The sequence below is a fragment of the Tachypleus tridentatus genome, chromosome 13, assembly GCF_004210375.1.
Source record: "Tachypleus tridentatus isolate NWPU-2018 chromosome 13, ASM421037v1, whole genome shotgun sequence".
Taxonomy (NCBI): Eukaryota; Metazoa; Arthropoda; class Merostomata; order Xiphosura; family Limulidae; genus Tachypleus; species Tachypleus tridentatus.
Window position 1 is genome coordinate 41212322 of NC_134837.1, and position 72089 is coordinate 41284410.

At 33.5% G+C, this 72089-nt stretch overlaps 1 protein-coding gene across 2 annotated transcripts; it reads right to left on the bottom strand.

Moving 5' to 3' along the window:
* Nucleotides 1-2327: 2327 nt before the first annotated feature.
* On the bottom strand, nucleotides 2328-54611 carry LOC143238843 (protein amalgam-like). Of its 2 annotated transcripts, none has more exons than XM_076479418.1 (9): nucleotides 54429-54611; nucleotides 33538-33656; nucleotides 28964-29171; nucleotides 22975-23145; nucleotides 17756-17884; nucleotides 11488-11775; nucleotides 11012-11080; nucleotides 9436-9554; nucleotides 2328-4854 (listed from the first exon to the last, which is right to left on the bottom strand). In XM_076479418.1, exons 1-8 carry the CDS (start codon nucleotides 54526-54528, stop codon nucleotides 9481-9483), a joined length of 1158 nt encoding a protein of 385 aa, XP_076335533.1. In that variant the 5' UTR covers nucleotides 54529-54611; the 3' UTR covers nucleotides 2328-4854; nucleotides 9436-9480. The 2 variants fall into 2 exon arrangements, with proteins under 2 accessions (XP_076335533.1, XP_076335532.1); XM_076479417.1 differs by having other exon boundaries at nucleotides 9436-9534; nucleotides 54429-54610.
* Nucleotides 54612-72089: the final 17478 nt, after the last annotated feature.

A 72089-nucleotide genomic window follows, 5' to 3' on the forward strand; every position in this document is an offset into this window, starting at 1 on the left:
TCTCTTTTTATTATCATTAGGCAATATAAAGTTTAGTTTTAACTTAACGAAAGCCCAGATTGCTATCTGAAACCAATTTCAAAAAGATACAAGAAGCTGACTATTGTCTAATAAGATAACTAGAGTCCCCAAGTTGGGTTTCCCAGTATAACAATGGTTAACTTACAGCACTGGACTCTATGGTTCAAATTTCTTCAGTGAATAAAGTCCAAACAGCGAATTGTGTAAGTTTACGCTGATAGAACAACCTGTTAACAATATAACATGTTTTGTTTGTTAATAACTATAAAGCTACACAACAGGATGTCTGTTAACAATATAACATGTTTTGTTTGTAAACCTACACAACAGGACGACAACTACAGGGATGGACTCTGAAGTTTAGCTTTATAATAAAAATTAAAAAAAATATTATTTTAAACTGTTTTATGGTATTATAAACCAATTCTTAACGAAAAGTTGCATGTTCAATAGCATTCTAAAGAAAGCTATTTATACTTTTAACTTGGCATTTTATCGTAACAAAATAGTTTTCAAATGTTCTGAAATTATTATACAATTTACGATGATTTATTTGACTATCATTTAATAAGTAGTCTCTCCAATACTCTGGGTCCCCCGGTGGGAGAGTGGTACGTTTACGGACTTACAGCACTAGGATATGTTTGTTTGTTTGTGAATTTCACGCAAAGCTACACGAGGGCTATCTGCGCTAGCCGTCCCTAATTTAGCAGTGTAAGATAAAATGAAGGTAGCTAGTCATCATCACCCGCCGCCAAACTCTTGGGATATTCTTTTATCAACGAATAGTGGGATTGACCGTCACTTTATAACGCCTTCACGGTTAAAAGAGCGAGCATGTTTGTCCCACTAGAATCTGGGTTTTGATTTTTTCACGATGGACGCAGATGATAGCTGAGATTAGGTTTGCTCTAAAACAAAAAATCTTGATACTTACAAAAATTCAAACTACAGTTGTTGCTGTATTTTGCTGTATTTTATTGGAGATATTTTGTTGAACATACATTTATCAACATTTAACGTTTTCTTTTTGAATGACATTGTATTTCTAATTTCAATGCTGTTTTCTATAGGAACATTACAGAAATATTGAGAAACCAACTCGAATGTTAACGTTTACAGTATTGTGTCTAATATTTTAAACAAAAGTGACCAAGTGAGTTGATCTGGTTGAATTGGTCTTGTAATGTTAATACTAGCTAATAAGAGAAGGACGTATTCCTGATTGACGTCAAATACAGTAAGAAACACCACAGAAGACTGATTAAAAACAGAATCGTTGAAATAAAACGTTGAAAAATTATAAGTAAATAAATACAATGTTGAGTCATTGACTCTGTTTCGAGTTTTAACAGACTATGAGTATTTGCTGCAAGTGTTGTTTAATGTTTATGGAACAAGTTATTTAGTTTGTTTGTTTTTGAATTTCGCACAAAGCTACTCGAGGGCTATCTTGCTAGCCATCCCTATTTTAGCAGTGTAAGACTAGAGAGAAGGCAGCTAATCATCACCACCCACCGCCAACTCTTGGGCTACTCTTTTACCAACGAATAGTGGGATTGACCGTCACATTATAACGTCCCCACGACTGAAAGGGCGAGCATGTTTGGTGACCGGGATTCGAACCCGCGATCCTCAGATACGCGTCGAACACCTTAACCCACCTGGCCATGCCGGGCCTAGGAACAAGTTAGAGAGGATTAGAGAGTCAGATATTAGATATAAGGTTCAATATAATAGTCATTCTCAATTCACGCAGTGATTTAAGCTTTGAAAAGAAATCAGTTATTTTTCACAAAAAATACTCTTTTAATGATTCATAAAAGCAGATTTGTTTATTATGTACAAATAATATAATTCGAAATATATTCTAGTGCTCTGACGAGCATTTTTACTCTCTGTAAATATTTTTGTTATTCGATTGTTCAGCTGATATAGTATTAGTTAAAATGTTCGAAAAATGACTAATACGAGTTAAACTATATATATATATATACACTGAAACGCAATCATTCGCGAAGTATTTATATTTACAATAATTTATTTCGATTTATGTCTTAGCTGTTACGCAAAGTTTTAACGTTTACTTACGTTTAGACACGATAAAAATATATATTTCTTTGCCATATTTTAAATTGAGTGGAATATATTTGTGTTATGTGTTGTTATTGTTACCTAACAAAACGGAAACTATTAATCTAGAAAGTGTTCGTATAAAAATAAAATGAATTATTTTAAACTGTCGCGAGTTTCTCCTTACCAAGACTGTAAATAAGTACATAATATAGTTTCAGTACACCAAATCACAGAAAGTTATATTTTATTATTTTCTTAAGGTGACAGATATATACATATATATTTATATCTAAAACAGTACACGTAAACGAATATAAGATCTGAGTGATCACTTAGAAACAAGAAATAAATAACGTTTATAAAAAAATCACTGTTATGTAAACCGTCACTTTAACATCATTATGTTTATTGGTTGTCCACTGTATTTAGGACCTACATAAGGTTTGATACTCTGAAACCTGACGTGAGCCACAGATACAAATTATATTGGTTACTTGTTGTGTCTGCTCACACTTGCGATACTATAAATGACCGTCATTTGCAACCAATATAACAGATAATGGCAAATGAAAATATACTACACCTTTTAAAAGAATAATGTTAGGTGGTTTACATCTAGGAAGTAATACAGTATTTAAAAGGCTTTTGTTGGTAGAGTGCTCCAAGAAATTGGCCATTCGAGTTGATCAGTAATTACACAGAGTGAATAAAATAGACAGTTGCGAAGGGAACTGTGACGACAAACATGCAGTGAGAGAAAGAAGAGAAAATATGTTAGACAGAATAGTGAAGAGCTTTTACCATAAAACAACAGACCAATCCACAGAAATATTCAAGTCGGGATAATACACACCCGTCTCTAATCGCACCTTGAGTAGAATGTTACAAGGAATGGATTGTGGCAATAGATGACCCTTGTTCAAACCAACAAGGAGCACAGATTACAGAGTAATGAAGTCTGGATAAATGTAATGTGATGTTTATAGAGTAATGAAGTCTGGATAAATGTAATGTGATGTGACATTAATGCCACAGCTTATTTTGGCATCATTTCTGATAATGTTCATCCAGTGATGCTTCAAGTGTATCTCCTTTTGTTACCATGATTCTTGGTCATTAATCAAATTGTTCATAAAATGGACTTAAGAAAAATTCGCCGTCACACCCCGCTACAATATTGAATTGGCTCATAACACCTTCCAGCATCTTAGGATTCAATGGCACGTAATATCATATGGCTGTTATTCTCACAAAAGTGACCCAACCCATTATTAGATGTAAATCCTTATAAAGTGGCCAGATCCTGTATACTCTCCTTCTTTCTGTCTTTTATTATACCAGAGACAAAAAAAGTAAACCGACAGGGTAGTTTCAGATAGAAAAAGTAAAAAAAATTATCTTCAACGTATTAAGAATTGCAGAGCACGATAAGGAAGTTCAGTTTCTTTGACCATCATCTAGTAATAGAAGAATTAGAAATGTCATATTTAACCAAATCAGTACCTAGAGAGTAACATTAACTGAATATCATGTTGTGTATAAAAATTATATTTATTGAGTAGATAGGTTTTACATGAAACAAGATAAACATTAAATGACACAGCTTAAAGACCTGGTGCTACAGGTACTTACAATGAATATGGTTGAAGGATTTGGTTGTTAGTAAGTACAAAGCTATACAGTGGACTATCGGTGTTCTCCCACCATGAATACCGAAACCCAACTTTAAGCGTCATAAGTCGACAGACTTACCGTTAAGCCATAGGAGAGGCAGGCTGGAGGCAGGTTGTAAGGTGCTATCATAGGAGAAGCAGGTTGTAAGGTGCTACCATAGGGGAAGGAGGTTGTAAGGTGCTACTATAGGAGAGGTAGGTTGTAAGGTGCTATAACGTTTTGTTTGCATAGCAGAATTAATATTAATAATTTGTTTGCAATTGTTTATTAGTATATTAAATATTAGTTTTGATATAGAAGGCGTTGTATGTCTCTTGTTTCGAAGGTATGGTAGATGACGTCTCAAAAAATGTTTTCTTGTATTACCCAAAGGCAGACAGACAATCGACATATAGAAAAACTGAACGTAATATTGTGACATCTGCTTTCTTTTTTAGAAATAGTATATTATCACAAAATTTACTCAACTTTTTATTAAGAGTAGAAACACTTCTAAATATTAATAATTGAGTTACACTAGATTAACGATCAACAACCATTATGATCGTAATTTACGGTAAGTTTTTTAATGTTCATTCCTTGATAACCATGTAATAAGAAAAACCTCCTCCATCTGGTCTTGAGTTAAAAAATACTAACATTAGTTATGTTATTGACACATCTGTATCTGAAGTAATACAATGAGGTAAAAGTGTGAATTAAAGTTTTTTTTTACGTTTTCTGGAACGTACAAGGCAGAGGCTTCAATAAAATATATTATTCAACATTCGTTTTTCAAACAAAGGTCAGAGCTAATCCTTTTAAAATAAAGTTTAAAATTTCTAACATTCTGTTATATATCTATACGTAAGAATGAATAGTGAAACAAGCATAACCAATTTCTTAACACCGATAAACATGTTGACATATTTATTCGCGTGCATCCAACATTCTTTTACTGAATATAGACTTGTGTACGATTCACATTTGCACGTGACTAAAAGTGTCGACTGAATTTTCCTGTGAAACTAACGTAGTAGAGGAAACATACAAACGAGAATGTGACTGACTTCGTGGAAGAACCGGAGTTAATGGCGTTTCTCTCTGGAAAAATTACATTCAGCATCAATAAAATTACGGTTGAAGTCAAGAACTGATGTCGCTTAAGCGAAACAACAGCACAAATAACTTAACTACTGATCATTTATGGTTTTACTTTAAATTATTATCGCCAGTTTGAAAAAATAAGTAACGTCAGAGAAGAGGATTACAAAACAAAAATTAAAAACAACACATCATATAGAACGTCAGTAGCCGTTTCGTTTCTCACAACACTCATACTGCTACTAAGAAATTAAACAATTTAATATGTGTATATCTATAACACATATTACAAATAAAATAGCTACATACGGAGAAGAAATAAACTTGACACTGGTGAACTACAATGTAGAATCGGAACAACACAAGTGGGAAACAAACTAATACATGTAAACTCAGAAGAGCTACACTTGAAACCAGTGAACTACGATAAAGAAGGAGATCAACACAAGTGGGAAACAAACTAATACATATAAACTCAGAAGAGCTACACTTGAAACCAGTGAACTACGATAAAGAAGGGGATCAACACAAGTGGGAAACAAACTGATACATATAAACTCAGAAGAGCTACACTTGAAACCAGTGAACTACGATAAAGAAGGAGATCAACACAAGTGGGAAACAAACTAATACATGTAAACTCAGAAGAGCTACACTTGAAACCAGTGAACTACGATAAAGAAGGAGATCAACACAAGTGGGAAACAAACTAATACATATAAACTCAGAAGAGCTACACTTGAAACCAGTGAACTAAGATAAAGAAGGAGATCAACACAAGTGGGAAACAAACTGATACATATAAACTCAGAAGAGCTACACTTGAAACCAGTGAACTACGATAAAGAAGGAGATCAACACAAGTGGGAAACAAACTAATACATGTAAACTCAGAAGAGCTACATTCGAAACCAGTGAACTAAGATAAAGAAGGAGATCAACACAAGTGGGAAACAAACTAATACATGTAAACTCAGAAGAGCTACACTTGAAACCAGTGAACTACGATAAAGAAGGAGATCAACACAAGTGGGAAACAAACTAATACATGTAAACTCAGAAGAGCTACATTTGAAACCAGTGAACTACGATAAAGAAGGAGATCAACACAAGTGGGAAACAAACTAATACATGCAAACTCAGAAGAGCTACACTTGAAACCAGTGAACTACAACGTGGAATTGGATCAACACAACTAGACAACATCGTAGTTTATCGTAGTTCACTGGTTTCAAGTGTAGCTCTTCTGAGTTTGCATGTATTAGTTTGTTTCCCACTTGTGTTGATCTCCTTCTTTATCGTAGTTCACTGGTTTCAAGTGTAGCTGTTCTGAGTTTATATGTATCTAACGGTGTTAGATGTTTGAATATATAATATATATATATATATTATATAAAATTAAATACACAACATGGATCACAAATTACCCATAATTGGCTTAAAGCTGATTATGACATTTATTTGGTTGAGCCATACTTTTCAAATTCCCCAACTGAAACTTTTCATTGAATTTAACACAGTTAACTAACCAGATCACAAAAATTTGAACACTATAAAGAGGATTTGAACAAAAAGCAAAAGAAAAATACTGGGTACAATTTGTATTGATGAATGTTAAAAATAATTACTGTAAATATATGAATTTATCGTGGATGATTTACAAAGATGTAGAATACATAAATAGCATCAACAGTTTGTTTGTTTTGAATCTTCCGTGAAGCTACTTGAGGGCTACCTGCACTATCTGTCTCTAATTTAGCAGTGTTAGACTAAAGAGAAGGCAGCTAGTCATCACCATATAAAATATAAAATTATATATTCAAACATCTAACACCGCCCTCTATATTCCGACACTCAGTTATACAATCCCTTTCAAACATGTGGTCAGCTTCTGGTCAGTTACTTCTTTCTTTCTTTGTGAAACTGACGATAACCGAAGAAGGTCGAAATGTTGTTCGCTCCTCTACGTAAAATATTTTCTCAACCCAAACGAGCCGTTTTTACGTATATATTTCTCTACAAGTGGGTTTTCTCAACATCACTGATAATTATCACAAATGTTATATACTTGAAACCGGACAGTTTTAATTTGAAATAAATAAAATATATAATGAAAAAAAAAACTGTAAATATAATAACCAGTATAACTACAACTGGAGATTAAAGCAAATACATTTGGGATTTGGAAAAAAGCTACATCTAAGAATTTAAACATTAGTAACTAAAGAATGAAACGATTAGAATTAGAAATAAAACAACTTCACCGGAGAATCAGAAAACCAGTTATAGGTCTGAACAACGATATTTCAGGATGAAACTAGCACATTTAGAACATTCAATCAAACACACTTATAGGTAGGAATGGCAATACATTGGAATTAGAACAACTACAATAGGAGATAAAAAATAATATAAGCTAGGATCAAAAGGCGTACAACTGGGTTCAACAAGAACAGATAGAGTCAGAAGTCACTTGGAAAAACAACAGGAACCGGGGACAAACAGTCCAAAGTGACAAAACTGAAGTCATTCATGACAAGTAATAATGATGGTAATTACTACACAATTTTATCACCAGTTTGAGCAAAATAGGTAACACAATACTGAGTCTTGCCAAAGTAGAAAGTTAAGAAAAAACGAAAAAATCTGAAAACACTTAGGAGCTCAGGTTATGCCAGCTTATTTATTTGTATTAACATACAGCTGGGAATTAATTTGTTATCAAATTCTTATTAGATCTCCACTTAATGTCAAGCCTACTAAGTATAACTACATTTTATACTTTTACTGTAAATGATACACCCTTGTGCAAATTAATTGAAACAAACGGAAAATTACGATTTTTTTCATTTTTTTGCGTTTTATTTCTGAGAATCCAAAAATTACTCACAAAGTAATACATGACATGACTGCATTTATTTTTCAGAAGATCATTAATCCGCTTTGGTCGAGTCCATGAGTTGACTGCAATCTTTACTAATTTTTGGATCAAGGTACCACACCTCAATTATGGCCTCAATTAGCTTATCTTTCGTAGTACAGTCTTTTCCCCGAAGTTTTTCTTTACAAATCGCCCAAAGATTTTCAATAGGATTTAAGTCCGTAGAGTTTCCAGGCCAGTCCAGCACCTTTATTTGCGTTGTAGTCATAAAATTCTTCACAAGTTTCGATGTGTGGCACGGAGCCATATCTTGCTGAAAAATGCCAGACCCACCTAGAAATCTCTTTTTCAAAACTGGAACGACTCTTCTCTGCAAAACTTCGATGTACTGTGGTCCTGGCATCATACCTTCTACGATATGTAAGCCTCCGACACCATAGTAGCTGAAAAATCCCCAAAACATCTTCTTCAAGGGATGTTTAACGAACTGATTGATGTGAGATTCTCGAAGTTTCTCACCTAGAGATCTGCGAACATGCAGATTTCTTTGACCCTGTACAAAGAAATGAGTCTCGTCACTGAATAACACCTTCCTCCATTGTTTTTGCGTCCAGTTCTTGTATTTCAGACCCCATTGATACCGTTTTTTCTTAATTGAGTTGGTAAGAAGTTGTTTTTTGACTGGTTTCCTTGCCCTTCTAACACAATTTCGAATGACGTAATATTCCTCAAATTTCGTTATATATCCCAAAAATAGATCAACCGTGCTGCAAAGCACAGCTAATGACTCTGTCTGTGTGAAAAAATGACCATTAAAGAAAATCAGCGGGTCCAGCTAGCCTATACCAGCCGCCATGCTGAAAATATTGTAAAATGACCATTTGTTTCAATTAATTTGCACAAGGATGTAGGTAACCTGGTTTACTTTAATAACAATGTCAGTTCGTCTTCTATATTTGCTCGTGCTTGTTACTAGATTTTGTTTTCCAGTGACATACTTATTAGATTATGTTTTCCAGTGGTATACCCTTGAATAGGGTTTATAAACAATCATTTCGTAACGATGTTTCTTTACATAAGGTATAGAACCCAGACAAATAGAAAAAGATATCTACTCTAGACACACAGTTAGATACGTATTTATAGATAACTACGACTCAATTTATCAGTTTTGTTACATCATAATAGGAAATAGTCCTAGCTTACTTACCCTAAAGTAATAAAAGTTAGCCTTAATTAGTTTACAGTAAAATAAAAGGCAACTTTAATTACCCTACAATATAATACTTAACAGTGTAACAAAAGATGACCCCAGCTATTGTATATTATAATAACACGCGACACTAGTTAATATACAGTATAATAGAACGTGATCCAAGTTAATATACAGTATAACAAAACATGATCCCAGTTAATCTGCAGTATAATAAAGGTGACACTAATTAATATACGGTGTAATAAAAGGTGACACTAGTTAATATGCAGTGTAATAAAAATGATATATGTTTTTCATTTTCTGGTTAAAACTTTAATTGAATTAAGTTCATGTGAAAAATTGCATTAGACAAAGAAAAACGACCAAGTAAATCAATCAAATAAATAATTATTACAGTTAAAGTAAAGTATCTAGCTTTTGTAGGCTTACTTAAAACATGGAATAACCCGAAACCCACGACGTGAAAATTATCTCAACCACCTACTTGTTTGCTCTGAATGTCCCAAACTTCTTTGGTCTTTGACAGCTGCTAAAGTTGCAGTCGAAGAAAGTTGTACTGGAGTTGAAGGGGGAGTGTTTGGCTCTGACAATAGATGGATAAAACTATAACGAACAATAAAACTCCAAGGAATCTGTCTTCAAAAATCTAGTTATACATACAAACACAAAGTGTTTAACAAAAAACATGTTTGTTTTGAATTTTTTTCCAACAATAACAATAAAAAATATTAATCAAAAGTTAATTTTACTTATATTAATCAAAATGAAAATATTATGACTGCAAACTTTTAACAACTTGTTACACATTCTGGTTTTATTTTTTTATATGTTTGTGAAACGTTTTACAAGATTGGTTTTATAGGCACACAAGTAGGACAAATTCTTTATGACTGTCTGTAAGCCATTGAGTTTAAGTATCCCCCAGAGATCAGCAAGGCATTGGAATTAAGTATTCTCTAGACCGTCAACAGGTGTTTAAGTTTAAGCATTCTCCAGACTGTTACTAAATGAGTAAGTTTATTTATCCTCCAGACCGTCATTAAATCATTTGGCTTAAGCATTCTACAGACCATCAATAAGAAATTGAGTTTAAGCATTCTCCAGATCGTCAATAGGAGAATGAGTTTAAATATCTTCCAGACTAACAACAAGTGATTGAGCTTAAGTAACCTCCAGACTGTCAGTAAGTGATTGAGTTTAAGTATCCTCCAGACTATCAGTAAGTGATTGAGTTTAAGTAACCTCCAGATTGCCAGTAAGTGATTGAGTTTAAGTATCCTCCAGACTATCAGTAAGTGATTGAGTTTAAGTATCCTCTAGATTATCAGTAAGTGATTGAGTTTAAGTATCTTTCAAACTGTCAGTAAGTGATTGAGTTTAAATGTCCTCCAGATTATCAGTAAGTGATTGAGTTTAAGTATCCTCTAGATTATCAGTAAGTGATTGAGTTTAAGTAACCTTCAGATTGTCAGTAAGTGATTGAGTTCATGTATCTTCCAGACTACCAATAACTGATTGAGGTTAAGTAACCTCCAGACTGTCATTAAGTGATCGAGTTTAAGCATCCTCCAGACTACCAATAAGTGACTGAGTTTAAGCATGTCACAACAGTTCAAAGGTTAAAAAATAAAAAAGGCGTACCCTGTGCATTATTCGCATAACATATCATTAGGTACTTTAAAGATCATAGGTAAAATTAAAATCAATGTGCCATCTAAACAAGTGGCTCAATATCTGATATATCTTCCCTTCTAACTTAACTACGAACATTTTTGTGGGTAAACAGAACCGTCACTTCATACATGCTATCTAACTGGATAATTGAATATAATTTTGAACCATGAATAATCACTTGTAATTAGTATTATTTACACAACTGAGAGCTGAAACCTCGCAACACAAAAAAGAATACGACAGCTAATTTGTAAACAAAATTATATAAGTATTTTAATAAGTTTAAAGTATATCATCTGTTGCTCCTTCGTGATTATAATAACACGTCTATGATTGCATAATAAAATCAAAAATTTATGAAAGTTAAAATACGGAACATTACTAACCGTAATAAACTTGTCTCTGATTTTCCATTAATAGAGGTTCCGCCGTCGTAGTAGGTGCTCGAGGGCGTTCTTAATGTTTTAATAAGTGTTAAAAAATTAATGATAATAGCTAATTTTATGAAGACCATTTTCTAGAAACTTTATTAACTATCAAACAAAATGCACCTTTTACAACTAATAACAGAAAAAAACTAATAAAACTCGCATACATTTATTACTAATAAGTATATTGACATTTTAAAAACAAATCTGAATTAAAAACTACAAATTATTATTATCAGTCTTGAAAATGTTATTTTTTGTATTTTAAAGACAGCAAAATATATTTTGTAAAGGTAAACTACATTCAGATTTCCTGATAAAAAGCAATGAAATGTCAAATCATGGTAAAGTAATAAAGTTTTGAAACAAAAAACTAAAATCTACGTTAGTTACTAACACCTTATAGTAAATTTGTAACGATGAAAAAATCTTACCATATAATGTTATGTTTCCTCTAGCCCACCCTAGCGTGTTTCTCGCACTGCATTCGTAAGTACCGAAAGAATCCTCGTCTATAGAAGAAATATGTAAAACAAAAAGTTGCTTGTACGATCCCCGATCCACTTCGCTGGACAGGATCAAAACTGAATCGTTGATAGGTGTTGCATCTTTCTTCCAATGACCCCAGGCTTTTGGGTAAGACTCAACGTAACACCTAAGAAGTACTCGTTCTCCCAGATAAGCTCTAACTATTTGATTCGGTACCCACAATACCGGTGGGACTGCAAATAAATAGAGAATGACTGCGATTATCAAGTGATTGTAAAAAACAAAACGTACGAAGTATTTGCATAGGGCCTTATCTTTTATAGGGTGTACAATGATGTGTGTGTGCTTTAGATATCATAATTCAAATAAAGGTGATTAAAACAGTATAAATTCCAATGGTAGATCACAAAGTAACATCACTCAGATTAATTTATGATTAACACGATTAAGAATTACCTGATTTCATACGGTGTTTCTGTGTAATAAAAAGGCGTTAACGGTATTAACAGTGTATTATGGAAGTTTGTAGAAGGATATTTAACGTTTTCGACGTGAATTTATCTAATATCAGACTATTTATATTTTATCCTGTGCTTTCGTGATAAATCGAATTTTAACTTGCTGACTTAATACAGTGCCATCTAATTCTTCATAAATGAAGAAGTAACTCTAGTTTTTACTGAGCACAAATCTGAAACGTAATCGTTAAACATGATAAAGAAACCTGAAACACAGTAATAAGAAGTTGAAATAATGGTATATATATGCCAGTATTCATGGTGTTAAAGTGTTAGCTTTAAATTTTCGTTTGTAATTTTTGATCATAATGATACGATTCTTAGAAACTACGTTTCAAATACAAATACCAGTCCATGATTCAGTCTTTCCAGCGAAATAAATTCTGTTTCCATCACAATCACGTCTTTTGATGGATATAATAAACAAGAACATTTCGTATAATTGATATCAACACAGTCCTTTGATACAGCTTATAATCATTTATGTTTCTAAAACAAAAGTAAAAGCGTCTGTTCGTGTATATATTTAGAGATTCAGAGAAGGGTTGTCTAGACTTCCCAACGTTTCTCATGCACGTAAACGACATCCAAATACAATTAGGCAATTAGGTTTCGTTACTTTCAATGTACAGAAATCGTCTAAGTTAGTGAACTGACAATTTTGACTAGTATTTTGAAAATACAGTCACATAAAATCAGTACATTCGCTGCCACCACAATTAGATAAGAACAGGTAGTACGGTTTCCATTTTGATCTTAGATTACTTACATTTACTATTAACTTCAACCTACACCGAATTAACTAAAGTTGATTTTAAGCATTTGGACTATCTAGAAGAAAATTACTTTTTTGCGAGAAGTAAAAGAATAAAGAAAGCGAAGATAAGATACAATAAAAGCACTGTAGCGATAATGAACAGGTTGGAGGCGTACAATAACCCTTATACATATATATATATATATAACACAGTTAGCTTTAATACAAAGAACGTAGAATGGAGTTCTCCTGTAAACGTGTGTGTGTTCTCATTTAGTTTCGAGAATGAAAGAGGAATAAGAAAATAAGCTATTTTAGTTTTAAGAACCTTTTTTTTTAAATATAATTTTAATGTGTACGCAATTCATTACTCCCAGAATGGGTGTTTAAAAAAACAAAGAATGTTACTACACTGGCGTTACGAACCCTTTCTTATGCTTGTTTTTGTTTGCAAATTTTTATTCCAGTCTATTGCATCACAAGCAGATAGTTGTAGAGATCTTGAACAAACCATCTTCATGCAAATGAAATGAAACTTTTCTCTGGACTGGACTTTTTAATTGAAGTTTCTGGAAACAAGCGACAGCCTAGCATCTTCTTGAAAATTATAAATGAAACACTGTAAAGTTTTCTTTCCATTGATGTATGTTTTTTGTGCTTTAAATTATTTCGTTAGATATAAAATAGATCAACCACCGGAAGCATTCGAGCTTTTGTTTAAAAGTTTTTGCTATATCATTTTAATTATTTATTTATTTGCCCTGGTCTTTACGTTTTACGCCTATTTTTTGCTAGTTTCATTGGGTTATATAAGTTAACGCAGATTCTAGCATTAAGCTGCTATACAAGAATCAGTTCATCGTACTAAAAATATCTGAAATATGCACGTCCCGTAAGACACACGGTAGATATAAAACAGCGATAGAAAAGAATGTACTAGAAAAATTCATTTTGATTTTTTTTTGTTTCTTAGAGTTATGCCTCCTAAAATTGATCGTTTTGAGGGGAGAGTATGTAACAACTATTTTTCGAAACTAAATATTCGTGCACTCGTATCAACAAAGGATGTTTTCAGATCGGATATTTTAAATAAAAGTTAAAGCCGAGAATATCCTTTGTAATTAATGACATTGGAATTAAAAGACATTTGGATCAACAAAGACACCAGGACAATTCGGAAAGAGACGTTTAAAAAGTCGGTACCCCAGGTGTGGTAATTAATCTGGGAATTCTTTTAACAATTGAAAACGCTCGAACACAGAAGTTAGTGACCAAACCCTCTCACGTCGTTCAGACAACAGTATTAGTTAAGATCAGTCTTCTCAAAAAAAAGTGACACGTGTCACTTCCATGAAATAGGATTGGTTTGTTTTGAATTTCGCGCAAAGCAACACGAAGACTATATGCGCTATCCGTCCATAATTTTGTAGTGTAAGGCAGAGGGAAGGCAGCTAGTCATCACCACACACTGCCCACTCTTGAACTACTCTGTTACTAACGAACAGTGGGATTGACCGTCACATTGTAATGTTCGCACGGCTGAAAGAGCAAGCATGTTTGGCGTGGTGTGAAAGGGATTCGAACCCACGACCCTCAGATTACGAGTCGAATGCCTTAAGCACCTGTCCATGCCAGGCCTGCGAAATAGATATTCACGCTATTCGATACCAGTGACGTTTTTTGCGACAACACTATTTAAATGGGAACTGGGAAGTCGTCATCCTCGTACACTAAATGTATAATGGAAAGCAATCAGTTAAGAGATGTGTACTTTGAATATGAACCTATTCCGATGGAACTTTTTTGCACTGAAAACTACCCTGCAGGGTTATTGTTAAGATGCAGTATTTTAGATAGAACAAGACCGTTTGTAGCAACATAGGATGTTTGTTTTAATTTTGCGCAAAGCTACACGAGGGCTATCTGCGCTAGTCGTCTCTAATTTTGCAGTGTAATACTAGAGGGAAGGCAGTTAATCATCATCACCCACCGCCAACTCTTGGGCTACTCTTTTACATTATAACACTCCCACGGCTGAAAGGGCGAGCATGTTTGGTGTGGTAGGGATTCATACCTGTGACCCTCAGATTACGAGTCGAGTGTCTTAACCACCTTGCCATGCCGGGCCGTAGCAACATAAACTGCAACAACATGGGGAATCTCAAGATAGTTTTAAAAAACTTTACTCAAGCTTTGTAACACAGCATCAATGTAAAACTCTCTCCTAATAATTTTATAAATGCTTTTAACGTTTTTATTTATATACATTTTATGACATAACTATGAACTATCTTATATTTATATATATAAGTACATATTGTTTGAATTAGTCCCCCAATGGCTCAGTGGTATGTTTATCAAATAGGTATGAAAAGTTTGAAAGCCAAACTAGTTTCAGAATAAAATATTCCAAAAAACAACATTGGCGGTTCAGACATTTGGATTTCATTCCGAAAAAAAAACTAATTTAATGTTTAGCTCTCTGCTGGTTATGATAATCTCTGACGAAAAAAATTTAGATTTTACAGTGTCTTACAAAAATATTCACTCCTCCTCCTTGCAAAGTTTCATAATTTGTAGCCATCTGAGCTTGTAATCATGAAACTTTCAAATATGATTTTATATTTACAATTTAAAATGTGTTCAATTGCATAAGTATCCAAACCCTTTGGTACGGTAACCCCAAATCATCTCAGGTTCAAAAGATTAGTTGGAAAGATCGCAAAATTAGTGTAATGGTCTTTGTAATCATAGTGGTTTAACTTGACTTCATAGTGAATGCATCTGTTCAAGCTACATTTCACATATTGATACAACAAATCAGCCATGAAAATCAAGAAACTTTCCACACAACAAGGATAAAATAGTAGAGAAGCACAGATCTGGAGAAGGTTACAAGAAAACTTCAACTTCATTGATTATCACTTTGAGTATAGCAAAGTCCATCATTAAGAAGTGGAATGTACTTCCTGCCACCCAGCTCAGGCCATCCTTTAAAACTAATCAGCCAGGCTTAAAAAAGGAAACCTGGTTAGGGATGCTATTATGAAACCAACAGTGACGTTGAAAGATTTGTGAAGTTCCATGTCTGAGATGGAAGCCAGTGTTTATACATGGACAGTATCCTAGTTCCTATATAAAATTGGTTTATATGAGTGAGTGACAAGAAATACTCTATCACTGAAAAAGAATCATCTTAAATATCGCATGGAGTTTACAACAAACTATATAAGCTACATTGCAGTCATATGACAGAAGGTCTTGTGCTTATATGAGACAAAAATTTAGATTTTTGGTTCAAATGTAAAGCGTTACATTTTGCGCAAGTCCAACACGTTGCATCATCCAATCAATGCCATCCAAACTGTCAAGCATTGTGGTGGAAGCATCATATTATGGGGATTGTCATCCAGCATGGACTTGGATTGAGAGGAAGATCGATGATGCAAAGTACAGGTGAATCCTGGAGCAATTTTACCAGGAATAATGGGCAAGCATTACACCATCCTACTTTGAAAAGCTGGTAGAAAACTATAAAAAAATACTCACAGCAATAATTGCTTCCATAGGCTCTTCCACCAAGTACTGACTTATCTAATCAACAAATTTTCTCTGCAAATATTGATCACATTTAATTTTCTTTACACTTAACTGTGTTAAGTTTGGTCACTAGAGTTTTGAATTAAAAAGTCCATGAAAACCTTATATACATTTTTTTTGTATTTTACAAAAATATGAATTTATTGGTAGGAGGTAAAACTTTTGCAACGTATTGTATGTCAAACTATTTGTACAAAGTTTTCATGAGTGCCATTCTAATTGAACTGATTGGTTCTCAAGGTAACAATCTTTCTCATACTCGATAAACAAAGAAATCCATTACAGTATATCAGTGTTCTCTGTCTTCAGACACATGCGCTATACACGTGAGTAAGGACCACTTTTGTGGAAATAAAAAGGTTAAATATAGCCCTAGGTAACCCCATGGTTTGTGGTTAGAACAGACTACTGTTTCTTTTCATAGTACAGTCAATACTAAAGTGATTTCTTCTAAAGATTTGTTGCTCTCTTGAATTTCACGCAAAACTACACGGTGATTATCTGTACTAGCCGTCCTTAGTCATTACCACACACTGCTACCACTTGGGTACTCTTTTACAAAACGAAAAGTGGAATTCATTATCACGTTATAACACCCATAAGACAGGAATGACAGGTACGTTTGGTGGTACGAACGACCCTCAGATTACAAGTCACGAGCCCTAACCACATGGCAATAACGAGTCTTGCTATATATATAAAAGTTTGTTTGTATTTTTTAATCTCACGCAAAGCTACTCAAGGGCTATCTGCGCTAGTCATCCCTAATTTAGCAGTGTAAGACTAGAGGGAAGGCAGCTAGTCATTACCACTCATCGCTAACACTTGGGACACTCTTTTACCAACGAATAGTGGGATTGATTGTCACATTATAATGCCCTCACGGGTTAAAAGGAGAGCATGTTTGGTGCGGAGGGGTTCGAAACCGCGACCATCAAATTACGAGTCGAGCGCTCTAACTAACTACCTGGCCATTCAAGGCACATTTATAGAACGAAGGATAAGGTTAACTCAGGTATCGTCCCTCACTGCATTGCAAAGAATATAATCATAGTGTAGCTGCTTAGATATTGTACGTGCATTAAAACCTTACCAACGTCTCTCACCCACATACATATAAATGTATATATACATACCCACACACATACATATTAGTACAGCATTTTATTAATAGTAACAACATATAAAACACATCTTTCGTTGGAATTTGATTTTTTTATGAGTTAATATCACCTACTAAAACCAGTGAGTTTTAGTTTCAACTTAGAGATATCGATATTTATAGCTAAATCTTATGTTCTTATGTTTAGGATTTTATAAAGTGGTTAAGTAACTCACATTCAACGTCTATAAGGATTCTACGGCTTATGGATGGTGGAATCCCATTGGATGCAATACAAAGATAGGCACCCATGTGAAGACGGCTGATCCGCAGAAGTTGTAGTTCCTCTCCTTCGAAGGAGTGCACTGAAATTGTAAGGGGTTAAGGCTAATATCGTCACAAGATAAAAACATGAAAAGGTATTCCGTGTTTTACGTTAACTCCTGACACTTCATTTTTTACGAAGACGCCTGTTGGATAATCTACGTGTATAAAAAACACACTTCTTCAAGCCAAGAAAGCAGCCGTGAGACAAAAAAAACTCCCATAGGAAACATACACTGTTTATTTTTCTCTGCTTTTTATTTTTACTATTCCAAATGTCATTGCTTACGGGCTAGCAATATACTGAGACTAGAATCACAACATTTATCGTCCTAATACATTTTTTAGTGGGGGGTGAATGTTTTACAATAATGATTTTTTTAGCCATGGTAACTATTATCGATTGCATTTAAAAGGTCTCCGTTCTATTTTTCAAAATATTCTTTATCACGTTTAAATTAAAAACCATAAAAGTGCAAGATTTCAGTATTATTGTCATTATTCACAATAAATTACAAATTAGCAATGATTATAGCTGTTCTGTCTCAATGTAAATTTCAAGTTTCATACGATAAACTAGTTATGAGAATATAATTCGAAATTTGATAGTTTAGTGCGAATTAATGCGTCTTTAGTAAATACTGATAAGGTACATGTTACTGTAAAAAGTTACAATCAGGGTTTGCAAATGTTTAATTATACAGATGACCCGAAACATTCAACAATGCTTAAACAATTTGTTGTTTCGTCTTTTATGAATGAACCAACTCACTTAATAAGTAATAACTTAAAATCTAAATATGACAATACTTTTCAGTCAGTTCATTAGGGTACATTAGTAATTAAAGATAATCCTGTCTTTATTCTGAGAGCGTAAATGCTTAAAATCTTTTTAAATAAGGTTGTGTTGTATCCAGACTGTAGAAACTCTCAAAAATAACGGAAACAAAAAAAGTGACTAGCAAAATGAGGGGAACGTATTATAAATAAAGTAGAAAGAACAAGCCATCCAACCATAAAACTCTAAGTTCCCCAACAATCACATTGAACTATACACGTACATAAGGTTTCATAGAAATCAGGTGGCCTGGCATGGCCAAGCGCGTAATGCGTGCGACTCGTAATCCGAGGGTCGCGTGTTCGAATCCCCATCCCACCAAACATGTTCGCTCTTTAGCCATGAAGCTGTTATAATATGACGGTCAATCCCACTATTCGTTGGTAAAAGAGTAGCCCAAAAGTTGGCGGTGGGTGGTGATGACTAGCTACCTTCCCTCTAGTCTTACACTGCTAAATTAGGGACGGCTAGCACAGATAGCTTTCGAGTAGCTTTGTGCGAAATTCAAAAACAAACAGAAATCAGGTTAAGTTCTCTACCTTTTACTCTCAAGCAAACACAACTTATTAATGTACTGAGAGTCTTCGTTAAGTAAGGAATAATACCTGTATGTGAGTATTAGTAACTCTATCAGAGGAGATAAGATGGTTGACGAAAAAACAAATTTGTAGGAAGATAAGCAGCATCTGCTGTTTTATAATAGTAACAAGATTCTTGTACCAAAAACAGTGAATCACTTCATCCAAAGACCAGCAAGTTCATGTACCCATTTTATCCTTTTATGTTGAACAAGAAAGTGTGAAACAAGTGAAGTTGTAAAATACAAAAATGTACTAAAACTTTCCCACATTTGTAATATCACCTATCGTGTAATTGCCGGCTTAACATAATCTTTGTTCTTAAATTTGCACGGTGAATTTTAAATTGGCTGTTGTACCGTGTAATTACCGTCTTAACATAACCTTTGTCCTTACATTTGCACGGTGAATTTTAAATTGGCTGTTGTACCGTATAATTACCGTCTTAACATAACCTTTGTCCTTAAATTTGCACGCTGAATTTTAAATTGGCTGTTGTACCGTGTAATTACCGTCTTAACATAACCTTTGTCCTTAAATTTGCACGCTGAATTTTAAATTGACTGTTGTACCGTGGAGTTACCGTCTTAATTACGACGTATTTCAGAAGCTGGTAAGTTAGTATATGTCTCCAGAAAAAAAAAAAAAAAATGGTACGCTGAACTGGAGAGACATAACCAAGAACATTACTCTAAAGTGAAAATCAGTTTTTCTTTGGTTTATATCATATTTTTGTCGTGCGTAAGACTAAACATGGTTTTATTTGTATATGTTATATGCCATCTTTCTTACCATCACTGTGAAACAGACGATCGTAGATTCTGGTTCAGTAGAACAATTATGGACACATATACATCCTGATGTTGTTTCGAATTAAGCACAAAGCTACACAATGGGCTATCAGTTCGCTGCCCACTACGGGTATTGAAACCCGGTTTTTAGCGTTGTAAGTCCGTAGACATGCCGCTAAGCCACTGGGGGGACACATTCTGACCTCTGAACCTGTGTAGGTTTGAAAACTTTTCTCAATTTTTAAAATTCTTTAAATTTGTACATTTTCCTACTTCTGTATAGTATCAGTAGATTGGAAGTTTTCACACGAAAGAGTAAATTATATCTTCAAGGTGATAAGGTCCAAGTGCTTAAGATAGTCAGGATGACAGATTGTTTGTGATATACTGAAGATTAAAATGTCAACTAAAATACGCTTGTAGAATATTATCTTTGGTAAAAAAATTTAATCGATAAGATAATTTGTTCTAGTAAGTCCTAACTGTTACTTTGTTTTCGTGTGTGAAAGGAGAAATTTGTGAATAATGAATACATCGTTTATTGGCATGTCCGTCAGTAACAGTATTTTGTTATACTGTAGTTGTCAAGTTGAATTTCACCTAAACACTCCTAAAACTGTCAATTAGTAAAAAACAAAACAAAAACTGTTCCCCTTTAGATTTCCAGGTTTATTTGTTAACCTTAAAATAATTACGTATGGAAAAGACCAAGTAATGAACTACTCAAGTATTTTTCATAAATTTTGTTTAGTGTACAGAACATAAAATATTTAATATCCATAATTTTGGGCCATGGTTATGTTTATTCTTTCAAAGAAAATATTTTAACACATAACTCTAGAAGTTCGAAACACCATGACTTTTGTAGTTATGGTTGTAAGAGTCGTAGTTAGAAGGGCTAAGGAACCAACTGAAGTTCAACCTAAAAAGATATTTTAAAAAATCAGACAGAGCTTAGATCTTATTTTACTGATTTCGTTATTATTTTATAATGTATTTAATGTATGTAATATATTTATGTTATATGATTAAGATACTAAATTAGTTTAAAGGGATTATTTCTCAGATTCAAATTCATGAAGTGACGATTCTCATAATTAAAAGAGTAATATTTACAATACATATGTATATTAAAAAGTACAACATCTGAGATATGGAAGAGGTCTCCATTTAATGAAGTTTTACTTCAAAATAATCTTACTAAAACTTTAATAGCTTATCTCACTGAAATACTAAAGAGTACCAGATAATTGAAGTAAACACGACCTGCCTTTGGTTTAAATAGAGTGACACTTGCTGTCCAACTAACTTTCATTTAAACCTAGTATTACCTTTACATTTATTTACAGTTTAATTTTAACCATCAAATTACCTACACATTTGTATACAATTTACTTTTAATCATCAAACTACCCATACGTTTGTAGAAAGTTTGTCTTTAGCCATTAAATTACCTACATGTTTATATAAAATTTACTTTTAGCCATCAGATTACTTACACGTTCATGTGAAGTTTACCTTTAGCCATCAAATTACCTGCATGTTTATATTAACTTTCATTCTCAATAGGGTTTATATATTACTTTATATTTGGATTATTTTATGTTTTCGCATGTTGAGAGCAAGTTTGCTTTCTGTGTTTTTTTTGATTTTGGTGTTGTGTTCTGATAAAGTGATGTAACAGAACACAACACGCGTTCATGAGTTAACAGGCAAAAGTCGAAGTTTTGATGGTTTTAGTTTTTATTCTTTTATTAAACTAAATATGACCCAGTAAACACTGCATGCAATAAACACACAACGTTCATACTTTAGTGTGGGCTAAAATTATGGTCACATTTAATGATTTCGTTTCGTTTCCATTAACAGTCTATAAAGTGTGACGACATTCTAAAATGAAGTTGAAAAAAGGCCTCTGTGTAGAATTCGAAACATCTTCCCTCTCTATAACATGCAGGAGCAGTCCATTATGGTCAATAACCTCCTGTGTTTTATATGCTGCTTAAAACACCATTAAATTAAGTCTATGAAAACAGTTTTCGCCTACAGAATTATAAAAGCTGTAAATTATTGTGCATTCAGAAAAGAATTTAATAAATGTCATGACATTTATTATATAATCGTTATTAATCACTAATTATTTTGTTTGTCAAAAAGTTTCTATTAAGGCTTAATTATTTTATCAGTCATTAAGAGTAGAAACTCCAGAGAGCTTTCATCTCAGGGGATAGAAACAAAATAATTCCAATTACTATCTACTATTATAGCCTACTATATCTGCTTATCTATTAATGATGAAATAATAAAAATACATACAAGAATCTTAACACCATATGTAATTATTTGTTTCTTTGTAATGTTAGTGGGTTGTATCCTATAAACCAAATAGCATTTATATATTAGGTTGAAGAATAATTCGTGAGCGTTTTTAAATAATTTTATTCAAGCATTATATGCAAGACTATACAATACTTCAATGCATGAACACATTACACCCAAAACATTTATTATGATACTTTATTTCATGTAATACCTAGTTATATAGTATGCATTGTTTTAAACGAAATTGCAAGATATTAAATGCGAAAAGCAAATGGTGTCGAAAATGCTCGATTTTGTCCACTTGACATTCCATTTAATGAGCTGAAAATGAAAGCAAAAATTAAAAACATATGAAAATCAAACACACCATCTATTAGAGCAAAAAAATTATCTACCAAATGACATGAAATATCTTGCGAAAGCGTTTCATTTATGAATATATTTTTTTAACTTGAAAAAACGCTCACGAATTATTCCTCAACCCAATAGATAGTATCATATCTTAAAATATAATGGGGTTGATATTCAGGTTTTTTAACATACTACATCAAAATAGACTTGTAGATTATTATTTTTTTTGTACAGAGAAATAAAATTGAAACCTGAAACTCTTTTGCCGGTGTCTGTTATCAAAGGTATGCGTCCTGCGTCTTCTCGCCGCCAGGTAATATTCGGAGTAGGATGTCCATCTGCTCTGCAACGTAATGTGATATTAACACCCTCTCGAACAGTTTTATTGGAATCGGTCTCGAGAGAGACTATCGTTGGTGGTGCTATGAAAACAAAACGTAAGAGTTATGTCTCAAATGTGCTTATCAAAGGGAAACTGCTTCAATCAATCCTCATGTAAAACTACCAAATATATTATAAACGCTGGCGAAGATTTGGAAACTAGTAAGCGTTTTAAAGTAACTTTTAAAGTATTGTATAACATATATTATACAGCCTCAGTATTTGAATTCGAAGTGGCTCAAAGTGGTATGCGGAAATGAAATATTTACAGTTGATGCAATTTCCACCACAAATGTTAATCTATATGTTACGTATCACTAGATATACGTTGAAAGGGAGTTCAATGTATATATTTGAATTAAATAATAGCTTACATAATTTTGAAGATATCGTGACACTATGTACAAGTATTGTGCAGAATAACAACATTCTATTTAATTCTGACTAAAATAAAAAAACCAGTAACAAAAATAAACCAATTACAATTATACTTTTAGTTGTTATTACAGTTATGCTGTTTTCATCATTCAAGGCAAAAAGTATAGCGTTTTTATTAGCCTATTTGACGAACAAATTAGCAACTGGAACTATTGCATATGGCTTCGATTCGCCTGTTTACAGGGTTCCGTTGCAAAATTCTGGTAAGTATCGAGAAAAATCCATTAAGCCTTTAGTTGTCATAAGATGATTGGCTTAGCAATCGGGATTTGTTTCATCAGTTGTTAATTACAGATTGGACACGACTACATATTATGACTCTATAACTTGGCGAATAAGGTAACATGAGACTTACTAATGCGACAAAACATTGCTTATAAATTGCAAGTTGTCATTTAAAACAGTGGTTTCCAAATTATTTTAGCCTGAGGCTACCTTATTGTAAATACAAAATATTTGAAATCCACAGCCTATAACTTTAGGGTGGTGATTGAAAACAGTACCGTAATAAAAACAATAACATTCTCTTTCTATATATTGTTTCACTTAATTAACTCAACAAAGGTTTTAAAGGCTTTTAGTCAATTTACAATTAAAATTCATTCACTATCTTTGTTTACGACTCATTTTTCTCGACACCCAGAAAAAACTTTATTGCTTACGATGGGGGAGCTCCCACTTTGGGAAACCCTATTCTAAGACATGAAGGAACGAATTAAACATATTAATACTATTTTCAATCCCTTATTGGTTAAAACGATTTCTAATAGAACACAGAGCAATTTGACCTTTTCCTACCTCATATGCTTGCCTCTAGTGGTGGCTAAAACTGTTCGAAATGCGTCTTTTTTGTTATTAAATTAGTCTTGGGTCAGAATTTTCGTGCATAGTTCCACAAATGAAGGAGCGTATTTTTGTGGTATCGTGCTGTGAACCAAGAGCCCCCGAGTGATACGAAATACATCAATAATACTCTTCAAAGTTCTTGTTTGTTAATGTGGTCTCGTTTACTAAAGAATACTCTAGTAACAGATCGTTTCTTTAAAGTTAGTGGCAAGTAAACTTATTCAATTCACTTTCTTATAGTTAACCTATTCTACGGTAGAAAGTTTGCATTAGAAACACTCTTTTCGTTGCCTGTTGGTAAAACTAGTCTTTAATGGTAAATTCGAAAAAGGAAGTGTACAACTATTCATTTTTGGTTGGTTGATGACGTTGTCCGACTCGTTAAACAAAAATTACGGATTGGAATTTTATAAAAAAGTTCCCTCTTTTTTTCTTGTGCGAGCTTTGTTCAAAAAACTTTCCAGTTTATCATAAAGAAAATCAAATACACATTTAGAAAATAAACAACAAATCAAGAAGAATAGTACAAGTTGTATTAAAAATCACTCATAATATGAGTGTTATCCGCACACAAAATGACATTTGATCTTTGTATATGTTACACCACTTATCTGGGGTAGTAATAAACAACCTTAGGTGGTAGGAGCACGAGGTCTCACTAACATTATTTTATCAGCCAAACCTATAACGTCCCAGCAGAAACTGTTGAAGTCTACCCAATTTATCTATTTCACGAAGTTGTCTTATTCAAGTAACTCTGTGGTAAGTGTGGGAGAAGTTCGTTATTACACAAAGCTAATGTGACTTATACAGTTAAGATAGTGTTTGTCCTTGTAAGTTAGAGTAGCCTAGACAGCTAAGTTAGTGTTTGTCCCTGTAAAGTGGTGTGACCTATACAGCTAAGTTAGTGTTTGCCCTTATAAAATAACGTGACCTATACATCTAAAATAGTGTGTGTCTCTGTAAACTGGTGTGACCTCTATAGTTAAGTTAATGGTTGCCCTGTGCGCTGGTGTGACCTATATATTAAGATAGTGTTTGCCCTTGTAAAATAACGTGATCTATACAGTAAGATAGTGCCTGCCCTAGTAAGCTGATGTAATCTCTACAGCTAAGATAGATTTTGCCCCAGTAAGCTGATGTAACCTTTGCAGTTAAGATAGTTTCTGCCCCCGTAAGATGATGTGACCTATAGAGCTATAATAATTTTGTGCGCTTTTAAATTGGAATATAATTTACATTTATAGTTTTTCTGCTAAGCGCCACAGACAAACGTAGTATTACTATGAAAATCACTGGCCTTTATATATATTTGATATTTTATTCACGTTTGATTGACATAACTTCAAATGACGAAAAAAACAAAACACCCTCAACTTCTCTCTTTTACTCCCACAATTATTGGTGAAGCCATAATCCCCAGCAGTGTGTGAAAATATTAGAAACACTTGTACTTTCTTTAGGTAAATTATCTCAAGTAGTAACCAGAAACATTAGAAACACTTGTACTTTCTTTAGATAAATTATCTCAAGTAGTAACCAGAAACATTAGAAACACTTGTACTTTTTTTAGGTAAGTTAGCTCAAGTAGTAACCAGAAATAGTAGAAACACTTGTACTTTCTTTAGGTAAATTATCTCAAGTAGTAACCAGAAACATTAGAAACACTTGTACTTTCTTTAGATAAATTATCTCAAGTAGTAACCAGAAACGTTAGAAACACGCACCTCGCTCGTTATTGGTTAAGTTAGATTTCTTCAACAACTAATGATAAATAAGAATACATCGAGCTCCGTCTAGCAGTCTCCAGTACTACCTGACAATATTAAATATACATATTCATTGGCTACACTAGTTTTCAGTAGTACGTGAAAATGCTAACACCACTTATCTCGATCTTCATTGGTTAACCTATTATTCAAAAGTACGTGAAAATGTTAAAAACACATATCGCGATCTCCATTGGTTACCATAGTCTGCAGTTGTATGTGAAAATGTTAAAACAGATATCTCAATCCTTCTCGATTAATTTAATATCCTATAGTACATAAAGATACAAGAAAAACATATTTCAATTTCGTTCTTTGTCAAAACAGCATTGTATCGTTTCTTTTATCAGTTAATCTAGACAGATGATAAGTGAGTTTGTTAGAAACATATATTTAGCTATTCCCTGTTGGCTAAAACAAGTATCGTTTCGAGTGATAAAAAAATTGGTTCTTATCACCCGTTTAGTTCCCGGTTGATTAGGAGAGTATTTGAAAACATCAACAACATTGGTCTTGTCCACTGTTGATTAATGAACCTAGTCCTACTTTACTCTCTAATAGTATGTGGAGATAGATGTAAGAAAAGCTTATATGTCGTTCCCTGTGCTCAGGTTGGTCTCTGATGATAATCAGTGTTTTGCATTAGTTCTCAGCTGGTAGAGCCTATCGACGTTAGAAAATACAAGAGAAACATCTCTCTCTCTTTTCCTGTTGCTCAAAAACTGCCTACAGTAGCAGCAATTTTATTCACTTAAATGGCTGTATCCTTCATGTTAATTAATCCTAAGCAGACACATTATGAATGGCCGAATGATATTTGCTTCTGAATAAAACATAAGGGACGGAAAATTAAACCTATCTGAAATTTTTCACCTGACAAATATAACTGCATAAAATGGAATAGAATAAACATAACCGACCAAAGTTTCAGATATCTACATGATGAGAAAAGAAAACATTTTCTTCCCTAATCTATTATGAAATATTCCATTAATGGAAAGTATATTATTGAACTACATCTTTAAAGCGTCATATTTAAGTGAAGAGAATTTATATTGTACTGTTAGTCTAATTATTACTGATTCTAAATAAGGACATCGTTTATAATGAAATTTTATGGTGGACCGATGACGTCTAATTTCATACTGACCTTTATATATATATATATATGTATGACCAGTTAGAAGCATATAACGACATTTACATGGAAATAAAACGTCATAGTTCAGATTTGTTGTTGTTTATTCTCTGCATTTATTAAAAGCTATAGCTAGCCAACAGGATCTACCGTCCTGGAAAGAATAACTTCAGTATATTATACTAGTTTACTGATGTTAAATAGGGCCATCGTATATATTGAGCTTTCAAGTTGGACTGAATATGTCTAATTTTATATGATAATTAGTTTATGTTAAGACGGAACACCATATTCATTTTTGTGTCATCCTACCGTTATATATCCTAAGGGATATCGATTACAATGTAACGTTGAGCTGTGTTGATTATGTTTGGTACTATATTCTTAGTCAGCTTGTTATGAATTTTAATCTAAGACATCGTTTATAATGGAATATAACACTTGACTTAAGATGTTTTTGTCACTATGGATTTTAAGTCAGGTCATCATGTTTATTCATCATCACAGCTAAAGTGTTCAATTTTGTCTGCTACAACAAAAATTATATAAATAACTAAACAGTTTGTTTCTTCTTGAATTTTGTACATGAGGGCTATCTGCGCTAGCCGTCCCTTATGTAGGACTAGAGGGAAGGCAACTAGCCATCACCACCCACCGCCAACGCTTGGACTACTCTTTTACCAACGAATAGTGGGACTGACCATAACATTATAACGTCCCCACGGCTGAAAGAGCGAGCATGTTTGATGTGACGGAGATTTGAACCCGTGAAACTTCAGATTACGAATCGAGCGCCTTAACCACCTGGCCATGCCAGGCCAAATAATTAAAATGCAACGTTTTGTATTTACGTAGCTAATAGTTTATTGAAACTGTCGACGACTCCCACTTTAAAACATTACATATTACCCGTTTCAACGCTTTCTACGTCGTCTTAATTCATACTTTGTTAAAACGACGTAGGAAAGGTAGAAAGATGTAATATGTGGATTGCTTTTAACTGAAAGCTGTTGACGGCTTTAATAAACTTATAACTGCATAAATATGAAACGTTACAATTAGATATTTATATGATTTCTAAACATTACTCAAGTGCTTACATGTTATAATCTCATCAACAACATTCAATGTATTATAAATATTTAAATATCCTCCCAAATTTTTACCAACAATACTTTATTTTTTTCTAAAATGATACTTGCATGAAGTATTATCAATTGACTATCAGTTTTTCTTTTAGTTATACTAGCATTTCGTGCACAATTTTGGAAACCACAAATTCATCTTAGTTCTAGCAGTTTTTGTACTGCTCTGTGCTGTGACTTGTTACATGTAAAGAAACAATTAAAAATGTGATTTTTATGCTCTTGGGATTTGAACTTCGTGAAACAACTAAGTATTAATGCACAGTTTAACCATTATTGGATAACACGTAAAGAATACGTGATTCAGTTGTATGTTTGAGCTGTGAAATCAAGAAAATAGAAGAGAGAAGACAGGATAAAAATATCATTTAAAAACATCGCTAGTCTAAAGATATATCAACAGCAAACAGTTATCAACTTCAAACGAATTTTTTATATTTATTATCAATTTAAAAACACGTGAAAAGCTCCGTAATCTAGGATAGTACGAGGTTACAGAGAGTTTGATTAGGAATGCACTTACTCAGAACGTCAAGGTATCCCGTCTGACTCATCATTGGGGTAGTATTGACTTGACACATGTAGCCACCACGATCCGATTCTTGAATATTTGCAATGTGCAACACAAAATATTTGTTGTCGCTATGCGTTAAGCTGACCCTGTAGTTTCTCGTTATTACATTTTTATAAATAGAAAGTATAACTTTGTCCTCCACCTTTATCCAAGCCACCTTTAAAAAAAAGATAAGGTGGTATTTTATATCAAGACTGATTAAGTAATAACCTGCTAACTATAACAATTCATTTGGAAATGTTTATCGATGAGCATGTTAACTGCAACTTCTAATATGATATTGTTTATGTCGTCGCATGTTTATCCAAGTATCATTAATTAATAACAAAAGTCTTCTTAAATATGCAACTAAGCACACAACGATTTTTGCGAGGAAACAAAACGTTATAGTTGAAATTTGTTTTTCTCTGCATTTTTTTTTTACAAAGCTACGGCTGGCCAATAGGAATATCCGTTGGACTGGACTACTTTTGTGTTGTCGAATACTGGGATTTAATCGTCATTTTTAAAGTATACCCACAGCTCATCTCGTATCATATACAGTAATAAGTTAGCCTTTATCCTAGTCCCAAGTTTCGTTACATTCGTTCAAATATTAAACTTGATATTAAATTATTCGTGCGATTATCGTTCAACATTAATATCGAGATTTTAAATTTATACATATAAAATAGACTATATATGTAACTCTGTATTTTCAAAGATTTATTAACAGGATATTTTCTTCCTCTTTGATGCAGAAATTTCAAGATATACGTTGACAAATTTGCGAAACACACAATGTTAGTCGTAGTCATACGTATGAATAAATAAACGCAAACGTTAGAAACTAACGCAGAAGGAATGTTAATTGCTTTTAAGTAGGACACTGCATACCAAATACAAAGTTAAATCATTCGCTGCATACTTTACATATCATAGATAACTGTACGGAATGAATTTTAGTATATGTAACAAAATACGCAAGGGAGCAGCCCAATGCGCAGGATTTCTTTGTTCAAAAATATTGCCATAGTTAGTTCGTTGTTCATTAATAATATCCTTCTAATCAAAGATCCCTAAAGAGTTTAGCGCTTTGTGAGCATTTATGATACAAATTATTAGCTATTGGCCATTTAATTATGTTGCTTTTGTGTGAACGACTTTAAAGTATGTTGTGTTCGGATAGCTGTAGAGAACTCGGGTTTAATTCATGATATAATTCACCATTTTCAGTGTTTAAGAGTAGTTCGTTATTTGATTTAATCAATGTGGTTGATATCCGTATCTCATTGAGACGAATGTGTATATACATATATATATATACACACTATAAAATCAATGAAAACAATTGTTCCAGAAGACTCGGAACTAGTTGCACTCAGAAGAACCAAAGCAGTGTCCAACTTGCCATGAAGCTAAATAACACTTGTTTGTTTGGAAATTTCGCACAATGGATCAAAGTTAAGGTTCTGTCTTGCTAGCCGTCCCTAATTTAGCTACTCTTTACCAACGAAACGAGTGGGATTGACCGTAACATTATACACCCCACGGTTTGTTTGATTTTAGCGCTAGGAGCTGGTGAAGCAAAAACACTAAAATAGATCAAAGTTAATGTTCTGTCTTTTCTCGTTTGTTTGTTGAGCTGGTCAAAACAGCTGAGCCCCAGTTGAATGGGTGTGAACGTTTTATCAAAAAAGGGAATTTGATGAGTAGATATTTGTGAAAGTCTTGGGATTTCAAACACCATTTACTTTAGAATAAGAATTTACGAAAATAATTTAAGGAGAGCACGAAAAACTAAAATATTATGACAATTTCATTAAGGTATTCAATCCATATACTATACACAGAGTTCTTCGAAGTATGACACATTAAGTGTAAAATTTAAAATAATCAGATAATATCTTCTTCTCCATTTTACAAAATAAGCAGTAGCATCAAGTAAACTTCATGTTAAACAAGACGTTTCATGACTATTATATATATATTCCTGTTTGTGTCTGCCATTGTTTTGTAAAGTACACGACCTCATGAAATTTTTCACTTTATTTGCATAGTTAAAGCGTCAGCAGGTGGTTAATGTATAAATCATAGAGCTGACATGTTTACTTGGTTGAATTCACTTTAACGGTTAACAATTATATCTTTAGACGAGTGCGCTTTAATTGTATTAGATACTCTCCTATCTTTCACTCAAATAAATCTTTGTGTGTATGCGTCTAAACACATTGTAGCTGAGAGTTTACAGTACGCCTTTAGTCTTGATACTATTGAAAACTAAAGTAAAAAATTAAAAATTAACTAAAATTCACGAAGAAAAATAAGTTTAAATCCATCCATAGTCTAACCTAGATTTTAAGAAACGTTTTCCTCGGGTATCTGAGTAAACATAAGATCAACAGAGATAACTGTTTCAGTAAATTATCACGAGTTTATTCAAAATTAAATCTCTTTAGCACTCTTTTCATCTGAGTTATATCTGGATTTAATACTATCTGAATAATAACCTGAGTGTTATCTGGACCAGTCTCAATATGTGTTGCTGTTTTTAGACTATTACGAAAGTAAATCTATCCCTATGTTTTCTCTTAAAAATACTCTTATTTCAAGTTCAGACACTGAAAACAATGTTGTATCCTTAAATGACCTACTTTATTTCTCTGGCTTAAACAAATTAATTTTAAAAACTGAGAGCGATTAGTTACCGAATATTTCAGTTGGTTTAAGAATTTAACTAATTGGTCACATTGAACTTAAATATTCATATTTTACTTACTTCTTTCTCTTCAGAGTTCTTAATATATTTGAGTTCAGCCTATAAGGCTAACACAATGTAAGAGAATGGAAGTAAAAAATGTCTGTGGAACTTTATTCTTGAACTCTTTCAAATCTGTGAAAGTTACTGATGGAATGTGAAGACATCATATGAGCAGTTCAGAAGTAACACTGAAAATTATGTATTTATGTTTTACTTTGTTTAGTGCCTAAACGTGATAATAAACTAAGATATGATGATCTAACACTAAGTCTGATATTTGTTGTTTAGATTACGCTTCAGCATAATAACATTTTATCGTATTGATATGTATATTTGATATTGCATAATAAAGTGGTTTGTTTGTTTGTTTTGAATTTCGCGCAAAGCTACTCGAGGGCTATCTGCGCTATCCGTCCCTAGTTTAGCAGTGTGAGACCAGAGGGAAGGCAGCTGGTTATCACCACCCACCGCCAAATCTTGGGCTGCTCTTTCACCAACGAATAGTGAGACTGACTATCACATTATAACGCCTCCACGGCTGAAAGGGCGAGCATGTTTGGTGCGACCGGGATTCGAACCCGCGACCGTCGTGGAAAACGAGTCGAACGCCTTAACACACTTGGCCATAGTAAGGTGGTAATTGAAAATCTTGGCGTCAACTATTCATATGAGAAATGTTGTTCTTTTCTAACACTGAACTTTTTTTTATTTATGAAAACATTTCCTTTGAAATATGTGGACTTTACATAAGTATATGTTTGTTTGTTTTTGAATTTCGCACAAAGCTACTTGAAGGCTATCTGTGCTAGCTATCCCTAATTTAGCAGTGTAAGACTAAAGGGAAGGCAGCTAGTCATCACTACCCACCGCCAACTCTTGGGCTACTCTTTTACCAACGAATAGTGAGATTGACCGTCACATTATAACGCCTCCACGGCTGAAAGGGCGAGCATGTTTGGTGCAACAGGGATGCGAACCCGCGACCCTCGGATTATGAGTCGCACGCCTTAACACGCTTGGCCATGCCGGGCCAACATAAGTATAACGGGCATGACTAAAATCTGCAATGAAAGCCCAATTAATAAAATGTTATAGATTAACATAACAGATTTAGGCTTAACAGACAATTTGTTTCAGAACTTCACACGACGCTACGCTACACAAGAGTTGTTTGCGCAAAGTCTTCTTTAATTTCGGACATTTAGACTAGGAAGACGTCAGCTAGTTAACAAGAGCCACAGTCAAGTTTTGAGCTGCTAATCCCTGATCAAACACTGTGATTTAATTGTCATTCTTATAACTTGGGTAACCACGGCCACAAAGAGAGGAGAGCGTTATTATCGTGTCTGTCTTGATACTTGGAATTCATGGTCTGGACATATTAACCAAAGGTCCCTCAAGAGACAACAGACACTTGAAACAAACCGTCCTAAATGTTTTCAGTTCCTGAAATTCAACTCTTTTAAACTTCAAACATCTCATAAAGATTTGCCCAAGTAAAAATACATATATAAACTTTTGAAAATTAAAAACGTAAATCGTATATATATTGTGCGTGTATTTCACAATATTGATATACAATACTGCTTCGTTAGCACTTAATGCTTCTTTCTAATAACAATACACAACCATTAATATAGGGCTAATACATCAATATAAAATGTATGTTTCTATTCATTACTGTAATCCATAAAATATGAGGGATTAAATGTCTTAAAACAGTAACATACGTAGTTAAACTTATAGATTAACTCGATGAACATAGTAGTTTTATAATACCTACTCCGTAACTTCCCAGACGGTCTACAACGCAAGGAATGCTGACGTCTCTGCCCACTGGAGCTGTGATATTAGGCACTGGCTCCACGAAAAACGGCTTTTCGTTATTTGAGTTCTTGATGACTAAAAGTAAATAAGTATTCGAAAAAAAAACACAAAAATATAAGCACAAAGAGAAACAAAACGTTGAACTATGGTTATTCTCTGTGTAACAGGAGAACGCCCTGAAACACCACTGCACTTTGGTTACATCCTTTAAAACAAAACTCCAAATGCCAAATTGTTTTTCGCAAATTATTAAGCGCTAGATTTCTTACATTTAGAAGTAAAAGTTAGTGTTACTTCGTTCAATTACATCACTTTGTAACTACCATGTTGATGATATTACATTGCTAAGCAAATAATTAAGAAGTGCAAAAACATTCAAAACGATGCTGATGGTGTCGCTGCGATCGAGTAATTTTCTACGATCCAGTGCTCCAGTATTCCACCAGCAACTAATTATCTTTGAAAAAAGCTGAGGCCCATATACACACTCGTGGACTAGACAACACCATGGAAAGTAATAAAAGTAACATGAAAGATTTGACACCCCTCAACTAGAAGATGTTTCTAAAGACGAATTTGATTCATGGTTTCCAAAGTCATTAATTTTAGGAGGAAGTAACCCGTAGAATAATACTGCCCATCAGCTAGTTCTTCCTACAAATCCTTCTTTCAAAACTAAAACATCATCTGATTTCCTGAATGTCAGGCACAGTTCAACACTACAACATCATATAACTTCCTGATGATCAGAAAAAGTTCACCACTACACAACCATAATTTTCTGGTGATCAGAAACAGTTCAACACTACAACATCATCTAACTTCCTGGTGATTAGGAACAGTTCAACACTACAACATCATCTAACTTACTGAGGATCAGGAACAGTTCAACATTACAACATCATCTAACTTACTGAGGATCAGGAACAGTTCAACACTACAACATCATCTAACTTCCTGGTGATCAGGAACAGTTCAACACTACAACATCATCTAACTTCCTGGTGATCAGGAACAGTTCAACACAACAACATCATCTAACTTCCTGGTGATCAGGAACAGTTCAACACTACAACATCATCTAACTTACTGAGGATCAGGAACAGTTCAACACTACAACATCATCTAACTTCCTGGTGATCAGGAACAGTTCAACACTACAACATCATCTAACTTCCTGGTGATCAGGAACAGTTCAACACTACAACATCATCTAACTTACTGAGGATCAGGAACAGTTCAACACTACAACATCATCTAACTTCCTGGTGATCAGGAACAGTTCAACACTACAACATCATCTAACTTACTGAGGATCAGAAACAGTTCAACACTACAACATCATCTAACTTCCTGGTGATCAGGAACAATTCAACACTACAACATCATCTAACTTACTGAGGATCAGGAACAGTTCAACACTACACCATCATCTAATTTTTGATTCATCTGTAAAGAGCACCCTCCTCAAGCTTTGTTCATCTCATTGTCTGAAGTTTTGATATCCATTTTGGCTTTTTGGTATCATTAATTTTTCTAAGCTTTGGTTATTAGAAGGCCCACTTAGACCATTTCGATGTAATGTGCATCCCACTGTTCTGGAGGTACGTTAACATCTCTACTTAAGTTTAGTCATTGAAAAAAACATATATTGGTTTGTATGATGTAAAAAACATACCATTGTTATATCATGTAAAAACATACTTGTGTTATATAATGTAAAAAACATATCTATGTTATTTAATGTCAGTTTCGAAGAGCTTGGACTTTCTACCTCGCTCACTTCTATTATCGACAGTATTAGTTTCGCGTATCCGTTTAGATTTTCCATATAACCCGTACTGAAACATAAATCTTCACCCTATTCTACTGCACGAATTAGCTTCACACTAGCCCAGCTTTTCATGTCTACATGCTTGCCATTTGACATTTCTTTCCTGGGAACCACGAGTTCATATTATTATTATAAGAATAGTAAAACTGTCTGTATTATGCTGGTGTGGTACCGCTGATTGGTTGGATGACAGCCAATCAATATGTAAGTTATCAATATGTGAAGGTGCGTTGGGTTTGTTCATTTTCATTTATCTTTCATGTATTATGTTCACTGTTTATACGAGTTGTTGAAATACGCAATATTTTGTGACACTAACTCACATGAGATTTATTAAAGAATCCAGGACTAAATATTAACGATGTATTATCTACTTGTTATCTTATAACGTTTCAGCAAATGAGTCCAATTTCAGTATTTTTCTATATTATCGTTCTTCCAATGCAAACACTGGTTATTTTTTTAACTAAAATGTTTATTGCTAATTACTATATTTTTAATTTCGGTACATTAAACAGTTTATAGGAGTATTTTCTCTGAATTTTTTTTTTTTTTAATTACCCATAAAGAACATTTTTGCGAAAGTCATATGAAGAAAGTGTACTGAAGTGCTGGCTTTCGTTCTACGTTAAAGCGTGCGTTCATTATTCAACTCTGCATGCTTCGCAGTAGAATTACAGTTTGTGAAAAATGTGAAGTATTTTAGCAGTGTAGAGTGTGTTTGCTGGATTTAAATTAAACACGTAGTAGTACATTCCTGAATACAAGAATAAATTGAATAAACCAGAAGTACGATCCGAGCAACGTTTAATGTCTATTTCAAGAGTAACGCTAGGCTTAAGTTTCGTAGAGTTTAAAGAAACATGTTGAGTCGCGCACTGTACATAATTCAATTAATGAGTGTGGTACAATATATCTCGTCTATATAGTAATTAAGTCACATTAACTGTAAAACACTGATTTCATTGAAACTTTGTAGAATCCTACGCATTTACAACAGTTGGACTGTATCTAAACGTGCTGGATTAGTCAGGAAATATTAAGTTAAGAAAGTGTAAAATATTATTTCTAGTAACATAAAAAATCGTATAGTGAAACTATATTCTAACTATTTAGATCTTTAAGCTGTTTGCTTAGGACATGAAAAATGTCTGAGTTAAATCTAATTCGACGTACATGACAGTTACAGACGCCGGCAGGAAAGTTATGTAAATATTCAATTAACCGATAAAACATGTAGGAGAAAAATGGGCTTAGACGTAAAAATAGTATTATTTTTCATAAAAAATATAAAATCATATTAAGTAAACTATCATTCTACTATTAGCTTTCTGTTAGTGTGTAATTTAAAACATATCACGGCTTATAAACACAAAAACAAAATTGTCAGATTGTTAGAGAATAAACACCGTGTAAAATACAGACAACAGTTACCCTACTGTAAGTGATTACAACAAAATAGTTGGATCTGTCCCCCGCTAGTACAGCAGTAAGTCTATGGACTTACAACGCTAAAATCAGGGGTTCAATTCCTCACGTTGGGCTCAGCAGATAGTCCGATGTGACTTTTCTATCAGAAAAACACGCGCAAGTGAACTGCCTGATAATACCAGAAGTACAGAGGATTCGCCTTGGCGAAAAAACCGAGATCTACCGACCGTCAACGTATCTTCGACGTCACTACTGTGAGCTACAGAGATGATCGTAAAGCTTACATTCGACGACATGCAGAAGAACCCGAGGCGTTTTTCTCAGTACATATTGATAAGTCTGGTACAGGTGACTTCAAAGACCGGCTAAAGATAAGTCCATAATTAAACTCCTCAGTTTTACTTGCTTAAAAAAAGATCATGGAAGTTTTAGAATCTGAAAATAAAGAGAAATAAAATATCATCAAATAAAAATGATAGTGGAGAAAATACTGTTGAGATGACCAGTGTGGATATTAATAAAGAAACCAAAACTGTGGAAAGACAACAAATCAGACACACACACACGGTATCAATATGTGTACTGAAACACATGTTCAAAACACAGGAAACACATAAAGAAACAGACTACATAACACAGAGAAACGACATAAATACAACATTACAAGGTAAAACAACTCAAACACAACCACCAACATACGCAATTATTATTGAAGTTATGCCACAAAAGTACAGAAATCTGTAGAAGTAAACCAAATGTAAAAATTGCAAAATCAAACGTCTTTTCAAAAGAGGTGTTCTTGTTAAAGGCCCTGAGGTGGCAGACTTTAACACCCTTATAACGATTCCTTCAAACTTGGTAACCTTACACTTCAGTTCACTGGAACTAAATTTGATAAGAAAGTTCTTGTTATTTGGATATACATTACACTGTCGAAATAGAACAACTTCAAAACGATGTCAAAGAATGTATATATATATATATATCATTTCCTTCACAAAAGTTGAAAGGATGATATATTCCAAACACAAACACAAGACACTGAGTTGAAGTACACACAAGGATCCTAGGATATCCAGAATATAATATCAAATGGTATTGTTATCTGGTTATCAGAGGTTTCTACTGAAGGAAGCAAAATCACCAGCCTGGTTGTCACCCACTGATACAACTACCAACATTGCAGACGTTGCAGCAGGTAGTATGTCTCACCCACGTTAGGTGGACTGCGGTGGAAACCATCAAATCCGTGAATGAAAAAAGAAAATTAAAACCAAAAAAACACAGCAAATTACAAGCATTGCTCCAAATACAGGGACGTAAAACAATGAATATATAACATATATCACAATACTAAACCCACAAAAATAAACACGCAAATTAATGAAAAAAACAAAACCAAACACAAAATCCAACGATGGGAATACCACAACTACCAACGCCAGTTTCATAATCAACAACTTCAACTATTCAAATCCTACAAACAACAATATATACTTATGTAGAAGCTGTGTAATAACAAATAGAAAATAAATAAATCACAAAAAGTAAACACAGAAAAATAAGAAAATTACAAAACATTCAAGTGAAAACGTAAATCTAACAAATTACTAGCAATCAGCCTCTTTTATTAACCCTATCTTGGAATTAGCTAGAAAAAAATAGATGGCGTCATCTATTCGAAATTGCAAAAAAAACAAAAAAACATTTTAAAATAATCACACCCTTAATTATAACAGTTGTAATTTATTTTTTGTTTAAAACCTAACAATCATCCATCACTAGAACTTACTGCATTACTTGGAGTATCGTAATCAATGTGTATTTATAAGGTATTTCATATGAAATGCACACTTAATATATGAAGTGTGCTACTGAAAAGTAATAAATTATTACTGACCTGTTTGAGAAGTGTTATACATGACCAGATGAAGCAAAGTGGTAATGAAACATTAATACTACTGTACTACAGTCATGGACACGGCCAGTAAAGTGGTAACGAAACATTAATACTACTGTACTACGGTCATGGAAACAGCCAGTAAAGTGGTAACGAAATATTAATACCACTGTACTACATTCATGGACACTGCCACTAAAGTGATAAGAAACCATTAATACTAATGTACTACAAGCATGGACATGGCCGTGATAAAGAAAGTAGAAACAGTATTTGAAATCATGCGTTTTTAGTCCTGTTTCCAGGAATGTTCACTAGCATTTGCCAGTTTAAAATATAGTAAAAATGGAGGAAGAGGTCTAATTTACACCTACCTCTCCCAGTGGTGTCCTAAATACTGATCTAAACAGAAAGTCTCCTGTACTTGAATTCATTTTACACAGAAGTCATACCCCGTTGAACATTGTGTCCAACAGGAAGGGAATAATAAAAATAAACCAGTTAAGGCTTACAATACTAGTGAAGAAGGTTTTAAACCAAATATCTTGTCAGAAGCAATTTACAAGAACTTTTTTTTTTACTCGACAAACTTATTGAAACAGTTAATAGTAAAGAGTTGGAAATTGGTGGCAGTCTTATGGCTTATTTTACCACTTTTTTAACTTTTAGTAAATAGTTTTATCTGTATTTTCACAGATTTAGTCACAATCATGTATACAAATAAGAAGAAAGACCAATTACAACACGTACATGTGATCAACCAACTTTTAAAAATGTAAAATTTGGAATTTATTTGTTTAAGAAATCTTAAAGTCATTTCTGTTACCTAGTGTATTTTGTTCAAGAAAACAAAAGGTTTTACCTAGCAGGTTTTCCTCGTACGAACACTAGGTAGCTCTATACTGACCTTAGTTGATATGCTAATAACATTATCTATTGGCGGCTGTTATTATAATTGTTTTTCTTAGCACAAACGTACACAAACAAACTGCTGATACATTGATGGACTCATTGACAACGTAATAAGTTATGTGGACTAAGAAACTTTGGTGTACGACCGACAGACAGGAAAGATAATGGTTGACAATTTGCTTCCTGTTTACATAAATAATACTTGTTTTTTTTTTGCTTTTCCACATTACTACAAACAGTTGTTCCCAAACTCGAGTGTACATTATCTGAAATATTAAGGGTTTGTTTATAATTTACAACTTTACGTTTAAATAATCAGGTTAGCCACGACTCAGTTTCTCCTTTAAATTTAACTTTTACAGAGTATATAATTCTTGTGTTTTTTTAAAAGTATGCCCGTTTTTTTTAGAAGGGTATGTAAGGATATCACTTTTAAACATGGACAAACATTACAGATCCAATTTTATGAGCTATATAAAATACTGTTTCTATTTACCGCAAAAAAGCTCAATATGAGCAACACAAACATCTGGTATATATAATAATCTTATAATATTTCATTATAAGATTAACCTGATCAGATTTCAAATGAAAATTTGAAACTAAACTATAAACTTCAATATACTGACAAACAAGAACATTTTTTTAAGCTAAGAATTCTTATGCGTGATGTAACGAATACGTGGAATCTACAGTGGAAGTGCAGAATGAAATACTTGAATGTGCAAAAATTCGGAACGATTTAATAAAGAAATCGTCGTAATCTAATAGTCGAAATGTAAGCTAACGTTCATGGAGATTAACAGCCAATAACCAGTAAAGTCTTAAAAATAGTTTGCTTCGAACTAGCTGCAGAGTCTCACGAAAAAGACTGCTTTACTGCTATCAGTTAATCTTGTTTTTGACATTTTCTACAATGTTTTCCCTCAGGAAAAACTTGTAAGTTACGCTGGTTGTAAGTTATACTTTGCGTGCAAGCGGAAGTAACTGATCTCTAAAAGATATCGTGAAGGAAACTTACGTTTTCGAAATGTGTGGCTCAATATTATTTATAAAGTACTCGTAGTTTAGTAAAACTTACTGAATTGTTGTCTACTTTAAAATAAACACATAGTTTGTATTGTTAAAGAGAAACAAGAGAGTATAATTATGACTTGTTGTCATAAGTGCAGAATCATTCCCTGTTGAATGACTGAGTATGTTACGTTGAAAAACTGTATCGCTTTTATTTCAAAACGCAATTGGTTATTGTATACAACTCGGAAGCATGACTTGTTCTCATAAAGAATTATAAGTAGTATCATATCATCTGATAAACTATGAATAGTATGTCTTCAACTTTACACACTATGACATCACTTGTTAAACTGTAAATAGTATCACACCATCTGTTCAATGGTAAATAGTATGACATAATCTATTAAACTGTAAATAATATAACATCATCTGTTAAACTGTAAATAATATGACATCATCTGTTAAACTGTAAACGGTATCACAGCATCTTTTAAAAAGTATTTACCCTGATAGTCGTGAAAAGTGAGATCTCGCCAACACAGACTTTTAACAATGACGATGTAACACAACAAAATACCATCCACTTACGTATGGATTAAAATATTGATATATTGGATTATTAACGTCCTGCCTTCTTCTACAACTAACCCTTTTATCACACTTTGTTCCTGCTCTTGTACACGGCTTATTGTTTTTAATACGTAATTTTCATGCTAATTGCATTACCTAGTACATTCGTCAACGAGTAAAAGAATTAATGGAAGCGTATTTCAGTGTTTTTACGCTATGGTGGGAAATATGATTAATTGTTAGATTAAAAGAGCTGGTGACCCTTTCAAGTCATAACAATAACACATGTTCGTGCATAGATATAATGTTGATACGATTTGGAATAAAAATAAAAGAATTCTCGCATGCATTGTCAGCAAATAAGTTTTAAAGTGTTTGCAAACTGCCATTACAGAGTAACTAGGAAAAATAACTTCACGAAGTAACTACAAAAAAAGTCGTTAATATTATTCACTAAGAAAAAAATTCTTATTTAAGGATTAACACACAACATAAACTAAACTATGTTAGTGGATGGATTGTTTGTTGTATACAGAGACTGTAATTCATTAAAATCAGGTTCGTGTTAGATTCTTTCACTGGTTGTTAGGACAACAGTTTTATTCTTTCTATCTTTGTCGTTTGGCATATATATATATATATATATATGTCTCTGTAAATCTATTAGTAATGTGAATGTAATTGACTAAAGGCGTACTACAAAAGTATCGTTTGGACAGTCAATCTCCGAGTAAGATATCGGGTTGAATTCATTGAATGTCTAGATACCTTGCTCGCTTTCTTCTCCAACTACACAAAGGGCGCTTATATTTGTAAAGTAACTGAGTCAAAATGCCGTTATGGTTTAATTTGTCACTAATCGCCACCACGGCTTTATAAGCCTCCTATGAGGTACCTTCTGAGAATATAGACCATCGAGCTCTTCGTTCAAGTTCACTCCCCGACTCTTCAGTTTCTTATTAAGACCTCAATTCTGCTAGAGAGAACCACTGACTATTACTGATTTTAACTTTGGAGTAATATCTTCAGATTGTCAATTCCCCAATCAGCTTGTTACTCCAGATTCTGTGAAGTTTTTATCCTAGTAGAATGTTTCATTATTCTTGGCTTTAAGTCCATTCTTTTCAATTTTATTTTTGTGTGAAAATGTTCAATAAGAATGTAACATTTATCATAAACTTATAGCTCACCCTCGATACTTCAACTTTACATCAACATAGTTGTGTTAGAACGGATCCTTGACATCCAACCTTTTCTAAGTCATTATTATGGTAACATGGATCATTGATCATAACTTTGAAGGTTATATTTTAATCTTCACTTTCTGTGAAAGATATTGTTGTGATATGGGTTCTTTTTTATTTTAATTTTCTAGTCTGGGAGTCCAATAACTAATTCTGTAGTTTTCTAACAAAATATTAGTGACCAGCTTTGAATATCATTCTCCATAAGTCCAAATTTCTGTTTCTGATAAACATTTTATTAACTTTAGCATTGAAATTCACTGTTCTCTTCATCGGAATGTTACAGTTAGAACCATCTCTAACAACTTGTTATATATAAAACAGGAAATTTTGAAGTAACTCGATCATCTCCTGCTATCTTCCATTTCGCATCTACCAATTTTCACCACTATTTAAAAAACATAAAATCTTTCAAATCTCATCAAAATACACTTCTTTCAATATGAAAACATGCTGTCATCCCATCACCTTCCTAGTAGGTTGTATATTGCTGGTTCTGTTTCTAAGTAACGTGCTAAGCCTACTCTGCGTTGCTGTTATTTCTTTATGTATTTTATTTTAAATCTTTCCATGCACTGTATTTCTATAATGTGGCTTTCCTACCTTCAGGTAACTTTAAAATTACTTTCTTACCTTCAAGTAACTACATCATGTGGTTTACCCACCTACAAGTAGTTTTATAATGTGGCTGTCCTACCATCAAGTAGCTCTATAATCTGGCTTTCTTTCCTTCAAGTAGCTTTATAATCTGGTTTACCCACCTATAAGTACTTTTATAATCTGCCTTTCATACCTTCAGGTAACTTTATAATCTGGTTTTCCCACCATCAGATAACAATACAATTTGATTTTTCCATCTACAGGTAGCTCTGTAATCTGGTTTTCCCACCTCAGTAGCTGGCTTTATAATCTAGTTTTCCCACCTCAGTAGCTGGCTTTATAATCTGGTTTTCCCACCTCAGTAGCTGGCTTTATAATCTGGTTTTCCTACCTCAGTAGCTAGCTCTATAATCTGGTTTTCCTACCCTCTAGGCAACGTGTTTCTAGATCGTTTCTTGATGAACACATACTCGCTGCTTCTTTACATGAATTGAGAACAATAAGATTTCTTCCCACGTGTCGTTTGTGAGAACTAAATTAATTACTTCTTAAGGTGTTAACTAAAAATTTCCCGGTGTTTATAAATATCATTGTGTCGTAATTTGGGTAAAAGCTTCAGGACTGTGCAAGCGAGATGGAACTTTCGTAACAAACTACAAAAAATGTGTTTGTTTTTAATTTCGCGCAAATCTACACGAGGGATAATCTAGTAATGTAAGACTAGAGGGAAGGCAGTTAGTCACCACTACCTACCGCCAACTTTTGTGCTACTCTCTTCTCTTTTGCCAACGAACAGTGGGATGAAGCTGAAAGCATGTTTGGTGTGACGGAAATTTGAACCCACAACCTTCAGATGACAAAGTTCGACAACAAGGAACAATAACAGTGTAATACAAAATCCAGTTAACACCGAAGTAATTGACGTTCAATCAATTGATGATATCAAAAGCATCTCGATTAATACTGTGTCTATGGAATCGCAGCCGATTTGTTGCCACCTGGTACTGAGTGAAAGGCTTGTCGACACTTGATGTAGCATGTAGCATATCATGGTTAGCATATCATTTTATTTTTATTTATATTCACACATAAGTTCTTTTTATTATTATAATTCTTTTGTTCCGTTCATTGAGGTTATATATAGTGTCTCAATCCTAACTATTTCTGCCGTATTATTCCAGTTGTCTTAATGAGCATTAACAATCGGTAAAAGACCTCGACGACACAGGATATAGCAAATATTGTATGGTTGACATGTTTCCTTACTTATACTGGTAAGTCCTTTCCACAAGACCCGGCATATGGCCAGTGGGTTAAAGCACTCGACTCGTAATCCGAGGGCCACGGGTTAGAATCACCATTACACCGAACATGCTCGCTCTTTCAGCCATGGGAGCGTTATAATGTGACGGTCAATTCCACTATTCGTTGGTAAAAGAGTAGCCCAAGAGTTGGCAGTGAGTGGTGATGACTAGTTACCTTCTCTCTAGTCTTACACTGCTAAATTAGGGACGGCTAGCGCTGATAGCCCTCGTGTAGCTTTGCGCGAAATTCAAATCAAACCAAACCAAACTTTCCACTAATATAAAATAGCAACTTTTTTGAGTTAGCTCAAAATTACATTTTACTTTCTAAAGTTTGTGCAGCAAAACTTTGTCCTGCAGCTAAAAATGAAACTAACGACATTTATAAGCACACTAAAATATGTATTGAAGAAAAAAACACATCATAGAATCGACAGGTTTTGCTAACAAATGCTGTCGTTGTTAAGACTGTCAATACAGTTATTTTGACACATTCTAAATATGGTCATCCTGGCAAGAATAGTTCTGTAAAAGTTACCCTAGCAATCCTGAAATGTGTTGTTATGTGAGAATGGATCTTAAAAATAACACACACTTACAACCTTTTTTCAAGTGACACATTTGTCAAAATAGTTTCACAGTCACAGTCTATCTTTATCTACAAGGATATAAAGTAAATGACTATAATCAACTAAAATCTCGGCTTGACAAGTTCCTTTGGACCATAGATACTAATTATGCCAACTTAGTTTTACTTGCCTCCTAGTGGCACAGCGAAATGTCTGCGGACCTACAACGCTAGAAACCGATACCCGTGGTGGGCAGAGCACAGGTAGCCCATTATGTAGCTTTGTGTTTAATTACAAACAAACAATACATTTACTTGCAAGGTATAGAAGAAGCCACCTTCAAATCGTTTTGAAACTGATTTACAATTTAAAATGAAAATATTACATAATACTCCTTGGTTCAATGTTTTTCTTGTTGATTGTGCAAGACATTTCAATAAACATAGAATACAAACTAGTTGTTGAGAGAATGGGTTCAGGGTGTTTCATATTTTCTATTGGTAATGTTTTTAAATCAATTAAGATTTTGCTTAAGTTTCTTAGCCTCCTTAAACGTAAAAAAAAATGTTTAAATATAAAAATCAAAACTGTTTAATATTTGGGTATACCTACCGCAAATTAACCGTTGTTATGTATGCATGTCTTTCTCGTGTCTGAAGCTTTTCTTAAGGTTTAAGTTATAATTTACTAAAATTTTCACATAATCTATAGCACCATACAAAAATAATTTATTTTGCAGTTCATACATTAACGAAATTTACACGACTCGATGTCTCTCTGTTTGTATTAATAAACATTCGAGTATAAAACCCGACTCTGCGAAATATTAAACATTTGTAACTAATATTTGTTAACCCATTAGCGGTTCTACATCGTTGATTTCTCAGATGACGTAACAGTACTAACAATCATAACAGATGAAGTGTGTACTAAAAACAAATCTGTGACGAGCAGCCACTTGTCAGCGATTACATAATCATTAAATCTACTATGAGGCATCAAAACTAACAGTTAATTATAATATAACTGACTCGGCTAGTGAGGCATAACTTTTAACTTAAGGGTACTAACAATGATTATAAAATAAATTAGTTGCTCAAATAGAGACAACAAAGATGGCAATCAAAGAAACAATAGATCGTTCATTAAAAGTATCAACAAACTAATTTGTCTAATCAACACTGCTATATCCTAACTTTTAAATATATTGTTGTTTTTCTTAACTTTTAGTTAGTTTACTGCTTACATCTATGTAAATATAATAATTCTGACTTCTATATATCCATGTAACTATTTCGCAGGGTGCGTCATCACGAGAAAACCTACTTGTACAGAAAAATATATATGTAAAAATGGAAGGCATGGATAGAGAAAACTCTATGTTGAGGAGCGAACAACGGTCATCGGTCATCGTAAGGTTTACGAAGAAAAAAAGAGGTAACTGACCGATAGCTGACCACATGTTTGAAGGCTGTTGTGTAATTTAGTTTAGGAATGTAGAGAGCGTGGAACACCTTTATACCTATATTAATAAATATATCCAACATCTAAGCACGCCCACTACATTCCTACACTCAATTACACAACCACCTTCAAACATGTAGTCAACTATCGGTCACTTACCTCTTTCTTTCTTTGTGAACCTGACGATGACCAAAGAAGGTCGAAACGTTGTTCGCTTCTCTACATAGACCTTTCTCTTTCCATACCAGCTGTTTTTACATATATATTTTTCTTTACTAAAATTGATATGAAGATTTATTATCGGGTCCATGGAAATATATATAACAAATTATCACTGTTGCATTTTGCGTCTCTTATGGGCATTGTTTTTTGCGTTTTTACCGCTACTTTGATCTTTGTTAACGGATCTTTATCAAATTTGGCGTAAATATTTTTTTGGGTCCATATGCAGATACACGTAAAGTTGTGGTGACACATTTTGTGTTTTGCAGTTCTAATGGAGTTCTTGCGTTTTTTTACAATTACATATAAGCAAAGCAACTTTTCTTGTCGTAAGATAACCTTTCATTAATCATGAATTTACACAATTTCCGTTCAGAAGACGGGTACTCCGTCTAGTATATACCTACATACATTTACAGACATACGCATGTGTGTGTGTGTGTTTTTGTTACGGATTTCTTTTCTTTCTCACCACAAATTCACTTTTTAATTTTCATTTCAATGAGAAAGGAATGAAAAATGTTATCTCTAAATATATATATAATTATTAAATAGTTTATCCGGTAAATAAAACGAAACGACTTAGACACAAGTCATGATATTATTCACGTATCTGAATAATTTTAGGTCACTTTATTGGTGACTGAAAATGGTTTACAAACAACATAAATGTTATATATAAATCACTGTTATAAGAGGCTTAACTGTATTTCTTTGATTTGCTCGCCCAAGCCGTGATGATAAACCTTAAATAGGCTAAACTACAGTCCACAGCACAGGGTACGACCAAACAAAGAAAACTGACAATCTAACCAACACACTTGATATAGTAGTGTGGTTGGCATATCATTATATTTTTATTTATATTCATACATAAGTCATTTTAATTACTAAAGGACTGTCAAAAAAATAAATGTTTCATATATATTTGTTATATATAACGTAGTCATCCGTGTTGTTATAATTTTAGTTATTTGCTGTGTTATTATCTTAGTGTCATTATGGGTGGCTACACTTTCTGCATTCGTCCTCTACGTCACAGGTTTTCTTTTCAATTCTACCTTTTGTGAGAAAGAAAAGAAATCTGTAAGACATACATATGAATATAATCGTTAAGTAGTTGGTCTTAAATGTAATACGGAATTATGATTTAGACACAAGTCGTAATATCACTCACCCACCTAAATTATTTTAGGTTACTTTATTTGTGATTGGAGGGGATTTAATATCCCCATAAATATAAATGAATTAATTTAAAATGTTCCTATTTGAAGCAAGTTCAGATTGGCGCATTTAAATTTATTCGTTTCTAACATCAAAAGCTTTGCACTAGGTCGGTTTGTTAAATATTAAAAATAAACGTATTAGCGACCAGTGTAAAAGTTGATAACTTTAAAATGTTATCTGCCAGTCGTGGAAAGAACATCAGCAACGTTTTTATAACTATTAAGGAAAAGAACATCTACATATAACTCGTTTTTATAACTATTCACAAACTTGTTTCATTTAACTCATAACTCTTCGTTATTAAACTTTCTCTGTTCGTAGTATAATACATTCAAGAATATGTTGTTTTCCACAGAAATATCACTTGAGGATATAGAATTGGTTATACGTTTGATCAACACTGACCCGCCATTCTTTCAATATATATATATATATATACATAACACTATTACACATTTCAATCATGTGATTTGGCTTCTGAGAACATTCATGGTTAGTTTTTGACAAGTCCTATCTTACAGTTAGTTGCTTGTAATTTTTTTTAGTAACATAAACGTATTTTACAAAAAAAAAAAAGATTTCATATCTAAAAGTACTTGAAGTGTGAACTGTAGTTCACGGCTCTTTAACTGTGAGACGAGTTTTTTTTCCACTTATAACGTCACTCTGAGTAGGGGGTTACTAGTGGATATCATGGACAAGACAAGTCTACTTGACACCCTCCTTCTGTTAAGATTAAAACACAATGAATATTCCCGACATTGTCTTAATGTACTTTAGAAAAGCTAATGCTGAATTATGTGTCAAGTAGCAGTTACAGCACGACCTTAGAATTGTCGTTTCTGTGTAACGTCACCTGACTTTTATTAATATATGGTATTAAAAAAAACCATTAGAACACGAAAAAGAAATTTTAACAGGCAGATTTTTTCTTATTCCTTTTTGTATGTGTATTTATAAGTATAGAAATATTTTTTCTTATTTTGTTTCGCAGATTATTCCCATATAAGACGGAGCCAAATACTTTAAAAAGCTTCGTTAAAATAAAGGAAACACATTCGTCTTATCTCCAATAACGTGTTTTATGTCAGGGCCTACGTTTCAATTACTTTAGCACGTGATTATAGTTTTTTTAAGGCTAAAACATTTTGTTTTCTAAAGCTTTATTTGTCTCACGTTATGAAAATCTCGGTTCACAGGAACTACAAGATCATGTAGAGACTAAAAATTGTAATACATTAAATATTAATATAGAAAGATAAAAAAAATGTTATTATATTAGTGACAAAAGTTGAGTCTGTATTGTTCAGAGAATTAGAAGAAATTATCAATAGTAAAAAAGAAATATATATCCAGTGAGTTATATGTGTGTATAACTCACTAGATCTTTTGAAAGACGAATTCCAAGCACGTGACGATATTCATACACGAAATTAATTAAGAGTAAGATTAATTAGATTAAAAATAAACGGAACTCATTTCAGGAATAAAATGTAAACAAACATAAAACATTTGCTGAAATATGTCGCGTTTTATAAATAAATATTCTATTATATACGTAAACCGTTTGACTGCTTTATAATGCAGAAGAAATTTAGATAATTCTGTTAGCAGTAAAAGATTTTTCGGTAATAACAAACATTTTATCTCATAGGCGGCCTGCACGTGACGAGTATAGTTCAATAGGGACTACGAACTAAGCTGTTTTGATTTAGTAAAGAGGTGATTTTTATAAAAATGATAATTATCGTTTTCATTTTCTTTCTGGGTAAGAAAAAAGAATTATACATTTCATGATCCTCTGTATTTAGACGCAAATTATTTAGCGTCAATTTTTATGTACATTTGCAGAATTATAAACTTATTAACAGACAACAACAGCAGGGGAAACAAATAAAAACACTTTTCGTTTGTTTGTTATAAATTGCGCTATTTTTGCACCACAGGTGATAGAATAGACCAGAAGACTACAATATTCGATCATTACAAGGTTTAACCTTTAAAGTAAATAGTTCACTGATTTCAACTACAAATTAAAATATATTAGAGTTGTGACAATCTTGCAACTCCAAATAGCTTTAGCACTCTTAGTCATAAATAATTAACGAAAAAAACAAGGATAAAAAGACAAATTTTTTTTTAGGGTTTGGTTTGATTTGAATTTCGCGCGAATCTGCACGATGGTTATCTACGCTAGCCATCTCTAATTTAGCAGTGAAATACTAGAGAGAAGGCAGCTAGTCATCACCACCCACCGTCAACTCTTTGGCTACTCTTTTACCAACGAATAGTGGGATTGACTGTGACGTAATAACGCCCCTACGGCTCAAAGGACGAGCATGCTTGATGGGACGAAGATTTGAATCCTCGACTCTCAGATTACGAGTCAACTTCCCTAACTACCTGGCCATGCCAGACCAAAAATTTTCGAAGAATTCGTTTCCGTACGTTTAAGGAATACGTACATAAATAAACTTTAACTACGTGTCTAAGCGGTCTTAGAAAGATCAAATGATTACATATTTCAGATTATTCTGAAGACAAGTTAAGATGTTTGGAAATGATAAAAAAATCATAAAAAATTTGATTCGAGAGTCCAAAGTGGCGCCTGACCGCTCACTAGTTGAGTGCTTAGAGTGGTGTAATGTGAACTATATGTAGGAACTGTTTTTGTTAGGAAATTATTTATACGAGATTAGAAATCACAAAACCTGACGGCCAACTACAGGTATATATATGTATATAAAGGTGTGTTTTGTTTTGAAGTTAAGCACAAAGCTGCACAATGAGCTATCTGTGCTCTGCCCACCACAAGTATCGAAATCCAGTTTTTAGCGTTGTTTGTCCCCAGACATACCGCTGTGCCACTGGGGGGGGTGCATATATAAGTATGTATCTATAATAACGAAACGGCGTGTCTCTGGACCCGTGCGTAACCGCTATAACTCCAAGAAGAAAATACCAATAAACCTGAAATTTTACACAAATACTAAGTGGACCTGAAGGAGTGCACCTGAGTATTGTCCTCATGCGTCCGTGGGTGAGCATTTTCTTTATGAAATAAGCTAGCGAAACCGCATGAGAAAGAAGTGGTTTCTTATGTTACAAATAGATGTCACAGACAGACAAGCACATGCGTGCGCGCACGCGCATTTTTTAATGAAGCAAGCTAGTGAAAAACCACTTAGGAACGAAATGGATGGTTGTATAACAACATTTAATATACACAAAAGTGTTACAACAGTGACATATGTTATGTTGGAATGCATTGTTACAACAAAATTATAACCTGATACTGTTATCTGTCCGTCTACTGAAAGTATAAAACAAAATGTGTAAACTAGAAAACTGAAAAAAATATTTGTTGACTTCTTAATTTAGAGTTTCCGTTGATTAAAGTTTTTATTATTAAAAACGTTGAGGATAAAACAGAAAATACCTTAATTCAGAAATGATTTAATTTCAAAATCCAGGGTGATGTGACGTAACACACATTAGCTTTTATATAGGTTAGATAATCTGGCGTACATTTGTTTTGTTATTAAGCACTAAGCTACAGAAAAGACTGTCTATGCTCTGCCCTCCATGGGTATCGAAACTTGGTTTCTTGCAGTATGAGTCCGCAGACATACCGTTGTACCTCTGGGGAACTCTGGCGCATAATGACATGTATAATTATCTATAACAAAGTCATATAAAATAAGGCCCGGCATGGCCAGGTGGTTAAGGTACTGACTCATAATCGGAGGGTCGCGGGTTTGAATTCCCGTCGTACCAAACATGATCGTCCTTTCAGTCGTGGTAGGCGTTATAATGTGCATGCCAATCCCGCTACTCCCACTAGTTGATAAAGAATAGATTGGCGTTTGGTGGTGATGACTAGCTGCCTTCCTTCTAGTCTTACACAACTAAAATAGGGACGGCTAGTGCAGATAGCCCTCGAGTAGCTTTGCGCGAAATTCAAAAAACAAGCATATAGCATGTATTAATCTAATTTACTTACATATATGATGTACGTACATGTTTGATTTCTCTATGTTTGCGTGTCTGTATTTCTGTGTGTGCATAAGGATTTAATCTACGTGTGTGTGTGCGTCTTTGCATAAATTATTCCTTCTACTGTGAGATTTTTCTCCTATTCAATCGAATTCCTAACAACGATTAATATTAATTAATTAATATGAAAACTGTTATCTTTGAAAAGGATTGTTTGAGTATCATTACAATATAGTGTTTATAAGCCCAAAGATGCATAATTGGCTATCTGAGCCCACTACAGGGATCGAATACTGAATTGTAATGCTATTTAAAAACGGGTTTATTTTGAGGATATCAGAAGCATTACCACGTCGTTTCTTTCCTACTGCTAAGTAAGCTACAGTAACTTCAAGTAATAAGTGCCATTTGCAGTACATTAACCACAAATAGGCACCTCAGCAAAATTATGCTACTTAATAGATTCGCATGTTTTTTGCAATGAATGGGCATAAATTAAACGATTTGTTTTGAAACGTATCATAATACGTCAGATGCATAACAATATAACTGGAAAATTATCTCAGATAATGGAGAGCGGCAACTAATTGTATTTAGAACGCTCATATCAGGGGTTCTATTCCCCCCAGTGGACACAGTAGATAGCCCATTGTGGCTTTGCAAAAAAGATAATTCGATAATTTTACGCATATTATTTACGTGTTTGTGTGTGTGTGTTTTCTTATAGCAAAGCCACATCGGGCTATCCGCTGAGCCCACCGAGGAAAATCGAACCCCTGATTTTAGCGTTGTAAATCCGTGGACATAACGCTGTACTAGCGAGGGACTTAGTTACGTTACAAATGTTCTCTTGCGCAGTTTATATTTAATCGTATCGTCAGAGAAATAACGCTAGAGAAAACAATAGCTAAAGAAACGTAAATCCAAGAACGTAAAAACAGAGATGTCATACACCATCTTTCTAAACGTTAGATTACAACCATTAACACAAGTTATATGTTAAAGGTTATTAATTTAAGACACTTTTTAAGCGCAGTAGCTGTCAAAGAAAACTCCATCTCATTGTGATTTTGATGTTTACAGAAAAGGTGCGACCGTGGACAAACCACCGATAATCCTTACCTCCGTACTACAAGTTTCGTTATTTTTTTCCCACACAAATTATACTTTCGCCAGCTAACTCCACCAGTAAAACGCAGTGCTTTATCACACTCCTCAATTGAACCTATGGTTACAGATAAGGAAAAAAAAACACGATAATTTGGGACTTGCGTGACAGGTGTGTGAGTGCTGACTTATTCGTTCAGTCAAACTGTGTGGTATTACTCACGAACTTCCATTTAAGATTTACTTCACAAATAAAACCTGTGGAAGGTCAGTTCTCACGAAACAGGCCCGAAATATTCTTACAAAAATATATGTTTCAAAGTAAATCAAAAAAGCTGTTAATCATTTTATAGTATAAGATTATAACACTTTTTCGACGTTTAAATTCTGCTTTTGAACGTGAATGATGTCTGTCCATCTTCCTACTACGGTGACTTTACTGACTGTGTTAGTACCAAAATAAAGATTCTTACAGAACAACGTTGCTTTCTAATTGATGTTTACAAGAAAAATATTTAACCTGTTCAGTTAATCTTTAATGTTGTCGTTGTTTTGAAGAAAGCACAAAGCTACACAATGGGCTATCTGTGCTCTGCCCACCATGGGTATCGAAACCCGGTTCATAGCGTTGTAAGACCGCAGACATACCGCTAAGCCACTGTGGGCTAATCTTTAATAACGTTTGAAACTGGATAATACAACAAATAAGTATTAAAAAAAACAAATTTGGGTTGTTTAGAATTTCGCGTACCGCCCCTTATTTAGTAGTAATAGACTAAAGATAAAGCGGTTAGTCAACCCCATAAATCTCCAAATCTTAGACTATTCTTATACCAACGGCCTTCACATTATAACACTCTAACGGGGACGAAGATTCGAAACCGCAATCTGCAGATTGCAAGTCACACAATTTCACAATCAGACCATGCCAGACCAGAGAATGAAACAAAAGAAGAGATAATATTAAGATATAATAGATAGTTTTGGTTTTTTTAACTTTAAGATTTACAAGCGAAAGACAGAAACATTGCATTTCTTTAAGAAATACTTTGAGCCTAAAAAGCAATTTCAAAACGAAATTTTTTCCAGAAAAATAGTACTCTATACAAATACGTTCTTCAACCACTAAGATTTCATGGAAATAAAATGTCTCTTAAACAAATATTAACATTTCAATGTAAATATTTTGTTTCTAGATCCTCAGTTTGATCTTCTAATAGAATGTCAAAGTTAATAAATTTTGTTAATGCTCGCCAAAATGATCATCGTGTAATCGCTTGATAGTTTATGAAATATGAATTATTAAACAAATTTAATTATATTTTTCCATTATAAAAGTTAGTATTGCGTCTAGTTTGTATCTAATTAGTAAAATTTGATATGTGCAAAATAAAACAGAAGAACAAAAAACTAATAGAGTATACTGACTGACTACGTGTATTAGGCTTACCTGTGGGCGCTCCAACTCTGAATAAAGATATTATCTGGAGAAGAAAGAATACCCAGCGAGACTTGAGCAAAGAGCATTGGAACGTTCTTTGTAGATTCATTCCGCCCAGCTTCACGTCGCTCGAGAAGTAATCATTGACAGCGTGTGAAGTGATGAACGTTATTCCTCGTGACTGGAGTGTGGTGGCACTACTTTGGTATTTATCCACTGCACGTGGAGCAAACGGAAAGTAGAGAACGAGTGCGCGTGTAGCTATAACTCTAATTAACTGTAACGGCAGTAGCATTTACCCCTCACGCATATGCGTGTGTAAATATAAAAAGGCCTTACACGCAAGATCGGTTTACACGTAACATTGTACACACAGATTTGGATTAATGAGTAAGTCTATGCGTTCAAAACTGTTATCTTACACTGGAAACTTTAGCGAACAGTTCGTAATTAATAACATGTTCATTTATTCTATAATTATAATTAGTGCTACTATTTTTAATTTCATAATCCAAAGCTAAATTGTTTAACACTATTATATTAATCATCACTTATAATAGTCATAAGTTAAAATAATGCTTTGTTATTTTCAACTATATATATATATTTACAATTTCTTCCCAAAACTATGGTCACGTGTCTCTGCGGTGAGACAAACTATTTTTTATTACTTTTTCCAAACACTTTTCAGTCGACGTCATTTCTTCGTTTCTAAATAGATTCACTTGAAGCTTAGCAGGGTTAAACCTTTGCCCAATACGCTTTGATATTTTTCCTTTTTTTTTTAAATTGATGCCATTTTAAAGATGTTATGGGGTCGAAGGTCAAAAAACACCAAAATGTATACTTTGAGCTCCTGTGCGGTCATACTTACAGCAATTTTGATAAAAATGATTATACATATAAGCCGTTGTGAATGGATTTATGTTACAGGTCTGTTAACAAAATAACTCATGTTTGAAAGTCTGTTAACTAAGAAACTTATATCTCCAAGACGTTAACAAAAGGATTTGTGTCTTTAAGGCGTTAACAAAGGCATTTGTGTCTCCAAGTTTTAACAAAGGATTTGGTGTTCACATGTCTATATAAACATTTTCTCAAAACCCAAGCCGTTAAAATAAGATGTATTCATTAAAGCCATCAATAAACGGCCTCACGCTTCCAAGCCATTAAATTAGCTACCCTTTTGTGTCTTTGACAAAGAGGCTCATATCTCTAAACAAGTTGTTAGTTAATAAACAAGTTTATATCACCAAGCCGTTTAAAAGAAGCTTATGCTTTCAAGTCGTCGATAAAGGCCTTATGTCTCCATAGTGTTAAATAAGGAACTTATTTACCACCCAACTATTGCAAAGGGACTTATCCTTTTAAGTCTTTGATAAAGAGGCTCATAAATCCAAGCTGTTAAACATGATTTAACCATTATATTAACATTTACCAGAATTATTTTAGATTTATTGTTAACTTCAAATATAGAAATGATCGAGAGGGTGGAAAATGGTGAACATCGAAGTGCAAGTGATTATTACTCTATTAGGTTCAAATTTTTTGCTGCATATGAGGATAAGACATAATAGAGAATAAAGATATTTTTTTTAAATATTCAAGTTAAACACATTCTTCACAAAAGAACAGGATAGCTTTAAGTAAAAAAAACAAACAGGTTTGTTCACAAAGAGTCTGAGAAATAAATTGAAGTATCGTAAATTTAAGAAATTTAAATTGTTTGGTAGAAGACCAAAAGGTTGGTGGAAAAGGAAATTTGGGCATCAAAAAGAATGTATGAGAAAAGTTTGGCTGAAAATGTAAAATTAACAGTGAGAATTTCTTTAAATACATTAAAAATAAATAAAACGTTAAAATGGAGTAATGATAAAGGAAGATTTGTATCTGATGATTGTGAGGTGGTGGGTTACAGAATTTTGCTTTTCCTTCGATTTTTACTGAAGAAGATTTATGCAGTATTCCATATTATGAATAGCTGATAAATAGAAACAAGTTCGAACAAAATGACTGAATTAACTATAAGCTGGTTAGAAAAAAAAAATTGGAAAGCTTAAAGAATCATTTGGGCCAGATAGCATTTCTCCAGAGGAATGAGGTTAAAGATTGGATATGTGAGCCACTTACTACTATTTTTTGTCGGTTTTTGAACAGTGGGCAGGTGCCATAAAATTGGAAGTTAGCTGATGTAATTCCTCTTTATAGGTGATAAAACCTGTCCTTGTTTGTTTTGGAATTTCGCACAAAGCTACTCGAGGGCTATCTGTGCTAGCCGTCCCTAATTTAGCAGTGTAAGACTAGAGGGAAGGCAGCTAGTCATCACCACCCACCGCCAACTCTTGGGCTACTCTTGTACCAACGAATAGTGGGATTGACCGTAACATTATACACCCCCACGGCTGGGAGGGCGAGCATGTTTGGTGGGACGGGGATTCGAACACGCGACCCTCGGATTACGAGTCGCACGCCTTACGCGCTTGGCCATGCCAGGTCAAAACCTGTTCTAATAATAATAATAATTATAAACCTATTACTCTTATATCTAGTTGTGGGGAAATGTTTGGAAAGTCTGTTTAAAGATGCTTTGCAAAGTTGTTTAACAAAGTTTAGAATTCTATTGGAAAGTCAACATGGTTTCTATTATGGAAAAATCTTGCGTTATAAATATTTTGACAATTTTTGGATTGGCTATGACTTATGTAGATGAACGTAATGGTACATAAAAGGTTTGTAAAAAACTATCTCTACAGGTGTAGAAGCTAAGCTAGCAAACTGGATAGAAGAATGGCTAGATGGAAGAAAGAATTTATGACTAAGGAACACAAATATAAATTTTGGCAGGGTAGGAGTCGTCTTAAGGTAAGACAATTTTATTTTTCTTAGAGGATGGTTGGCCTTTGGAGTGGGTTGCCTTCAGGTGTTGTAGAGGTAGGAGGTTTAAGTGAGGTTAAGAAAAACGCTTGGTGATTATATGAACGATAAGTGCTGGCTTTAAATGTATTTATTTTTTAACCATGTTAATTTAGTTTAGAGGACGGAACAACCAAGAAGGACTAATGTTGTTTCAAAACGTTATGTTATATTGGTTCATTGGTAACTTGTACATACTAGCTGTGACCAAACTTATGCAGATACTAAAAACTCACTATATTTTTTTCTAAGGTAATTATAATATCAATAGATGTATTAATAACAATGTCTAAAGGTTTTATACGTTGTTATTCATCCCTATATAAATGAGACGCCGTTCATGATAAAATATTTCATCACTTTTCGTTGTTTTTAAGTATGTTTCTTTCCTTTAATTCTAAGGGAATAAAAGCACGCTAACAGACTCGAAATCAATAGTCTTTCAAGTTTCAGTCCCACTATAATAAAAACTACGATCAAAGAATTTAGTTTGATTTGTTTTTTCTAAGTTTCGGAAACAGAATGTATTTTTTTTTAACGTAACTACATTTAGTCGAATGAGCCTGTTGATTTGTTGCTGAGTCTGGTTGTCTAGGTTCCTGTACTAACGATTCCTAAAATTATGCTTAAGTAAGGAGTAAAAATTAATCTAGGGACGTTGTATACTAAGTGAAAAAGGCTACAGAAAGGATTCCTCAACGTGTTTTTCATCTTTATAATAATTTGTGTTATTTATCATTAAAACTGATTTAGCATTGTAGTGATCTAAGACATAACAACATCTTTATCTTTATATTTTTGCACGAAACATGTTGGTTGCAAACTGCAAAGGTAAAACATTAAATGTGTTTTAAATAACTATTGTTCGACACAACCTGGAAAGCTTTACATGTAGTGTAAGGTGACCTTGCTTTTGCTTCTATCATATACGTTATTGTTTTCTATATGCCATTTTTTCTACAAATATCGTTTCTTTCAGAACAAAATCGTATTAGGCTATCTGCTTTGTTATTGCGAGAAATCGACCCCTGAATTTTAGGGTTGTAAGTCAGTAGATAACTCACAAATTACCAACTTCTTTATGTTCACTGCTGATGGGATCCACCTGTTGTGTCATATAAAGCTATGTTTACAGTACTGTGCACAAATATAAGGTTAAAGTCAAAAATTAGGTTTCAGGTTACTTTCAAAGAACAGTGAAAGTTAAATCACAAGTGAAACGTTCAAATTTTAATAATCTTCATATTTAGTACAACAGAAAATCAATAGAAGTTTAGTGAAAAGTTAATATTTTGTGTCCCCCATTTTTCTTTAATAACTGAAAACAGTTTCTCAGGCATTGTTCCATGTATTCAATCAAACACAGTCTTTCAGGCATTGTTCCATGTATTTAATCAAAGACAGTCTTTCAGGCATTGTTGCAACGTATTTAATTAAATTGTTTTTTGGAATTTTGTTCCAAATGTTTCTAATACACTCCAATAAAGTTTCTTTGGAAGTAAACTTATGATTTGTCAAATGTTTGATCTATCAAATCCCAGATCTGCTTAGTTAGGTTGAGATTGGGGCTCTCTAGGGGCCAGTGCATCATTTGAAAGATTTCAGCACCTTCTTTCTCAGACAAGTAATTTCTGCATAGGTTAGATGAGTGATTGGGGTCATTATCTTCTTAGCAGTGGAATCCTTTACCAATAATATACAAATTCCTGGGTATACCATGACGAATCAGTATCTGATGGTATTTACGCTCGTCCCTTATTGTATCCATTTTGCAAATATCTCTTATCGGCTTAGCAGAAATACACCACCTTGCCTCACCCATGCTTCATAGTAAGTGCTATGAATTTCAGTAAGTATTTTTCACCTTTCTTCTGTCGTACTCACAACCTACTCTTTGCCTAGATATTTCAAACTTGGTTTCATTTGTTCATAATATCCTTTTCCTATCACCAGCAGTTCAGCTTTTGTACTTTTTAGCAAATTTTTGTTTCTTGGTAATACTGGGAAATCGCAGTAAAGGTTTTTTTAACTGATACACGACCAGATATTCCATTCTAATTGAGCCTTCTTGACACTATAGATCTGGACACATTTCTGTCAGTTGATACATGGTAGTTTATATTATGCTTGAAATCAGTGACAGTCTTCCTTCTGTTCTGAATATACTTAACATCAGTATCATTGGGTTTAGGTGTTCTACCACTTCCTTTCCTACTTTCATATTTACCTGCCTCAGTCTCATGATCTAAGGTGCACCAGACAGTGTTTGTCGAGCACATCAAGTCTACAGCAACTTGTCGGAGAGTCCAGTCAGCATCACATACACTTTTTATACGATCTATCTTTTCTACTGACAATTCTTTAAGCTTTCTCGTACGTGGCATAACAACAAAAGTTAATTTATAGCCTTAAAAACAATTTTTATCAAGGTTTATTTATGGACTGCTATTAAATTGATTTCTTCTAGCATATACCAGTACTAACTCCTTGCTAGCTTCTTTTTGTTTAGGTAAGACGCTGCATGTGGCACCATAGCAGTTATTTTAGACCCTATGCTTGATCAGTATGCTTATTAAAGCAAAACCCGTGTGACATGCCTTTGGTACAAGTATATGAGAATTCTAAAGAAGGATAAGTATTCTTACCCTGGCTCATTCAATTTTGAACAGGGATCAGGTAAGCATTACTATTGTGTTGAAGTTTACATTTTCTAATGGCTTGGGATAATTAGCCCATAAAATGGAAAGAATGACAAAATATTGTCTGGCCTAACAGTATTGCACAGTATGGTGCATAAACAGTTTTGTAAAGTGTCTTTAAAAAAAAGAATGAGATCTTTTGATAATTCTAAAACTACATTTTACTGCATTATTTGGTTATTAAATATCAGTTTGCTTTTCTTGTGCATGCAGTCACCTAGAGCTTATAAGATTTGAATGTATCTATTTAGACGAGTTGCATTAGTTAAAAGGTTATTTGTTTAGAACATGAAGCTGGTAAAGAAGAAAGACAAGCTTAGACGAAAATGCCCCGGCATGGCCAGATGGTTAGGGCACTCGACTCGTAATCTGAGCTTCACGGGTTCGAACCTCCGTCACACCAAACACGCTCGCCCTTTCAGGTGTGGGGGCGCTATAATGTGACGGCCAATCCCACTATTCTTTTGTAAAAGAGTAGCCCAAGAGTTCGCGGTGGGTGGTGATGACTAGCTGCCTTCCCTCTAGTCTTACACTGCTAAAATAGGGATGGCTAGCGAAGATAGCCCTCGTGTAGCTTTGCGACGGAATTCAAAGCAAACCAAACTTAGGCGAGAGAAATAATTTGTTTAATTTCTTTGCCTAATTTATTTTTAGGAATTCCTAAGAAAAAAAGTTGTATCTAACCAATAAAAAGTTCTTTCTCATTTAATATCGCCCACCATTGGCGCAGCGGTGTGTCTGCGGATTCACACTTCTAGAAACCACGTTTCAATACTTGTAGTGGGCAGAGCACAGATAGCCGATTGTGTAGCTTTGTGCTTAACTTCAAGTAAACATTTAATGTTCTCTTTTGTTGCTTTGCCTTGTATTTCAGTTGACTTTCGTAGCTTTCATATTCATTGAGCAATGTTATTTGTTGTGTTAACTAAAATAACAAGTTTTTTCACTATACGGTCCACAAGTTTTTGTTCGACATTTAAATAAAGTGCTTATGATAAGTTATAGGGATGTCAAGAGCACTAATACATGTACGACTTTTAGCTTAAAACGTCACTGTCTATAAACATATATATCGAGAAATAGAGAACTTACGGAGTTTTAAGTTCTTCCCAAAAACTGATAACAACAACAGAAAAAAAAAATAGAGTAGAAGCTGTTTCTTCGAGAAAATGCGTAAAACGAGAGAAAATCCCTTGCGAGAGAAAAAATTGCATTTAGTCCAATCGCAAGAAGAGGAGAACCGTGTAATTGCACAAAAGTTTAGATACCAAAACACGTTCGATGAAGGCCTGGGAAGAAAGTCCATGCAAAAGATAGTCGTGATTCTACTCATGCATATAAGAACGAGAAATTTCATAAGATTCACAGACAAAAAAAAAACAAACCTGATGAGCTATCGACCACACTGGTGTTCTCAGAACAATTTAGGTAACGGTAAAGACAGAACGAGAAACAGAAAATGACAGCATAACAATATGTACCGCAGATTCATAACGGAAAATATTTGTATAAAAGATTAGAAACCGTACATTAAAGATGTACGAACCAGGAAGAAAGAAATTAACTGAATATTTATATACCCAAAGGAGAACAACTATCGCGTGTTGTAGTGACCTCTGTGTTACGTGTTTTACTTAAAATCCACAAATAATAAAACTAAATATTTAAAGCCTGGCTTCCTCATAGGTTCAGTGTTTTTTTTTAAGACATTGTTCGACACTTGAAGACTGTAAGTAAAATGCTTTAATGTAGAATTTTAGTCTTTAAAACCTAATCCTGTGTGCATATATAAATATATGCTAACAGGATCAGGTGTTAAAGAAACCATTTTAGCCAATTTTCAATCCAGTGACTTCTTTGTAGCCAAGTTCTTAGTGTGCCCGTACTCTGAATCCAAGAATTTACGGTTCACGACCCAATGTCACGAAAACGCGACAGTATTATAAGGGTAACTGTCAAATCCGACTATTCGATCGGATAAGAGTAACCTAAGAGATGGCACTGTTAAACATTTGGTTTCCTTTCAGCCTATTAATTCATTATTAGGGAAGGAGAACAATGTACAGACAGCCTTATTTAATTTTTTTCTTAAGAACAAAACTTCTGTATTGACTAAAATAGTTTTGTACAAGAGGTTCATCGAAATAAAGATCGTTTTAATAACAAAGTAAATAAATTAGCAAGTTTTGAGTATTTTAGTAGCATGAACCAACGTAACGTATCTTTAACACAAGAATAATATCATTTAACGAGGTGAACACATGAGTTTCTTTTCTTTTCCAGTTTAGTTACCAAGACATTTCTCTGTGCGCTCTCAATTTCGTGCACTTCAGGAATTCCAGTTTCGATTTATTATAAAATCAATAACATATCTCCGGTGAAATTAGTTGGTACTAAACAGGCAGTACCAATTGAACAATTTGTAAAATGTCTACATGAAGTAACCCACATACACATGATGTAGGTTGGTTATAATTCATCAAAAACTTTATTTTTTTTTATTATACTTTTTGCTTGAGTTTTTGGATAGGTTAAAAAAGTTCTTGGGATGCTAAACTACAATGGCAGAAATCGAACATTACAGGACAATTTGTGTAATGCTATCACTCATAGTGTAGTTTGTATTGAACTGTAAAAAATAAGGAGATAAATAGTTTTATCATACACTACCTAGTTGTTAGTACATTTTAACACTCTGGTGACATAATTACGTACTAGACAATTTCAACTTTTTATGATAAGACTCTTACGATAAAACGCTAAGAAAAGTATGGGATGATAACCACAAAATTCCATCATATATTTCTATGACAACAACTATGGTAACAGATTCTTTTAGGTGTTATTTACTGCTGCCCAAGGTGGCCAAACTAGCTAAAACCTCTGTACATTGATTTTTATGAAGTTAACTTACACTACATAGTAATTGATAAGTCAGACTATACGAAATGATTTTTTTGATTTTTTTCCAGCTGCATAGTGTAATCTAAGGCCCGTTTAGTCATGTTCAATCTCATAAAAAAAACTGCAATATGAAAGGTTGCTTTCAATAAAACCCAACGCAATCAGTAACTGGTGCTTACAGTTCGCATTTTCATCGCTGCGTTTGGTTTTATCACATTTTTCTATTACTAATGATCGATTTGTAAAATAAAAGGAGTGGTATTTCGTCTTAATATTTCTAGTTGGATTTTATCTATACTTAGAGCTTATCGTATATAAGACTGAACATTTAATTGTTCTAATTATTTACTTTATTTTTAAATTCGGACAACTAAAATATCGTTAATTTGTGATAAAAATGCCCCCATTTTTATTTTGTTTAATTAAATTTAACATGATACAAAATCACTTTTTTTTTGTACAGATTGGTTTCTTTCTTCTGTTTTCATCTTTAACTTGCAAGCATATCTCTAATAGTCTCTTACCTGAAATTACCTAAATGCATATCAGTGAATCAGATGCAGTTAGAACAAAATATGTTATGCTAAATTCAGCCATCTGAATAGAAAACAGGAATAAACTTATATGCAAATCTGTTCGATTCAGATAATCATGAAAAACTTCATAAACGCTACAAACTCTAGTTGTCCTAGGTTTCAAGCTGATACACTGGAGGAAGAGCAGGTAGTCATGAACACCGACTGCCAACTCTTGAGCTACTCCAAGGATATAGTGTAATTTGAAAGGGACACAAACCATGGACTATACGGTTTAATATCCGGCAAACTAAACATTGTTTTACGCCATGCCCATTCATGATAAATCCCTCTGTGGCTCAGCAGTAAAGTTGAAAGCTAAAAACGTTAAAACCAAATTTCGATATTCGTGGTAGTCACAACACAAATAACCCAATGGATATCTTTGGGCTTAGTCCTCCTCTGGGACATCGGTAAGTCTTGGGATTTACAACGCTCAAATCAGGGGTTCGATTACCCTTGGGGCACACAGTAGATAGCCCAATGTGGCTTTGCTATTAGAAAACGACAAACAAATAAACTCATGTCAACGACATTCTTAATATGTGAGCCAGACCATTTAGTTTGAGCTAGAAGATGTCGAATTTTCTTCATATTCTGACTTTATTTTGGAACACGTATCGGTACTTATTTTATATTGCGATAAGCTGCTCTGTTTACGACTTCTGAAGTCACACAAAAAAAATAGCTTAAAAAGTCATACTGTCATAAATGTTTAGGAATATAATCTATTTTGACCCGGCATTGATCAGGTGGTTAGGGCGCTCGACTCAAAATCTGACAGTCGCGGGTTCGAATCCCCGTCCAAACAAACATCCTCGCCATTTCAGCTGTGGGGATTGTTGTAATGTTATGATCCGTTCCACTATTCGTTTGTAAAAGAGCAGCCCAAGTGATGATGACCAGTGGTCTTCCCTGTAGTCTTTCACTGCTAAACTAGGGACGGCTAGTGCACATAACCTTCAATAAAAAACAAACAATTGATATTCGAACTTGATTTTAGGCCTAAGTGTTCTCACATCATCAACTTAAAGTTTGATATAAAAAAGCTATTCGTAAAACTCGACTTTTTATTGCTGTGTTAGCTGAATTCTCTCCACTGCGAAAAATCGAACGCTGGATTTTTGCGTTACAAATTTGTAAACTTACTTCTGGTCTACAGGGGATATTGAATTATTGTGTTTTAAGTTTACAGCCAAGGCAGACTATGTGTGTGTATATATATATATATATATATATATATTGAGAAAAAATAATACTAATAGGGTTAAGTAAACAAAATTAAAAGGAAGGACTGCGTTAAAAACAACAAATCCAAACCTCTGACTAATTATATTAGTTTATTATAGCCCAAATCAAGCCAAAACAGAATTAAATAAAAATAAAAAGCGCTGAACTAATTGAAAGGATCCCAGGGTACAAGCAATAGTGTGGGATATAAAATGTGCCTCCGGTTTCGGAGGTGACTGCGGAAGTAGGACCTACATTGTGGTGGGGATACACCGTCTACAGTCTTAACCTCCATTTGCTAGTCTCACATGAAAAAAAAATGAAGTAAAGAAATAGTAATAGATATAGAAATAAAAACCAAGAGAGCAAGATGTGGGTGCTCAAGACAACAACGTCCCACATCTATATCATCCTTCACTGCCTGCAGACAGTTGTGAGAATGTGACTGCTCTCCAAAGTAAAGAAAAAGAAGAAATTAATTGAAAAATAAGAAAAATAAGGTACTACCAAGTTAAATAAACTTGCCTCTTGAAGTTAGCGTTCAAACTGGTTATGGTAGAAAGGGTCTGGTTGGTAACCCAATAAACGAATTATACAAGTCTGAAGGGCCCCATCCAGTTATCTGAATTAACTAGTAAAACTTTCAAGCACCACCCATTAAGTCTACTGTAACTATCATGCTCTACACAAGCCTTTATATGCGGTAAGGTGTACATTCGAATAAAATTAGGTCCTAGTTGCTAAATTATCTTATTCATAACTAAAAATAGTTATTAGAAATTTTTAGTAAGATTTCTTTAATTTTTATTTCTTTATATTTATTGAATACATTCCTATATTTGTGACAGAATAATTTAATAATTTTATTTAAAGTTTCTCTATCAAATCCATTAACTCTTGATTTTTTATCAGTATTTCAATATTGCTGATAAAATATTGTATTGTATTACAAATGTTACAATATCTGAATAATTATGAAGTTATAATGTTTATAATAGAAGGGTATGGCACATTACTATTAAAAGAAGATAAAATATAAATTGAAAAGGCAAAATATTTTATTTTATCAAAAATATTTACAATGATATCCTCATCAATTATTTTTATTTCTAAATATCAATAATGTGCTTATGTATTAGATATTGAAGTATTTTCAGTCTTTAATTCTACTGGATTAATAGTGTCAATAACATTACTTATTTCAGGATTATCTATACTAATTAAATCAACTATATATCTGTAAGTTATCTGGATTTGTGTAGTTTTCAATAAATCTATTCTCATAATAGTAAAGATATAAATTTGCTATACTAGTAGAATATTAAGCTCCCATTAGAACTTCTAATACTTGTTTTAAAAACCTGGTTATTGAAAAATATATAATTATTGTAAGTACAAAAACTTACTATATCTTTTATGTTTTCGAAGCTACATTTCTTTCTTCCAGTTCTATGAAGAATAATAGAACTGTTCTAGTGATTAATTTAAAACGAAGACTAAATTTTTAATGGAATTCTGATATACAATGAGATGAAATTAAATGTTTGAGTATTACTCATTTGCTCACAAGTTCCTAGATATTTTAAAATGGGTTGATTATGTTTTATTATTCAAAAAGTATGTATTTTGTTATTAACACTTATATTTTTAATTTTATCAAATAATATATAAAGTAATTTACTTAATAAAATGGTCGGTTGTTTAATAATTGTTCTTATTAAATTAGAGATAAATATAAATTTAACTGGAGATTTGTGGAGTTTGGGAAGAACATAAAAAAGGTAGTTTTAGCATTTTGTTTAAAATAAAATTTATTATAAGCTTTAATGGAATTATTAATTACCGTATCTTCAAAGCAGTAGAGTTATTAAAATCTTAGTGTAATCCTTATGGACATAATGTTCATAGTTTCAGAATGTAAAACTTTTCTAGATGAAGTGTATTGGTGTGTTTGACAATAGTCGTTCGCTAGTACAGCGGTAACGAAACACATTTACAATGTTAAAATGAGTGGTTCGATTCCCTTCGGTGGAATAAGCAGAGAGCCCGATGTGACTTTGCTATAAGAAAACGTTAACTTTGTCAACAATTCTTAGTATAGTTGTCTTTAAAGAGGTGAAAGTGTGAATTCTGAAATGTCATAATTCTATAGAATTCATTAAACGGTTTTTATTTGAGATCTATGTAAATTTATAAGTATATGCAATGGGTTTGAAGTTTGACCCACATATTCCACATTACATTTAGTACAGCTAGTGAAGGATGATATAGTTGTGGGCTTGAACGCCCACATCTCGCTCTCCTAATTTCAATATCTATTATTGCTATTACTTTACTTATTTTTTCTTCACTTCCGCAGCCACCTCCAAAACCTAGGATACATTTTATATCCCACATTATGTCTTGTACCCTGGGATACTTTCAGTTAGTTCAGCGCTTTTTATTTTTATTTATTTTTGTTTTGGCTTATTTTTGATTATATTATGTAACACAATTTTTACTTTTTCTTGTTCCTGGGCAGAAACTATTACTTCCCAATTGCTTATGCCTTAAGTAAATGGAAAAGATCTATTTTTATTTTCAAACTTTGCTTTTGTGACATGGGTAATGAAAGTTTTAAATTTACACATTTTCCAGAACATTCCAGGTAGATTCAGTGCTGAGTAGTTGATGGAAAATTTTCTCGAACTTACAAGAATTTTCAAGTGCAAGTCGCAAGTCAGAGGAAGCATCACAGACACAGTGGACCTCCAGAAGGCGTTGTTTCAACCATTAAACATAAAATTGGGTCTTATGAAACAATTTGTCACAGCTCTTGATAAGGATTCTGCAGCCTTCAAGTACTTTCTAGACGTCTTTTCTAAGCTGTCTGAGGCAAAGGTTAAAGTTAGTGACTTCGTTGGACCACAAATAAAGAAGATCCTAGAGTGCACAGAATTCTCCATAAGCTCAGTAGGAAGGGAAGAAAGCTTGACGCAGCTTTGTTGCATTGGTTTGAGGCTTCTCGGTTTAATCACAAGACCGAAAATTATAAATTATTCAAAAGAAGCCACAGCGACACCTGTGGCATGAGTCCGAATGTTAACTTTAATGCTCCTGCGCAGTTTTACCTTCTAACATCACAATGTTTGCGAGATATGGCACTCATGACTACAATGGCCAGGTGGGTTAAGGCGTTCGACTCGTAATTCCCGTCGCACCAAACATGCTTGCCCTTTCAGCCGTAGGGGCGTTATAATGTTCGATCAATGCCACTTTTCGTTGGTAAAAGAGTAGCCTAACAGTTAGCGGTTGGTGGTGATGACTAGCTGCCTTCCCTCTAGTCTTACATTGCTAAATTAGGGACGACTAGCGCAGATGGCCCTCCTGTAGTTTTGCGCGAAATTCAAAACAAACCCAACACTTAACTATAAAAGTTTCTTTATAAGTTTATTTTGCCAAACAAAGTTGTTGATAGTTTAATTGCTTTGTTTAAGTACCAATAAATATGAAAAATACTATATTTGCATAAACAGTTATACTTGTAATAATAGATCACGATAATAATTTATTAGAATATTCGGACTCAAGAAGTATGATTTACATAAACACTTTTTATATTTCTCTGTTTGTAAGCTGTAAAATAGAAGCATTTCATAGTAGGTAGCAGGCTAGCTTGTAATTCTTTAAATTAAGAGACGTTCATAAAATATTTATAATCTACCTTGTATTCCTTTACGTTCATCATTAATCTAATACAAGTCTCTGGTTTAACACATTTCTTTGCTATTCTTATCTTTACCCGTGGCATTGCACGTCTTGTTCTTATTTAAGACTTTTCTTATAAGGCTTGGTGCAAAAAAAGTAATCGTGCTGTTTATTCCTGTGCTTTAATAACAGTAACATAATAGAATTTATAAATTTACACTGAAATACAAAATTCTTTAAAGATGTTTCTGTAAAGTTAACTCTGACATTTGCAACACAGTATGAGTATTGTTAAAGTACATTTTGGTTAAGCATATTGGAGATGACGTTGCGAAATTGATGGACAATAAAACTGCGCATTAATCTCATTTAAACTTCTACAATTACATCATTACGTTAGGAGTTGTTCGGAATCAGCTTCCTCTATTTGTTGTAAAATGTAATTTCGAACGTTGCAAAACTATTGGAAAGTTTTGAAGGCAAGGTTTTAACCTTCTCGTTCAAGAAAATAACAAAATTAATGTTCGGCCCCATGACAGATCTGCATCTGTTTGCTTGTTTTTGAATTTCGTGCAAAGCTACACTAGGGCTATCTGCATTAGTCGTCTGTAATTTAGCAGTGTAAGACTAGAGAGAAGGCAACTAGTCATCACCGCCCACCGCCAACTTTTGGGCTACTCTTTTACCAATGAATAGTGGGATTGATCGTAAACTTATAACGTCCTCACGATTAGAAGGGCGAGCATTTTTGGTGTGACGGGGATTTGAACCAGCGACCCTTGGATTACGAGTCGAGTGCCTTAACTACCTGGCCATGCCGAGCCTATTTGCATCTGACAGACACAATGGACAGTTTCAAACTGCCGTTTTATACAAAAGATGCGAGGCTAGAGAATCGCCCTAAAAGTTATATTTTTATGGGTGCTTTACAAACAGTCTACATTAATACAGATTTTTGGGTGTATTATCCGTTAACGTATTCGTTTTATACGTATTCCCTCCATTCACTTATCAACTTATGTTATAAACAGTCCACTTTAATGTAGATTTTGGCTTGTTTTGTTCGTTAATGTATTGTTATTATAACACGTATTCTCTCCATTATCCTGTTAACTTATGCTATAAATATTCTGTAAGACGGTTCATTGGCATTGATATATTTGGATGTAAGTATAACAATTTCTTTGTCTTGAATCGAATTGTATCTCAAAACATGTTCATTGTAAAATTTCCATGAAAATTCTTCAACACAGGTGCGGTATGAAGAAAAATGTTCATTCTCGTAAGAGCAGAATTGGATAAAATAAGCATTGACATTTCTACACAAACCGACGAACATTTTTTAAGTACACACGCGCATATCAGATCTCAAGAATGTAAGAACAAATATAATTTTACCCCCACTTCAACAATCATCTACTTAGAAATGACTTTGTGTTATTATGTTGCTATCTTGTAACACTTACTTAATGCAATTCGCAAAGAAAATGGTGAAGTGCTCAAACTTGTATTTCTGCACAGTTCCAAAGAACACCAATCGATTTTCTAAGAAATTTTCTGCCCTTCTAAAGCATAGGTAGATATTTCCTGAGAAACCATCTCTTGGGAATTATGTTCTCAAGGTTTTGTTTCTCACATTATGTTTCATTTTTTTTCTTAACTCTCAAGCTTTCTTCAAAGATACTTTAAACTTAATCATAAGTTCCACCAAAGCGCTTAACTTGCCATTTATATTTGCTCAACAACGAATATTAACCTGAAACTTTCAAAGTAATAGTAGGTTAGTACTAGTAGCAATACGCCAGCTTATATGCATAAAATTGAGCAAGTAAACCTCTGATGGTATCATAATCATCTAATAACATAACGCGAAGTGAATGATTATTTCCAATTATTTCACACATCGTTGGTTCTAGGTCTATTAAGTCTACTGTGCGATAAGAAGGAATGTTCCCACAACGAACGAATCATAACTATGTTTCCATTCAATATTCGTTCTTCTCACACACTGAACTTAATAGACCTGAGATCAACAATGTGTAATATAATTGGGAATAATAGATCGTATTAAAGCAGATTAAACGATTCAATAAAAACTGCTTAGATTAACAGTAATTGCAAATCTGCAAATAAAGGAAAACTTTTGAAGATAAATGTTATGGGTTTTGAACATTAACAAGGGGAAAAGTGTTAAATATTTGGTTGTGGGTGCATTACAAGGGCGAGAATCAATCCCTTGGCGTAGTTAGTCAGTGATAGAGTATTACTGACTGATCGCCTTCCTTGTAGTCAGGAGGTCAAAGTTAGAAACGGTCACAGATAGTTTTGATAGCTTTGCCACAACCAAAAATTCAAAACAGGACTTAGAAGTCAGTTGTCTTGAATTTCTAATAATTTTTCAAAACTTTCATGAACATTTATTCAACATCAGAAGTTCGCTGTCGATTGCTCGTCATAGCACGTCCACATTTACATTTGCATAAAAATATAGTTATGTGTGGATAACCAAATATATCTAAAACGTTGCGTGATAAACGGAAATGAACTTTCCCTTGGTTAGCCTTATAACACCTGATAATACCTTTACCAATGGGGAAAAACCGTTAATAAAAAAGAGAGAGAAAAAAACTGAATAAACTTTGTTGCTGTTTTCCATGAATACAAACTTTTGAAATAGTCACTAAACTGATTCGTTTCACTGCTAACATGCTTATTACAAAGAATTAGCTCTGTAATTTAGTTATTTTAATCACTGAAATGTTTTTTTTTCATTTATTATAATTTGTAGTTATCTGATGGTACATTTATAGTATAAAATGAAACGATTTTTATCATCTTTAATATATAGCCTATTATGCAATTCAGTTCAAAAGTTAAAATTAAAACAAAGCATTTCTTCACAACCACTACAACTTAGTCATTTTGTCCGATTTTATCTTTCATAAATTTAGGTGTAAAATTCCTTCAAATGTGTTTGAAATTACTTAATAATCAAAATGAGGTCAACACATCTAAAACAAAAGTTCGTCTAAGCCAGGGATTATAATAATTTTGTATGACAAACAATCAAATTGGTTGTCTTATGGAACATAGCACATTAGTTATTATTCTTATAGAAAAATAGACGATAAAAATGTATCATTATGATACATGAATAGCTTGTTTTCAGTTGGGACAATAAAAATACTTTTGGTTTTTTTTTAATTTCGCGCAAAGCTACTTGAGAGTTTGTTTGTTTGTTTCGAATTTCGCACAAAGCTACTCGAGGGCTATCTCTGCTAGCCGTCCCTAATTTTACTAAGACTAAAGGAAAGGCAGGTAGTCATCACCACCCACCGACAACTCTTGGGCTACTCTTTTACCAACGAATAGTGGGATTGACCGTCACATTATAACGCCTCCACGGCTGAAAAGGCGAGCATGTTTGGTGCGACGGAGATGCGAACCCGCGACCCTCAGATTAGGAGTCGCACGCCTTAAACCACCTGGCCATGCCGGGCCAAAATACTTTTTAACATATACATTAAGGCCAATGAACACAAAGAAAAAGAACATGCATTTTGCTTGTTAGACTCAACCACATATTTCAGTAGAGCTTCGAAAGATAAAAATAAGAAAAGGGAAAATAAAATAAAAACTTTTATAGCATTAAATAGGGAAAA

Bases quoted from the DNA above. Each gene is read 5' to 3' on its own strand.
- LOC143238843 (XM_076479417.1), bottom strand. From the start codon at position 54,528: ATGAATCTACAAAGAACGTTCCAATGCTCTTTGCTCAAGTCTCGCTGG. The intron at 17,885-22,974 runs GTTTCAATTTTA...TTACAATTTCAG, and splicing joins CACCGGCAAAAGAGTTTCAG to TGCACTCCTTCGAAGGAGAG. The intron at 9,535-11,011 runs GTTAGTAATGTT...ATCTATTGTCAG, and splicing joins TCAGAGACAAGTTTATTACG to AGCCAAACACTCCCCCTTCA.